This window comes from Medicago sativa, chromosome 7 (assembly GCF_051527215.1).
Source record: "Medicago sativa cultivar Bolivia chromosome 7, Bolivia_mono, whole genome shotgun sequence".
Classification (NCBI taxonomy): domain Eukaryota; kingdom Viridiplantae; phylum Streptophyta; class Magnoliopsida; order Fabales; family Fabaceae; genus Medicago; species Medicago sativa.
In genome coordinates this window covers 27,755,385-27,827,473 of record NC_140755.1, presented here as the reverse complement: position 1 = coordinate 27,827,473, position 72,089 = coordinate 27,755,385, and the positions used below count along the sequence as shown (strand labels likewise).

Sequence of the window (72,089 nt, the reverse complement as noted above, 5' to 3'; positions counted from 1 at the left end):
GAACAGCTGAGAAAAAGAAGAAAATAACAACCGTGATCCGGAACTGAAGAATAAAAGAGGGCTGTTGACGGTGATTTCGTCCGAGCCTTCACCATGAGCGACGGCGACGGTGACGGGAGGTTTCCTCCTCTTTTACGGTTTCTTTCATTTTTTATTGCTCTTGTTATTATTATTGTTTATTATCACTCATTAGTAGTTTATCATCACATATTTCATTCACCATGGGTAAAGAAACATTAGCACTAGACAAAACAATCAGCACAAAAAGATAGATACAGGAATAAGAATTTACCTCTTGAAGACCAAATAGCCAAGAACGAGAACTCTCTATTCTTTACTTTGATTATCACTCACTCTGTTTTAGTTTCAAACTCTATTTTTTGTTTTGAAGCCAATTTTTTTTCTCTCAACACTCTCTGTTAGTGAAGATTGTCTGTAATTGCTGAAGTTTATCCTCTATTTATAGAGGGATTTGAAGCTCTAAGCATTAAATGTTTGATTCCTAATTGTCAAGTTTGGATGCACCGTATATGACTTTGGCTTTCACATTTGCCATCCATTTCAATTGTTCCTGACATCTTTTGAACTTAACCACCGCAAGCTATGCCTATAGGGATGGGGAAGAAGAGTTTTTCAATGTATTTACCTAGTGTAGCACTGTATGCAGAGATGAAAGGTTGAAGGGCTTCACTGTGTGCTCTGTTTTGCCTACTTTTCATTATTTTATGTTTTTTTGTATTTTATATTTTTTTGTATTTTTATTTATTGATGTAAAAAAAGCGTAAATGGATTGAACACATTTGTACTTAATTAATGAATCTATGAATGAAACCGTTTAGCTTATCTTTTTTTATTTTATTTTTTTATGAGAAAATTAACAAAGAGAAAAAAAACAAGCTAAAATCTATTGTCATTTATTTTTATTTTTTTTGAAAAGGCCGGACAAAATTGGGGTACTACTGGATGGTAATTCCATGCAACAGTTTGTGAGTTTTGTTTGTAAGGAAGAATATGTTCATGGTGGCTAATATTTCTAGACACTAAAATCTCTTTGTTATTAATGTCAAGCAGTACTGCACCTTTTACTCCAGCTTTATAGCCTAAAAAAATACATTTTCTTGCTCTAGGAGTAAGTTTAGTCCTAAGTGACAATAAAGAGGAAGCAAAAACTAAAGATCCAAAAACTTTTAAAGTATGCAAGTCAGGCAATGTGCCTTTTAATATAGCCTAAAAAAATACATTTTCTTGCTCTAGGAGTAAGTTTAGTCCTATGTGACAATAAAGTGGAAGTAAAAACTAAAGATCCAAAAACTTTTAAACTATGCAAGTCAGACAATGTGCCTTTTAACAAAAAATATGGAGACTGATTTTGAAGTACAAGACTAGGTACTCTATTTATAATGAACACAACATGAGAAACAGCATATGACCATAAATTTTTTGGTAAATTTAATTGAATTAATAATGCTCTTCCTACATTCAAAATATGTTGATGTTTTCTCTCTACCCTTCCATTTTGTTGGGGAGATTCCACACAATTAGTTTGATGCAAAATTCCTTTTGATTGATAGAAAGAGGGCATAATAAACTCAGGGCCATTGTCTGTTCTCATTATTTTAACATATGATGATTATGTTGTACTTCAATTTCTTTGATGAAATTTATTACATTTTGTCTGGCTTCACCTTTATGTTTCATTAAAATGATCCAAGTATATCTACTATAATCATCAACAGCAGTCAAAAAATCAAAATATCAAAATGTATCAAATCATAAGGCTTTAAAGCTTTATTAGAACTATGAGTAAAAGTAGATTTTCCGTGCTTGGCAAAGTGACAGATGTCACATACTGCTTTATGATCACTAATAACAAAAGGAAATTGAGATTGCAAATTCAACATCCTAGAATTGGACAAATGTCCTAACCTAAAATGCCATAATGCATTATCTGGTAAACTAACATAATTTATGGAATTGATGGTTTGAGTAGACAGTCTTGAGGCAGAAACTGCTTCTTTATTTGGCAAGACTAGATAGTATAATCCATCCATCATTTCAGCTGAACCAATCATCCTCAAGGCTTTCTGTTCATGTATGAGACATTTTTGGTCAGTGAATGACACTAAACAATTTGAATCAGAACACAAATTTGTAATAGAAATCAAATTTATATGAAAATTTGGAACATATAAAACATTTTTAATGTTGAGATCAGTTGAAAAATTTATTGTGCCTGCATATTTTGTGATAATTTGATGATCATTAGGTAATTTTATGGTCATTGGAGGGATTTCACTATAAGAGTGAAACCAGTGCAGTGAGGCACATATGTGATGACTAGCTCCTGAATCTATGATACATGAGCCGAATGTGATGTTATTACAAAAAGAAGAATAAACAGAGACTATACCATTCCTATCAGTTGATGGATGACCAACTGTTTAGGACAAGCAAACCTGGTTCAAATTAGCAGAAGCTGAAGGCTGAGCAATACTAGAATTCTAAATTAAAGCAATCAATTTAGTATACTGATCATGAGTCGGAGAAGGAGGTGTTCCTTTGTCTAGTGTTGCAGGTGAATCATTACCAAACTCACTCCCTTCATGGGCAGCACTGTTAACTTAAGAAGAATTGGTGCGTTGCAAATGAGGAGGGAGTCCATGCTTACAGTAACACGTGTCAACAATATGATTATTACGGTTGCAAAATGTGCAGACCCATGGTTCTAAACCATAGGACGAAGGACCAAACTTGTTTGATTTGGATGCAAATTTTCTAGCATCAGATGCATTAACCAGGACCTTAGATTCATCACATAAAATAGGAGAACTCTGACGTTCATGTTGCAGAACCATTGAATTTTTTTTGTTCATAGTAGGTAATAGATCAAGAAGCAAAATCTGAGATTTAAGTACAGCGAAATTATCATTTAATCCAGTAAGAAACCGAATTGCCTGTAAAAGATGATGATTGTTCCTAGCAGTACGCATCACATGACAAGAACAACGAGTACGACAAGTGCAAACATGAATAGGCATGTAAATCTCTAATTCTTCCCAAAGAATTTTAAGTTAGGAGTAAAATTCAGTTACCGATCGTGAATCTTGCTTGAGAGCGTAGATTTCTTGTTGTAATTCAGATACATGAACCAAATCTCCTTGTCAAAACCGCTTCTTCAGATCAAGCAAAACATCAGCAGCGTTTTCCATGAAAACAATGGATTGACTAATGTATTCATTAACCGAATTCATGATCCAAGAAAGAATCAACATGTTGCAACGGTTCCAGGCACGGAATGAAGGATCAAAAGGATCTGCAGGCATAACAATCGAAACATCAAGAAAATCGAACTTCATCTTTGCACCAAGAGCTCTACGCATAGATCGAGCCCATGTATGATAATTGGAGCCGAAAAGCACTGGAGTAACCGTGACGGAAGAAGGACCGTCGCTGGGATGCACGAAGAAGGGACTGGTTTGATCCATGGAAGGATCAATTGGAGGAACAGGAGCCAGATGAGGCGGCATGACAAATAATGGAAGCAAAACTTAGATCGTTTACGCAGCGAATGATACCATGTTAAGAAAGGTAAAATTCATATAAAGAAGAACATAAATATGTGAATGGAAATTATTCTCATTAAATTGAAAAGTGGAAATACAATTCTGATTCATAGAGAAAGACTCTCTTTGCTATTAGTAAGAGTTCTTCTATCGATATTATCCGGTTGATCCAATTCTTTATTTATGGCTGAGATTTGATTGTTCAACAATTAAAAGAATAAAGATTCAGATCCTCGCTTAAATATGGTACATGAACCCTAAATCTAAAATCCCTAATTTTCTTAAATCTACTTCTCTTCCTTTCTCATTTTCGATTCAGATCCTCTCTTCCTTGTTTGACAATTCGAAATTAAAATCAGAATTCGTTCATACTTGAAATTCAAAATTTAAAATTTGTTAAGAACCTCACTTCTTTGTTTTCGATTTAGAAAATTGTTCATAACCTCTGGTTTTCAAATTCCACGTCCAATGAACATATGCAATGAAATATGTTCTCAATTCCATTGGGTTGAAGGGTATGAGGAAAAAAAAAATATTGGTTTCTTTCAAATGATTCAAATTGAATATAAAATAAAACTTTCATTGTGGTTGTTTCTGTTATTAAAATTCTGACACACTGCAAAGATGTTGAACACGACGTCAAGACTAGAGAGATGTCAAGAGAGATGTTCAGACATCGTGTCAACACAAATAACTAACAATAGCTTTTAATAATAAAGACAGAAGGTAAAAGGCACAAGGTGTTTGTGAACCCAATTTGGTGCAACGTCACCTACATTTGGGGCTACCATGCCAGGAAGGAAATTCACTATAACAGTATTAATTTGAAGCATGCATAAAAACTATCTCCAGTCTTCTCGCTTCTCACTTAATCACTACCCGTACCTAAGACTCTCCTAAATATGAGATCCCCTACTCACTTCCTCTTAATCACAATCCCAGTGATGGACTCAACAGTAAAGACAGTAATGGAGACACACTCCTTGACAAAAGAATCCACTCGTGCTTACAAGCTTATTAGTGAATCAAAGTTTAAAACTCAACTAAATAGTCCAGCTCTAATATCAAAGAGATACGGGAGTGGCTCACAAATAACAAGGACATACTAAAAACCCTAATTGACTCTTTTGTGAATTGTAGCTTCAGTGTCAAAATAGGTCTTAAGTCTTCCTTTATATAGCCTGATTGCAGAATAGGCTTGATGCATAAATCGGGCTAGTCATCCAGCTGAATCACGATATTTCAGCACAAATATTCTGAAGCAGATCTGATGTTTCCTTAAATGTTGCAACAACATACTTAAGAAACACGCTAAGTACAAATCGCATATCTCTGCTTCTAGAAACAATACACTTCTTGGTCAACTCTTCGCGTGAAACAAATCTTCAGAGAATCTTCAAAAAACTCACGGTTAAAAACAAGCTCCAAGAAAGTGGAACAAGACACGCTATGATGTCGTACCAAAATGTCAAGACATCTTGTCCGACATCTTGCTAGAACTCTTGTTTTAACAAAATGCAGCCAACATAAGTCTACAAACCTAACAATTATGATTAATTACCAAAGGATAATTACGTGTGATCTTGTTCAATCTTTGACAAATAATTAGTTAGGAAAAAATACAGAAAAGTATGTATTTATTGTATTACATTCGATTTGTTTTAATCTATACTACCTCTAACACTGTGCTTATTCCAACAAAAAGAGTTTTTTTTTTTTTTTTGTAATAATAAAAAGAGCTTATACATTTATAATTCCAAATATCAAGTATCTAATCTTATTGCAAATGTGTGGACATCCTACTTGAGTCATGATGAGTTTCTAAATTTGATTTTCTGCAAAATTGGATTTAGGATGTGTACTTAAATAGTGGCAAAATCTCAATCTGAATCTTAGTGAGGGTTTGGTTTCATATTTCTAATGGAACGACGTCGAACGAACTATCTCCTCTGAATCTTTTTTTTTAACTTAATTAGATTTTATTATGTAATTCAATTAATAGTAAATGACATGGAAATGCCTAGTAATGATATGGAAACTTAATTAACCAACACACACTACCACGTCACTGCCACATAATTAATGACAGCGACAAACTATCAAAATTAAGGGACTAAATTAGTGGTTTAGAATTAGGGGGATCAAAATTCCGGGTTAATTAAAATGTGGGAATCTAAAGTGCATTAAACCCAAAATATTATAAAAACACAGTCATCTCCCAAGTAAATATTACTCCCTCTGTTTCAAAATACATGTCCAAGTCAACCACTTCACATATGCCAATGCACAATTTTGACCGTTAATATCTTTAATTATCTAAAGTAAAAAATTATAAAAATTTAATATTTTGAAAATATCTGTCCAGACAAATCAAACAACATCTTGCATGCTAATATTAATATTAATACATTAGTTAAAAAGTATGATCAAAGTAAGTCAAGTGAATAGTGCACATTGCAAAAATTGGACATGTATTTTGAAACGGAGGGAGTATTATTAATCATGTTAGCAAAGAGATAATTATGATATATGTCTCAATTAGTCATACTATTATTATATATTTCACCACTAATAGGCATTTGGACACCCTTCTTAGTAGAAAGCAATGTTACCTAATAACATCAAATGTGTATAGAATATTATTTTCCGCTTGTGAATACTGAATAGACGCAAACACATACTCGAGTATGTAACAGAATGAATCCCATTAGACATATCCATAAAATTTGTAATTTACAAGAAACATAGATAGATTGAATTAAGGTAAAATAAAACACAACCTAAACACCAAAGATTCAAATATGAGAGCCAATTCTATACATATCTTTATTGCAAAGAATTGTGAATATACTTTAGTAGTCCATCAACAACATCTTGCATCGAAATGACTATATTTTAGTACCATTCCCAAATAACATGGAAAACTTAACTTGAACCTTCATTCCTTTATTGCATTTTGGATGGTGATGGTCAGATTTGGAAAAATGTACCAAATTATTTACCAAGTAATAAAGTGTAAGTAGAGTATTGTATCCATATGGATTCTCGTTCCAACTAGGTAATACTTATTACTTATTTGGGAATAATAAAAATAAATAAAACAATAAAAGATAAAGGGTAAAGGGGTTTTGCAATTTGATCTATTTGCAACAGAGCAAGATTTACCTGTTTTGATTGCATAATGTTAGTGGCGGATAGGATTCTTTTAATCCCTTCTATTCATTTGTTGGGATTACTTAACAGTCAAATATTATTCAACTTTTAGTGTTTTCTATCTAAGTGATGAGTTCGTGGGGTTTTACTACCTACCAGCTGTCAAGTTGCACATGTTGATCGTATGAGTACGTACGTGCGGGGTCTTACTCTGTTAGAGGTTTGGTTTTATTTCTCTCCAGCTGTCAGTTGCAACCTTCTACCGGAGTTTCTACGGGTTTTAGAGTTTAGATTTTGATGATAGAGCATCATATGACATTTTTGGCCACGTTTTTAGTATTTTTAGTACTTTTCTTTGAATTTGAGGACAAATAAGTTGAAAGCTAGAGGAGTTGTTAATGGTATGAGGAATATATTGTATTGTTCGTGGTATTTCACTTTTATCCAAGATCATGCAGCTCCATAGGTTATTTTGAGTGTTTTGTAGTGGGAAATCATGAAAATTGACAAATCAAGACATCACTTGAAGGATTAAGGATATGTACAAATTTCAAGTCCCTAGGAGTTTCTAGACGGAAGAACGATCAAAAACGGGAGAAAAACACAAGAATTTGCACATCAAGGGTTGTCCTGGGTGTGATTCACACCTGGCTGGGCATGACTACGCCTGAGGCATTGAGGCTACTGCCCTAGGCATGGCTAACCCCCTTTCGGTGTGGATAGCGCCCGGCTGCTGGCAGAGTTTTCTTGCAGCTTGGTTTTCAAGTCGGATCTGTGCAAAAAGCCCATTTTTCTTCTCCTAAACCCTACCCAATCATTTTCTATCAATACAGACCCTTGCTCTCATTATTTTTCATTTAGAAACACTTGACGGTTGGAGGCAATGGTCAAACATTAGAGCTTCAAGGCAGGATTCTTCATTCTCTTGTTCTCTCTAGCGCATACACCATGCGCCTAGGGAATGGTTTTTGCAAGCAATGTGCCTAGGGCATGGCCATGTGCCTAGGACATATCCATGCGCCTAGGGCATGGTTCTTGCTACACTCACATGTCCCTCAAGCATGGGGCATGCGCTCCGAGCATCCAAAATGCGTGGGGTGCAAGAGTCTTTTCCTGCTTTTTGTGGGTAAAGCCCACATTTTTAGCCCAAACCCAGTTAGAAACTCTCACTATAAATATCAGCGTTCCTCATTCAAAATTTCTCGTTAAGAACTGTGGCAGTTCAAGAGGAAGGCAATTCTAGAGCTTCGGAGGAATTTCTATTTTCTCCTTCATTTTCTAGAGTATGTTTTTATCTTTAGTAATTTGTTTTTAGTTACCATGTGTAACTAATTCTTTTTAGGTTAGAGTTCTAATATGAACCTCTATTTATTTTTGTTAGATATTTATTTAATTTAATGTCGTTTATATTTTATTTATTTATTTATTGTTCTCTTTTAAGTTTTGTTAGGAATTTAGTTTATTTCTGTAGTAGCGCAACCCTAGATTAGATACTTAGGTTATGATAGGGCCTAATATTGATATTCATATCCTGATTCTTATATCTTGCTATTAATATTTATCTGTCTAGGAAGTAATTAGTTATAGCTAGCGAAAGATACCGAAAGCGAGTTGACCCTAGTAGTAAGTACTTGGCAATTTTAGGGGGGTTTTGAAGTAATTCACGAAAAAATCATGTAAATCGGCAAATCAAGAATATCCAAAGATTTGTAAAGTCTTTGCGAATACTGATGACACTTTGTCATTACGTAATTCTATATGTATTTTCATCACAAAAAGGAGTTCACAGAAGACTTATGCAGCAAAAAGAGCAGAAAAACTGAAGGAAACACAAAGAAAGGAAACATGTCACGATTTGTCTGAAACGTGACACGATTTGAGAAGGTTCAGAAGTTTTGGTTTGACAAGGTAAAAACGTGGCACGATTGGTAAAACGTGCCACGATTTGGAGAAACCCTAATTTTGTTTCTTGCTCTACAAGATGAAAACGTGTCACGATTTAATTAAAACGTGACACGATTTAGGCGATATTCTGTGCCTATTTAAGCTGAAGTCTATTCCAAAAACAAGGGTTATGAATTCTAGAGAGAAAAGTGCGATTTTGCGATTGCAAGGAAGCCAAGGAGGACGATTTCTTCATCCTTCAACCACTTTTTGTATGTTTTATTACTTCTAATGATTATGTTATTTGTAAACACTATTATGAGTAGCTAAATTCATTAGAGGTTAGGTCTGAGATGATTCGATGTAACCTTAATTGATACCTTATGATGTGAAACTCTATTTATTGTGAATGATATTCTAGTCTTTATTCAATTCAATTGTTCTTAATGCTTTTTATATCCTGATCAAATATAAACATGATTTTGTGAGAACGAATGACTACTGACCATAGCTTTCAACTTAGACCCATTGAATTGTTCTAATAAACATGGTTAGTCTAGGAATAGATAATCGTTTATTAGTGATATTAGGTTAACGTGCTTAAACCTTCAAAGATTATTAGACCACCTAAGGCATTAGGGGATGTAGTTTGAGAAGAGGGTCCTAACTCAAGGGATTGATTAGGACTATTTTGTTAACTATCGTGGGATTAGAAGCTCATTCATAAGAATAGGTGCAGCATAACAATTAGGGGAACATCGATGATTCGAAAGACCTAAACTCATCTCTCTCTTATTCTTAAAAACCAATTTTATTTTCTGCAATTACTTTTATGCAAACAAACTGATAGATCTCTGGCAAGTGCACCAAATACTATCGAAGTAGTAAAAATATCGATCCCACGAGGACTGTTTTTAACTTCAATAATTCAATTGCGTTATAAAAATAGGATATATAAAAGTTTATTTTGTTTTGCCACTAGGCAGTAGATTTCGTTTGATTTTAAGAAATCAATTAAAAGAATAAGATTTGATTAAGAAAATATGGAGAGAGATCAGATCAGGTCTTCGAATCCTCTATGTTTCCCCTAATTGGTTACTGCACCTATTATTACTAATGATTTTCTAGTTTCACGATAGTTAACAAATTAGCCCTAATAAATCCCTTGAGTTAGGACCCTCTTCTTAAACTACAGCCCCTAATTCCTTAGGTGGTCTAATAATCCTTGAAGGTTTTATGAACGTTAACCTAATATCACTAACAAACGATTATCTATTCCTAGACTAACCATGTTTATCAGAACAATTCAATTAGGTCTAAGTCGAAAGCTATGGTCAGTAGTCATTCGATCTCACAAAATCATGTTTATATTTGATCAGGATATAAAAAGCATTAAGAACAATTGAATTGAATAAAGACTAGAAATTCATTAATAAACAATAGAGTTTCACAGCAACATATGATCAATTAGGGTTACATAGGTTCATCTCCGACCTAATCTCTAAGAGATTTAGCTACTCATAATTGAGTTTACAAATAGCATAATCAATGGAAGAATTAAAACATACATAAACTAGGTTAGAGATGATGAAATCCTCTCCGCTGCAGCCTTCTGGGTGTTAAAATCGCACTTTAGCTCTCCAAAATCGTAATCCTTATGTTTGAGAGTAAGTTGGGCTTAAATAGGCAACTTCTGGATCGCCCATAATCGCATTGCGATTTGCAAATCGTACCATGATGGCTTCTTTGAACCCTAATTTCCTTAAAAGCCCTTCTTGAAATCGTATCACGATTGGCTGGATCGTATTACGATCCAGCTTCTTGAAAAACATGCTCTCTGACTTCAAGAAATCGCATTGCGATTAGAGAATCGCAGTACGATTGGCTTCAATCCAGTTCTTCCAAATTTGTTGCTTTTAACTGCTCCTGGACACTTAATGTTGCTTAGAACTCTATCAAAATGTCAAAATAAGTCCTAAAAATTACGTAATGACAGCATGTCATCACAACCCCAAACTTAAACCATTCCTTGTCCTCAAGGAATTTACTTGCAACAGTGACAAACGACAGTAAAATAACAGTTACCTAACAAAACGATAGTACCCAAAAGTTCATTCTCCTTCTAGCTAAAGATGAGCTAGTCTGACTTGTTCGCATCCACCAATTCACAACTCCTCGCATCAATTTGAAATAGGGTTCTACCAGTCGACATGCAGGTCTACATATTACCAAACGCTTGAAAAGTTTCTAAATATCAATCAAAGTCAATATCATTACACACTTTTGAGGTCTTCAGGGTTATAACGGGGCTTAGGTGAAAGGTGGGATATATTTGGATAAGTAGGCTACACAAAATTTGAGTTAGGCATTCCTACGAAAGTTAAGCACAAAATTCAATCCATCATTCATTCACCTTATGAAACAACAATCAATGTAAAGGTACTAGAGAATATTTTCAACAGTAGGGACAATCGAGTTTGAAGTTACTCGGATTTTCAATGTGTTTTGTCCCTTTCTTTTCATCATTTCATTTTCATCATATTTTTTTTTCATACACCATTTTTGTGTGTATTTTGCATGACAATTTCTTTTTCTTTCATTTTTGTTCTCTTATTCTCTAGTACCCCCACCCCAAACTTAATTGGTTGCAAATTCCAATAGCCACCCCAAACTTAATCTTTAGCAACATTCTACAATGCCTTAACTCAGAAAATACATTAAGGGACAAGTCCTAAAAGTCTCTAGGCTTGTAATGTAGTTTGTCACCGAACAAAAAGTTCTAATCCTACCGGCTCACAATTGGTTAAGAAAGGATAAATTCAACAAATTAAAACAGGGTAGGCTTCAAAAAGGCTCACAGGACCAAGCACTTTTGCCTCAGTGTGTAATTGACAAAGACCAATCAATAATAGAGAAACAATGCAAGTTCTAGAAATGTAGTTGCATGGAAACTAATCTAAATATAAGTAAATTGAAAAAACAAATTTGGCAATGAACCTTATGGCTGAGATTTCTGGGAGTATGTGACTACCTAGCAACGCCGTACACTTCACCTTTGAATCAAGTCACCCCTCCTTTAGAACTTTTGGAATACCGTTTCATCAAACAACTGTTACTAAACTGGAATAGGTCACATGAAACAAAACAAATTCATTAATAATAAACAAGTGCAGAAGCAATTACAATAGGGAAATAAGTTCAATGGACTTTGACATTAAAAAGAAAATAAAGAAAATAAATTGAAAACAAAGTAAATCTAGTGGGTTGCCTCCCACTCAGCGCTTCTTTATCGTCACTAGCTTGACTGATGACGACCCCTAAGGATCCTGTGACATTTCTCCCTTTTCCTTGCTTGGGAGTCCACCTTCATGGTGCAGTTTCAGCTGTCGTTCTTTACCTTTTAAGGTTTCTTGTGTACCAGACTTCCTCAGCCCCATAGTTTCATCAGAAAGCTTGTTCCTTGCCAACCCTTGGTCACAGTACCTCCTAACTCTTTCTAAAGTATCAGAGAGAATTGAAAGCACACACCATTGAAAAGTAGCCGGCCCATTACGCATTCCAAATGGGATCTTCTTATAAGCAAATACACCACAAGGATTAGTGAAAGTAGTCTTAGGCATATGGTTCCAAGTTTCCAATCCCCCATCCTTGTTGTCAAGGATGTCTCCTGATGATTGTTGTTGCCTAATTTCTGTGCTTGCTTCCAGTTGCTTAACACACTCTTTCATCCCAACATCTTCAACCATTTTTTTAGACTTAACAATTTCTCCTTCCATAGGTTGAATAGGTTGAGATTCAAGAGAATGATCTTCGACTGTTTCTTCAACAACCTCAATCCGGTAACACTTGGGATTTTCATCTTTGTGCTTCATGGCCTCAAATATATTAAACACTACTTGCTCCTTATGGAATCTCAACATTAGCTCTCCTTTCTCAATGTCAATCAAAGCACGGCCAGTTGCAAGGAAAGGTCTTCCTAGAATGAGTGGCATATCCTCATCTTCAGCCATATCTAAGATCACAAAATCTGCTGGAAACACCAAGTCATTAACCTTGACTAGCACATCTTCAAGTACACCGAAAGGATAGGAGATTGACCGATCAGCTAAAGTAATGGTCATTCTTGTTGGTTTTGGTTCCCCACACTTAAGCTTCTTCATCATTGAAAGAGGCATCAGGTTGATACTTGCTCCCAAGTCACATAAAGCTCTTCCAATGTCTACCGGTCCAATTGAACAAGGGATAGTAAAAGCACCAGGATCCTTCAGCTTAGGTGGCAGCTTCTTTTGAAGAATAGCACTACAATTTTCAGAAAGTGCAATGTTCTCATCATCCTTAGGCTTCCTTCGTTTAGTCAACAAGTCTTTCATGAACTTAGCATATAACGGCATTTGATCAAGAGCTTCGCCGAAAGGAATATTCACCTGAAGTTGTGAGAAAAGTTGCATGAACTTCTTGAATTGACCTTCATCCTTTTCTTTCTTCTTCGAAAGGTGAGGGTATGGAAGCTTCACATATGATGGAATAACCTGTGGTTTGTCTCCATCCTTCAATATTTGACTCTTCGTCTTCCTCAAGATTGAATCTTCATCAATTAACTTCTCACTTTTTTCTCCCTCTATTTTTTTCTTCCTTTCGTTTTCAACTACTCCATGATCATTTTCTTTTTCAACTACACCCTCATCATTTTTTTCAACTACATCATTCTCCTCCACCTCAACTACATCATCACCCTTCTTTGGAGCTTTTGGAACTAAAGGTGTCAAAACCTTTTTGCTCCTCAATTCAATAGCATTACAAGACTCATTCTTAGGGTTGTCTTTAGTGTTACCTGAGAATCTGCTTTTGTTTTGTTCAGCCAATTGCTTAGCTAATTGCCCCAGTTGAGTTTCAAGCATCTTCCTAGAAGCTTCATTGTTCTTTCTTTCAGCTTCTTGACTCTTCTTCATCTCTTCAAAGTTGCCTTGAGTCATCTTCATGAAGTTCATCATAGTTTCCTCAGGAGCTGATGGCTTCCTTTGTTGTTGTTGAGGAGGAGTGAGCATCTGAGAGTTCAAAGCATTGTTATTTGAGTAGCTTAGATTTGGATGCTTATTGATGCCTGAATTGTAGTATTGATTCTGCCTTTGATAACCTCCCATGAAGTTAGCTTCTTCACTTGATCCTTCTGGAACACATTCACCATTGGGATGTTCTTCACCACATAAGTCACATTTTATTGCAGCTACTTGTTGTTGCTTATGAGCCAAAGTGAAGCCTTGAAACTCCTTAGTTAGAGCTTCGATTTGTTTGTTCATAGCTGCTTGGTTAGCAAGGATAGCAGTTTGTTCACTCACCCCAAACACTCCTCTTTCTTTCTTCTTAGCTTCAGCCCGATACTCATTTCCAGCCATGTTCTCAATTAAAGCTTGGACTTCATGATCAGTTTTGCTCTTGAGACTACCTCCCGCGGAAGCATCTAAGAACATTCTAGTATTTGGTGTTACCCCCTCAGTGAAGATTTGGAGGTATTGTTTCTCGTTGAACTCATGATTAGGGCACCTCTTAAGAAGCAAATTGAATCGCTCCCAAGCATCATACAATGATTCACCTTCTCCTTGCTTGAAGTTAGAGATCTCCATCTTCTTGTCCCAATACTTAGACATAGGAAAATATTTCTCCAAGAACTTCAGCTCTAATTCTTCCCATGTTTGGACAGTCCCGTTTGGTATTGTTAGCAACCAATTTTTTGCTCTTCCCGTCAAGGTGAAAGGAAATAGCCTTAGTTTCTTTTGTGCTTCAGTCACGGTGGCTGGTTGCACACAAAACTCGCAGGTTTTAGCAAAGCGGCTCAAGTGTTCATGAGGACTCATAGCTTCAGTCCCATCGAATTGCTTGTCCCTCAAACCGTTGAGGACAGTTGTCTTGATGTCGAAAGCTACAGGGTTAGCTGGTTGAAAAGTATGGGTCAGTTGACTGCGATGAGTGGCTAACCCGTAGTCTCCTAGCTTAGGTCTCGGTGGTAAAACTCCTTCTCCTTCCATAGTTGCAGATTTAGGAGAAGAGATCGTTTCAGATTCAGTTGAGAGTGGCTCCGGTATTTGTTCTCGAACACCCGGTGGAACAGACTGAGCTAACCTTTGCGACCGGACAGCTTTCCGAAGTGCTCTAGCAGTCCTTTCAATTTCCGGATCGTACTCTAAGTCGTCTAAGCTCTGTTTACCTCGCATAAACAGCAAAATACCTTAGTAGCACTGCACAACGCAAAGTAATCAAGTGAATATGAAAGCAGAAAAATAAAAATTAAAAACAGAAAATTAAATTGCAAAAACCCTAAATTATAACGTAATTGCCTTGTTGAAATAATTCAACAGTCCCCGGAAACGGCGCCAAAAACTTGATAGATCTCTAGCAAGTGCACCAAATACTATCGAAGTAGTAAAAATATCGATCCCACGAGGACTGTTTTTAACTTCAATAATTCAATTGCGTTATAAAAATAGGATATATAAAAGTTTATTTTGTTTTGCCACTAGGCAGTAGATTTGGTTTGATTTTAAGAAATCAATTAAAAGAATAAGATTTGATTAAGAAAATATGGAGAGAGATGAGATCAGGTCTTCGAATCCTCTATGTTTCCCCTAATTGGTTACTGCACCTATTATTACTAATGATTTTCTAGTTTCACGATAGTTAACAAATTAGCCCTAATCAATCCCTTGAGTTAGGACCCTCTTCTTAAACTACAGCCCCTAATTCCTTAGGTGGTCTAATAATCCTTGAAGGTTTTATGAACGTTAACCTAATATCACTAACAAACGATTATCTATTCCTAGACTAACCATGTTTATCAGAACAATTCAATTAGGTCTAAGTCGAAAGCTATGGTCAGTAGTCATTCGATCTCACAAAATCATGTTTATATTTGATCAGGATATAAAAAGCATTAAGAACAATTGAATTGAATAAAGACTAGAAATTCATTAATAAACAATAGAGTTTCACAGCAACATATGATCAATTAGGGTTACATAGGTTCATCTCCGACCTAATCTCTAAGAGATTTAGCTACTCATAATTGAGTTTACAAATAGCATAATCAATGGAAGAATTAAAACATACATAAACTGGGTTAGAGATGATGAAATCCTCTCCGCTGCAGCCTTCTGGGTGTTAAAATCGCACTTTAGCTCTCCAAAATCGTAATCCTTATGTTTGAGAGTAAGTTGGGCTTAAGTAGGCAACTTCTGGATCTCCCATAATCGCATTGCGATTTGCAAATCGTACCACGATGGCTTTTTTGAACCCTAATTTCCTTAAAAGCCCTTCTTGAAATCGTATCACGATTGGCTGGATCGTATTACGATCCAGCTTCTTGAAAAACATGCTCTCTGACTTCAAGAAATCGCATTGCGATTAGAGAATCGCAGTACGATTGGCTTCAATCCAGTTCTTCCAAATTTGTTGCTTTTAACTGCTCCTGGACACTTAATGTTGCTTAGAACTCTATCAAAATGTCAAAATAAGTCCTAAAAATTACGTAATGACAGCATGTCATCACAAACCAATCTACTGCCTAGTGGCAAATCAAAACAACTTTTACACATCCTAAGGTGCAACGTAATTGAATTATTGAGATTAAAAACAGTCCTCGTGGGATCGATATTTTTACTACTTCGATAGTATTTGGTGCACTTGCGAAACGCCTATCAAGTTTTTGGCGCCGTTGCTGGGGACTGTTGATTTATTTCAACAAGGCAATTACGTTATCATTTAGGATTTCTGCAATTTAAATTTCTGTTTTTATTTTAAATTTTCTGTTTCAGTATTCATTTGATTACTCTTTATCGTGCAGCGTTACTAAGGTATTTTGCTGTTTATGCGAGGTAAACAAAGCTCTGACGACTTAGAGTATGATCCAGAAATTGAAAGAACTGCTAGAGCACTTCGGAAAGCTGTCCGGTTGCAAAGGTTGTCTCATTCCGTTCCACCGGGTGTTCGAGAACAAATACCAGAGTCAATCTCTACTGAATCTGAAACAATCTCTTCTCCTAGATCTGCTATCATGGGAGAACCTGTACCACCAAGACCAAAGCTAGGAGACTATGGGTTAGCAACTCATCACGGTCAACTGACCCACACTTTTCAACCCGCTAACCCCGTTGCTTTCGACATCAAGACTACTGTTCTCAATGGTTTGAGAGACAGACAATTCGATGGCACCGAAGCCATGAGCCCACATGAACACTTAAGCCGCTTTGCTGAAACATGTGAGTTTTGTGTACAACCAGCCACTGTAACTGATGCACAAAAGAAGCTAAGGTTGTTTCCTTTCATCTTGATGAGAAAAGCAAAGGATTGGTTGTTAACAATACCCAATGGGACCGTTCAAACATGGGAGGAGCTAGAGCTTAAGTTCCTAGAAAAGTACTTCCCTATGTCTAAGTATTGGGAAAAGAAGATGGCGATCTCTAACTTCAAGCAAGGGGAGAATAAATCATTGTATGATGCTTGGGAGCGATTCAACTTGCTTCTTAAGAGATGTCCAAATCATGAGTTCACTGAGAAACAATACCTCCAAATCTTCACTGAGGGGGTGACACCAAACACAAAAATGTTCTTAGATGCTTCCGCGGGAGGTAGTCTCAAGAGCAAAACTGATCATGAAGTCCAAGATTTAATAGATAACATGGCCAGCAATGAGTATCGTGCTGAAGCGAAAAAGAAAGAAAGAGGAGTGTTTGGGGTGAGTGAACAAACAACAATTCTAGCCAACCAAGCAGCCATGAACAGAGGCTACATTGTGAAAGAGAGATTTGGATTTGGGCTGAAAGGTGGTGGTTGAGAATCTAGTGAGAAGTCATAGCTATTATTTTAATTATGGTCTAAAATGCTAGTATTTTTGTATGAGTATTTTGAGAATATTGTTTTAATTTGAGTGGGGGAATAAAATAAGTAATTATTTGTGCTTATGTTATTGGTCCATGTTTCTTGAAAATAAGGGAGGACAGAAAAATAATATAGGTGTGGGTGTGTTTGTATGTGTTTGAATGAGTTTTTGGCACATGTGTCGAGTGAGAGAGAAAAAAAAAACTAACCTACTAGAGAGAGAGAACAACAATAAGGGAATATAAAGAAAATGAAGATGCCACGAGATATATTTTAGATGGAAGCCATGCAGGAAAATGTATTGAAATTATATTTGGTGCCAATCAATTGTGTAAAAAAACAAATGTTGCCATTTTCTCGTCCTATAATGGGAAAATAAATTTTTGCTGCGAGACAAGGATTAGCATGTGAAAACGCATAAAAAACAGGTATGGGTTGAAAATGATTTCAAATTCATAGTATAAAATAAGTGTGAAGAATGGGAAAAACAGTATTTTCAACAATTTCATCATGGATCGCTACAAATGGTCATAGTCCTTTGAGTGAAAATGGTCTAATGTGAAAATCTGGAAATGTAGGCTTAAAATATGAGTTAGAAACTTTATTAAGGTCTTGATTGATTTAAATTATTTTAAATGGTTTTTCATTACTGCAATTGTGAAAATTTGTGTTTTACTCTTGAATTGTCGTAATAGTTTGATTTGATTATTTGATAATTTATACATGTGACATGCTTGTAAGTGATGAGGGATATGATATTATGAGGTACTAATACATGAGTAATGATTTTGTTGTTATCAACTTGATATATATATATATATATATATATATATATATATATATATATATATATATATATATATATATATACACATATGGGGCTTGCTAGGATACACCCACTAGTTTTTATTAAGGCGTGTTTTAGCAAAGATATAACTAAAAAGTTGTTAAATGCACCTTAATGTGAATGTTGCTAAAACACACCTTCTTAAAAAAAATGGGTGTATGTTAGCAACTCCTATAAGCATTTGCTAGAATACACCCACTTATTTTTTACGAGGTGTGTTTTAGCAAGTTATAACTAAAAAGTAGTTAAATGCACTTTAAGGTGTAGCTTGCTAAAACACTCCCACATGAAAACTAGTGGGTGTGTTCTAGCAAATCCCTATATATATATATATATATATATATATATATATATATATATATATATATATATATATATATATATATATATATGGTTAACTCATAGATATTGGAATAGTGATAGTTCCAAATCATGCTGCAAATGGTGCTCTTAAGTTAATGAGGGGAGGGATTAGATGTTTGGGGTCTTGAAGTGGAGATTATTTTCACAAAATATAGGTATGAAGCTTTGTAGAATATAATGAAACCAAATTATAAGAATTAGAGTTTAAGTATATAGGTACTTAATGTTGATTTGTGATTGTCTCATTTAGACATTGTTAATTGAAATATCATTATATATCGACGATTCTTGATTATTTGTGTGGTGAATGATATGATATTTACTTGTTATTTTGTGCGTTTTCTAATTTAATTTCTACTATTAAATGTTTTCTAAACATGCCCCTTTGTTTTTTGTATTTTCCTTCCTTGACTCTACGTTTTAAATTTCAGCTTCTATAGATTGTATTTATTGTCTTGGAATGAAGCAGATGCCTTCTCTGAAGACTCTATTTTATGTCGTTTATTATTTTGAGATGTGGTCAGCTCTGATAGGTGACATCAAGTTCGGATAAAAGGATCATATTTGAACTTTATACTTCTAATCAAATTTGTACTCTTTTTGGTTTTTAAATGTTATGCTTTGAACCAAAGTTTATTTATAATTAATTTCTCTAAGTCTTGATTAAGAATTATGTATATTTGATTTGTTACATTATTTACCTTATGAAAATAATTTTTAAACTCGTATTTGTGCCACCATGAAGTATTTTAATCAACGATAAACTTTAAATATCTAGTTTGTAGTATCACAAATCCAATCATACATCCTCAATAACTTATCTCTCGGATTATTCCCATATTTGTGATGCATCCTGAACAACATGCTAACAATGACACTGGCCAATGCGTACAATCGTCATCTTACTAGTCATGTCGAATTGATGTTATAAGTAGATCAAAGAACAATTTTTTTTCGGGAACAATAACCTACCCTTACATCATATAAACATGTGCATAATAATGATAATAATATGATTCTTTCTATTGGACTGGACTAGCAATAAACTTTTTGTGCCCATTAACAACATCACATAATATTATATGAATATCTCCGCTAGTAACCTCTTTGAGTCATGACAATTCAATCCACACTAAGTACCAAGTAGATAAGGTATTTTAGACATACAAAGTACATAAACCATATTATAACAGATCATTTATATTTGCTACAATCGCAAACATATAAAAAAAATTGGCTTAAACACACTTTTGATCCCCTATTTTAATATAATCAGAATTTCGATACCCTTATTTTTAAAACCACTATTTTAGCCTCCCTATTTTACATTTAGTGGTTTTTGTAATCCCTCATCAATTTTGATGATTTGTCACTGCCATTAATGATGCCACAATGACGTGGCTAATTCAGTTTCCATGTCATTACTAGGCATTTCCATGTCATTTACTATTAATTGAATTACATAATAAAAATCTAATTAAGTTACAAAATTAAAAAATTAATGTTAAGAAAGGTAAAATTCATATAAAGAAGAACAAAAATATGTGAATGGAAATTATTCTCAATAAATTGAAAAGTGGAAATACAATTCTGATTTATAGAGAAAGATGGAGCGTGCAAATACTAATTGTTGTTCGTATCAAATCCCTAGAATATCTCCCTACTAATGTAAAAATAAAAACAATAGTAACAAAATCTTCCAGCTGTTAATTCTGAACAGATTGACTCTCTTTGCTATCAGTAAGAGTTCTTCTATCGATATTATCCGTTTGATCCAATTCTTTATTTATGGCTGAGATTTGTTTGTTCAACATCCTCCCACAAGCTGAAGCATGGTATATGTTGAGCATGGAAAGCTTGGAAATAAAACTGTGAAACTTTGGAGTTGAAAGTGCCTTTGTAAGGAAATCAGCTAGCTGTTCTGAAGATGAGATAGGTATGAGTTTTAAGATTCCCTTTTGAACCTTTTCACACACAAAGTGACAATCTATTTCTAGGTGTTTTGTCCTCTCATGGAAAACCGGATTAGATGCTATATGAAGAGCACTCTGGTTGTCACAGTAGATAACCGGAAGCTTACTGCAATTAACCTTCAAATCTGCAAGTAAATAGAGCAACCATTGCAGCTCACATGTGGTAGAAGAGAGAGCCCTATATTCTTCTTTAGAAGAGGATCTGGAAATTGTTTTTCGCTTCATTTCTCTCTATGAAATCAATGACTTTCCTAGAAAGAAACAATAACCAGATACTGAGCGCCTTGTGTCTAGACATCCTGCCCAATCAACATCAGAATATCCAAGTACTTGTAGTTCTGATTGCCTATCAAAGAAGATACCTTGACCTGGATTGTTTTTGAGGTACCTTATGACTCTACAAGTTGCATGATAGTGTGTCACAGTAGGTGAGTGAAGGAACTGACTTAATTGTTGCGTTGCAAATGTAATATCAGGGCATGTGGTATTTAGATACAGAAGCTTTCCAATTAGTCTTCTATAAGATGAAATATCTTCATAAGGCTTTCCTAAGTTATTATGCAACTTAATTGAAGTATCAAGTGGTGTGGAAGCAGGCTTTGCACCAAGTAGTCCTGAATCTCTCAATATATCCAGACAATATTTCCTTTGTGATATGATGATACCTGACTTAGAATATGCTACTTCTAATCCAAGAAAGTACTTCAACTCTCCTAAGTTCTTGATGCAAAAATTAATGTCCAGAATAGCTTTAATTCTAGTAATTTCAGTGAGAGATGTACCTGCGAGTATGATATCATCAACATAAATCAAGAGCACTGTGAATTCATTATCTTTGTGAAGAGTGAATAATGAATAATCAGCAGTTGATTGTTGATATCCTTCTTGAATCAATAGTGCTGTCAATTTTTCATACCACTTCCTATTTGCTTGCTTTAAACCATACAAGCTTTTCATCAATTTACAAAGTTGATTTGGTTTTGTGCGTGTGACACCTTCTGGAATTGCAACCAATCTGGCCTTGTACCTTTCAATGGATCCATCAGACTTTTGCTTTATTTTATATACCCATTTACTGCCTATGGGCTTCATATTCTGAGGCAAATCAACAATACTCCACGTGCCATTTCTTTCAAGGGCTTCTAATTCATCTTTCATAGCAAGTACCCAACATTCAGACTTACTAGCTTCTTGATAGGTTTGAGGCTCAATGCAGTGTGTGTAAGACATACTAAATGCGTTGTATGAAGGAGACAAGTGTTCGAGTGAATGAAAAGAATTTAGAGGATAAAGATTACCTGAGTTGACTGGTTCTGCTGTGCTGACAGAAAGATTGTCACAAACGTAGTCTGCCAAATGTGGTGGAGTTTTTCTTTGTCTAATAGGCCTGTTTTGAGAAAAGAGTGGTATATATATAGGTGCAGACGTGTCAGAGTTATTTTGAGATGTGAGTGGTGTATGCACAATAGTTTCAGAATTTTGAGGTGAATTATTGATGTTTTGTGCTTCAACTTGTGATGTATGATCAATGTTAATGGTGATAGGATGTGAAGCGGCCTAAAATAGGCTACTCGAAAGTCAATGAAGTCGCCACCAATGTTTATTAAAATAGGGAAAATGTCGGAAAAACCCTTTAAAAACAAAAAATGGTCTTCCGAACCAAATTCTAGGTTTGGGAGTCGATTATGCGTAGGGAAGGTATTAGCACCGTACAATATCCGTTAAAAGAAACGGTTACCTCTAATTAGTTGTACAAAATATTGTTAACTTAAAATATTAATTTCTCCTTATTATTAAATGCAAATAAAAATTGAAATGAAAATGCAATTTTGAAATATAGAGGAAAAAAAAGGTTTTTTATTATTGTGCTTGACAAGAGTTTGATCTTGCTCCTACATATCTCCTGGTGCGATGGAGAATTCAAAGCTACGTAGTTGTGGGGTAGAAAGTGTTTGTGTGTTGATTGATTTTATTTATGGTTTGGTCGCGCGCTTGGGCGAAAAAGTTTGCTTTTTTAAAAAAGACGGACTCGCACCTGGGCGATGGTATCCGTTTTGAGAGAAAAAATTAACCGCACATGGGCGTGAAAAGATAAAGCTTGGTGGGTTGAGATTGATTTTAAATGGAGGACGAATATCCGACCGAAAGCGAAGTGTCTACCTCGTTTCCGAATATTCGGGGAAGCGTCAGGTGTCTACCCAATTTATCCTTTTTCACTCGCATAAAAAAATGTTTTATTATTTTTGTTTTATTAAGAATTTAATCGAAAGATGAATACTTTGAACTTGATCGGGATGGAGATCCCGCGTTCCGCATTCGGGGAAGCGTCGGGTGTCTACCCAAGTTTTCCCTTTTTCGATCGATTAAACTCGTAATGTTTTTAAATGTTTTTTTTTGCGCAATGACCAAATCAAAAGAGGATTCGACGTAGTCACCGATTTTGAAATCTAAATAGTGATCGAATCAAAAGTGGATTTGACGCAACAGTTACTTTTAGATTTTTTATTATAGATTTTTTACTAAATATTTATTAAAATAATACAAAGATCAAAAGATGAAACAAAATGCTACTTATATAAAATAAAATAAAAAAAAGCTGTTAAACATGGGTCTCAATAGTGAAATATTAGATTAGCTTTTCAAATTACTTAGGCTTTGTTTGCGAGTTTGGAGGGGAGGGGAAGGGAAGGCTTTGAGGGGTGGAAAATATGAGGGAAAATGGAGAAATCTTTCAAAAATTTTAAAAGAGTAGTTTTTTAGAGAATGATAAATTAATGCATATGATTACTATATTTTTAATTTTTAAAATAAGATAACAACATAGATTAAATTTGAAGAATTCATATAAACCCTCCAAAACCCCCCAAAACCCTCCTCCAATGCAATTTTTTAGTTCCCCAAATGAGGAGGGTTTAGTATTATGAAGAAAAGTTAACCCCCCAAAGCCCTCCCCTCCCATTTTCCTCTATTTCTTCCACTTGCTCATTCCTTCTTTTCCAAGCCTTCCCATCCCTTCCCCTCCAAACTCGCAAACAAAGCCTAAGTCTAATTTTAAAATATGAGAACCAGCCCAACTGAATCTATGATATATGTGATAATAACAAGCAATAAATCATAAAATTAGCAAACAAAAACAAGAAAACCAGGAGTTTCATCACATTTCACAGCTGCACGTATAATGATAGTACAGAAGGAACAAACCGCTGAATGGTCAAGGGAGAGAACAGCTGAGAAAAAGAAGAAAATAACAACCGCGATCCGGAACTGGAGAATAAAAGAGGGCTGTTGACGGTGATTTCGTCCGAGCCTTCACCACGAGCGACGGCGACGGTGACGGGAGGTTTCCTCCTCTTTTACGGTTTCTTTCATTTTTTATTGCTCTTGTTATTATTATTGTTTATTATCACTCATTAGTAGTTTATCATCACATATTTCATTCACCATGGGTAAAGAAACATTAGCACTAGACAAAACAATCAGCACAAAAAGATAGATACAGGAATAAGAATTTACCTCTTGAAGACCAAATAGCCAAGAACGAGAACTCTCTATTCTTTACTTTGATTATCACTCACTCTGTTTTAGTTTCAAACTCTATTTTTTGTTTTGAAGCCAATTTTTTTTCTCTCAACACTCTCTGTTAATGAAGATTGTCTGTAATTGCTGAAGTTTATCCTCTATTTATAGAGGGATTTGAAGCTCTAAGCATTAAATGTTTGGTTCCTAATTGTCAAGTTTGGATGCACCGTATATGACTTTGGCTTTCACATTTGCCATCCATTTCAATTGGTCCTGACATCTTTTGAACTTAACCACCGCAAGCTATGCCTATAGGGATGGGGAAGAAGAGTTTTTCAATGTATTTACCTAGTGTAGCACTGTATGCAGAGATGAAAGGTTGAAGGGCTTCACTGTGTGCTCTGTTTTGCCTACTTTTCATTATTTTATGTTTTTTTGTATTTTATATTTTTTTGTATTGTTATTTATTGATGTAAAAAAAGCGTAAATGGATTGAACACATTTGTACTTAATTAATGAATCTATGAATGAAACCGTTTAGCTTATCTTTTTTTATTTTATTTTTTTTATGAGAAAATTAACAAAGAGAAAAAAAACAAGCTAAAATCTATTGTCATTTATTTTTATTTTTTTTGAAAAGGCCGGACAAAATTGGGGTACTACTGGATGGTAATTCCATGCAACAGTTTGTGAGTTTTGTTTGTAAGGAAGAATATGTTCATGGTGGCTAATATTTCTAGACACTAAAATCTCTTTGTTATTAATGTCAAGCAGTACTGCACCTTTTACTCCAGCTTTATAGCCTAAAAAAATACATTTTCTTGCTCTAGGAGTAAGTTTAGTCCTATGTGACAATAAAGTGGAAGCAAAAACTAAAGATCCAAAAAATTTTAAAGTATGCAAGTCAGGCAATGTGCCTTTTAATATAGCCTAAAAAAATACATTTTCTTGCTCTAGGAGTAAGTTTAGTCCTATGTGACAATAAAGTGGAAGTAAAAACTAAAGATCCAAAAACTTTTAAACTATGCAAGTCAGGCAATGTGCCTTTTAACAAAAAATATGGAGACTGATTTTGAAGTACAAGACTAGGTACTCTATTTATAATGAACACACATGAGAAACAGCATATGACCATAAATTTTTTGGTAAATTTAATTGAATTAATAATGCTCTTCCTACATTCAAAATATGTTGATGTTTTCTCTCTACCCTTCCATTTTGTTGGGGAGATTCCACACAACTAGTTTGATGCAAAATTCCTTTTGATTGATAGAAAGAGGGCATAATAAACTCAGGGCCATTGTCTGTTCTCATTATTTTAACATATGATGATTATGTTGTACTTCAATTTCTTTGATGAAATTTATTACATTTTGTCTGGCTTCACCTTTATGTTTCATTAAAATGATCCAAGTATATCTACTATAATCATCAACAGCAGTCAAAAAATCAAAATGTATCAAATCATAAGGCTTTAAAGCTTTATTAGAACTATGAGTAAAAGTAGATTTTCCGTGCTTGGCAAAGTGACAGATGTCACATACTGCTTTATGATCACTAATAACAAAAGGAAATTGAGATTGCAAATTCAACATCCTAGAATTGGACAAATGTCCTAACCTAAAATGCCATAATGCATTATCTGGTAAACTAACATAATTTATATAATTGATGGTTTGAGTAGACAGTCTTGAGGCAGAAACTGCTTCTTTATTTGGCAAGACTAGAGAGTATAATCCATCCATCATTTCAGCTGAACCAATCATCCTCAAGGCTTTCTGTTCATGTATGAGACATTTTTGGTCAGTGAATGACACTAAACAATTTGAATCAGAACACAAATTTGTAATAGAAATCAAATTTATATGAAAATTTGGAACATATAAAACATTTTTAATGGTGAGATCAGTTGAAAAATTTATTGTGCCTGCATATTTTGTGATAATTTGATGATCATTAGGTAATTTTATGGTCATTGGAGGGATTTCACTATAAGAGTGAAACCAGTGCAGTGAGGCACATACGTGATGACTAGCTCCTGAATCTATGATACATGAGCCGAATGTGATGTTATTACAAAAAGAAGAATAAACAGAGACTATACCATTCCTATCAGTTGATGGATGACCAACTGTTTAGGACGAGCAAACCTGGTTCAAATTAGCAGAAGCTGAAGGCTGAGCAATACTAGAATTCTAAATTAAAGCAATCAATTTAGTATACTGATCATGAGTCGGAGAAGGAGGTGTTCCTTTGTCTAGTGTTGCAGGTGAATCATTACCAAACTCACTCCCTTCATGGGCAGCACTGTTAACTTAAGAAGAATTGGTGCGTTGCGAATGAGGAGGGAGTCCATGCTTACGGTAACACGTGTCAACAGTATGATTATTACGGTTGCAAAATGTGCAGACCCATGGTTCTAAACCATAGGACGAAGGACCAAACTTGTTTGATTTGGATGCAAATTTTCTAGCATCAGAAGCATTAACCAGGACCTTAGATTCATCACATAAAATAGGAGAACTCTGACGTTCATGTTGCAGAACCATTGAATTTTTTTTGTTCATAGTAGGTAATAGATCAAGAGGCAAAATCTGAGATTTAACTACAGCGAAATTATCATTTAATCCAGTAAGAAACCGAATTGCCTGTAAAAGATGATGATTTTTCCTAGCAGTACGCATCACATCACAAGAACAACGATTACGACAAGTGCAAACATGAATAGGCATGTAAATCTCTAATTCTTCCCAAAGAATTTTAAGTTCGGAGTAAAATTCAGTTACCGATCATGAATCTTACTTGAGAGCATAGATTTCTTGTTGTAATTCAGATACATGAACCAAATCTCCTTGTCAAAACCGCTTCTTCAGATCAAGCAAAACATCAGCAGCGTTTTCCATGAAAACAATGGATTGACTAATGTATTCATTAACCGAATTCATGATCCAAGAAAGAATCAACATGTTGCAACGGTTCCAGGCACGGAGTGAAGGATCAAAAGGATCTGCAGGCATAACAATCGAACCATCAAGAAAATCGAACTTCATCTTTGCACCAAGAGCTCTACGCATAGATCGAGCCCATGTATGATAATTGGAGCCGGAAAGCACTGGAGTAACCGTGACGGAAGAAGGACCGTCGCTGGGATGCACGAAGAAGGGACTGGTTTGATCCATGGAAGGATCAATTGGAGGAACAGGAGCCAGACGAGGCGGCATGACAAATAATGGAAGCAAAACTTAGATCGTTTACGCAGCGAATGATACCATGTTAAGAAAGGTAAAATTCATATAAAGAAGAACAGAAATATGTGAATGGAAATTATTCTCATTAAATTGAAAAGTGGAAATACAATTCTGATTCATAGAGAAAGACTCTCTTTGCTATTAGTAAGAGTTCTTCTATCGATATTATCCGGTTGATCCAATTCTTTATTTATGGCTGAGATTTGATTGTTCAACAATTAAAAGAATAAAGATTCAGATCCTCGCTTCAATATGGTACATGAACCCTAAATCTAAAATCCCTAATTTTCTTAAATCTACTTCTCTTCCTTTCTCATTTTCGATTCAGATCCTCTCTTCCTCGTTTGACAATTCGAAATTAAAATCAGAATTCGTTCATACTTCAAATTCAAAATTCAAAATTCGTTAGGAACCTCACTTCTTTGTTTTCGATTTAGAAAATTGTTCATAACCTCTGGTTTTCAAATTCCACGTCCAATGAACATATGCAATGAAATATGTTCTCAATTCCATTGGGTTGAAGGGTATGAGGAAAAAAAATATTGGTTTCTTTCAAATGATACAAATTGAATATAAAATAAAACTTTCATTGTGGTTGCTTCTGTTATTAAAATTCTGACACACTGTAAAGATGTTGAACACGACGTCAAGACTAGAGAGATGTCAAGAGAGATGTTCAGACATCGTGTCAACACAAATAACTAACAATAGCTTTTAATAATAAAGACATAAGGTAAAAGGCACAAGTTGTTTGTGAACCCAGTTTGGTGCAACGTCACCTACATTTGGGGCTACCATGCCAGGAAGGAAATTCACTATAGCAGTATTAATTTGAAGCATGCATAAAAACTATCTCCAGTCTACTCGCTTCTCACTTAATCACAACCCGTATCTAAGACTCTCCTAAATATGAGATCCCCTACTCACTTCCTCTTAATCACAATCCCAGTGATGGACTCAACAGTAAAGACAGTAATGGAGACACACTCCTTGACAAAAGAATCCACTCGTGCTTACAAGCTTATTAGTGAATCAAAGTTTAAAACTCAACTAAATAGTCCAGCTCTAATATCAAAGAGATACGGGAGTGGCTCACAAATAACAAAGACATACTAAAAACCCTAATTGACTCTTTTGTGAATTGTAGCTTCAGTGTCAAAATAGGTCCTGAGTCTTCCTTTATATAGCCTGATTGCAGAATAGGCTTGATGCGTAAATCGGGCTACTCATCCAGCTGAATCACGATATTTCAGCACAAATATTCTGAAGCAGATCTGATGTTTCCTTAAATGTTGCAACAACATACTTAAGAAACACGCTAAGTACAAATCGCATATCTCTGCTTCTAGAAACAACACACTTCTTGGTCAACTCTTCGCGTGAAACAAATCTTCAGAGAATCTTCAAGAAACTCACGGTTAAAAACAAGCTCCAAGAAAGTGGAACAAGACACGCTATGATGTCGTACCAAAATGTGAAGACATCTTGTCCGACATCTTGCTAAAACTCTTGTTTTAACAAAATGCAGCCAACATAAGTCTACAAACCTAACAATTATGATTAATTATCAAAGGATAATTACGTGTGATCTTGTTCAATCTTTGACAAATAATTAGTTAGGAAAAAATACAGAAAAATATGTATTTATTGTATTACATTCGATTTGTTTTAATCTATACTACCTCTAACACTGTGCTTATTCCAACAAAAAGAGCTTATACATTTATAATTCCAAATATCAAGTATCTAATCTTATAGCAAATGTGTGGACATCCTACTTGAGTCATGATGAGTTTCTAAATTTGATTTTCTGCAAAATTGGATTTAGGATGTGTACTTAAATTGGGGCAAAATCTCAATCTGAATCTTAGTGAGGGTTTGGTTTCATATTTCTAATGGAACGACGTCGAACGAACTATCTCCTCTGAATCTTTTTTTTTAACTTAATTAGATTTTATTATGTAATTCAATTAATAGTAAATAACATGGAAATGCCTAGTAATGATATGGAAACTTAATTAACCAACACACACTACCACGTCACTGCCACATAATTAATGACAGCGACAAACTATCAAAATTAAGGGACTAAATTAGTGGTTTAGAATTAGGGGGATCAAAATTCCGGGTTAATTAAAATGTGGGAATCTAAAGTGCATTAAACCCAAAATATTATAAAAACACAGTCATCTCCCAAGTAAATATTACTCCCTCTGTTTCAAAATACATGTCCAAGTCAACCACTTCACATATGTCAATGCACAATTTTGACCGTTAATATCTTTAATTATCTAAAGTAAAAAATTATAAAAATTTAATATTTTGAAAATATCTGTCCAGACAAATCAAACAACATCTTGCATGCTAATATTAATATTAATACATTAGTTAAAAAGTATGATCAAAGTAAGTCAAGTGAATAGTGCACATTGCAAAAATTGGACATGTATTTTGAAACGGAGGGAGTATTATTAATCATGTTAGCAAAGAGATAATTATGATATATGTCTCAATTAGTCATACTATTATTATATATTTCACCACTAATAGGCATTTGGACACCCTTCTTAGTAGAAAGCAATGTTACCTAATAACATCAAATGTGTATAGAATATTATTTTTCCGCTTGTGAATACTGAATAGACACAAACACATACTCGAGTATGTAACAGAATAAAACCCATTAGACATATCCATAAAATTTGTAATTTACAAGAAACATAGATAGATTGAATTAAGGTAAAATAAAACACAACCTAAACACCAAAGATTGAAATATGAGAGCCAATTCTATACATATCTTTATTGCAAAGAATTGTGAATATACTTTTGTAGTCCATCAACAACATCTTGCATCGAAATGACTATATTTTAGTACCATTCCCAAATAACATGGAAAACTTAACTTGAACCGTCATTCCTTTATTGCATTTTGGATGGTGATTGTCAGATTTAGAAAAATGTACCAAATTATTTACCAAGTAATAAAGTGTAAGTAGAGTATTGTATCCATATGGATTCTCGTTCCAACTAGGTAATACTTATTACTTATTTGGGAATAATAAAAATAAATAAAACAATAAAAATAAATAAATAAATAAATAAAGGGTAAAGGGGTTTTGCAATTTGATCTATTTGCAACAGAGCAAGATTTACCTGTTTTGATTGCATAATGTTAGTGGCGGATAGGATTCTTTTAATCCCCCCTATTCATTTGTTGGAATTACTTAACAGTCAAATATTATTCAACTTTTAGTGTTTTCTATTTAAGTGATGAGTTCCTGGGGTTTTACTACCTACCAGCTGTCAAGTTGCACATGTTGATCGTATGAGTACGTACGTGTAGGGTCTTACTCTATTAGAGGTTTGGTTTTATTTCTCTCCAGCTGTCAGTTGCAACCTTCTACCGGAGTTTCTACGGGTTTTAGAGTTTAGATTTTGATGATAGAGCATCATATGACATTTTTGGCTCGTTTTTAGTATTTTTAGTACTTTTCTTTGAATTTGAGGACAAATAAGTTGAAAGCTAGAGGAGTTGTTAATGGTTTGAGGAATATATTGTATTGTTTTCACTTGAGTCGTTGTATTTCACTTTTATCCAAGATCATGCAGCTCCATAGGTTATTTTGAGTGTTTTGTAGTGAGAAATCATGAAAATTGACAAATCAAGACATCACTTGAAGGATTAAGGATATGTACAAATTTCAAGTTCCTAGGAGTTTCCAGACGGAAGAACGATCGAAAGCGGGAGAAAAACACAAGAATTTGCACATCAAGGGTTGTCCTGGGCGTGACTCACACCTAGCTGGGCATGACTACGCCTGAGGCATTAAGGCTACTGCCCTAGGCATGGCTAACACCCTTTCGGTGTGGATAGCGCTCGGCTGCGGGCATAGTTTTCTTGCAGCTTGGTTTTCAAGTCGGATCTGTGCAAAAAGCCCATTTTTCTTCTCCTAAACCCTACCCAATCATTTTCTATCAATACAGACCCTTGCTCTCATTATTTTTCATTTAGAAACACTTGACGGTTGGAGGCAATGGTCAAACATTAGAGCTTTAAGGCAGGATTCTTCATTCTCTTGTTCTCTCTAGAGCATACACCATGCGCCTAGGGAATGGTTTTTGCAAGCAATGTGCCTAGGGCATGGCCATGCGCCTAGGACATATCCATGCGCCTAGGGCATGGTTCTTGCTACACTCATATGTGCCTCAAGCATGGTGCATGCGCTCCGAGCATCCAAATTGCTTGGGGTGCAAGAGTCTTTTCCTACTTTTTATGGGTAAAACCCACATTTTTAGCCCAAACCAGTTAGAAACTCTCACTATAAATATCATCCTTCCTCATTCAAAATTTCTCGTTAAGAACTATGGCAGTTCAAGAGGAAGGCAATTCTAGAGCTTCGGAGGAATTTCTATTTTCTCCTTGATTTTCTAGGGTATGTTTTTATCTTTAGTAATTTGTTTTTAGTTACCATGTGTAACTAATTCTTTTTAGGTTAGAGTTCTAAGATGAACCTCTATTTATTTTTGTTAGATATTTATTTAATTTAATGTCATTTATATTTTATTTATTTTTTGTTCTGTATTAAGTTTTGTTAGGAATTTAGTTTATTTTTGTAGTAGCGCAACCCTAGATTAGATACTTAGGTTATGATAGGGCCTAATATTGATATTCATATCCTGATGCTTATATCTTGCTATTAATATTTATCTGTCTAGGAAGTAATTAGTTATAGCTAGCGAAAGATACCGAAAGTGAGTTGACCCTAGTAGTAAGTACTTGGCAATTTTAGGGGGGTTTTGAAGTAATTCACGAAAAAATCATGTAAATCGGAAAATCAAGAATATCCAAAGATTTGTGAAGTCTTTGTGAATGCCAAGATGGAAGAGTCAAGAGGCCTCAGGAGACTTTACAGTGCGAGGAATTATGTTCCCAAGTTCTGAGGCAAGTTATTTGAAGACAAAGACCTAAAACGACGGAAAATCAAAGAAACTGGGCCCGAAAGGCAGCGCCATGCTCCTAGAGCACATACCATGTGCCTAGAGCATGGAAAAATCATACCATGCGCCTAGAGCATGGTGCATAAGCCCCGAGCATCTAAAGTGCGCGGGGCGCAAGCGTCTATTCTTCCTTTTTTGTGGGTAAAGCCCACATTCTTAGCCAAAACCCAGTTAAAATCTCTCACTATAAATATCATCCTTCCTCATTGAGAATTTCTCATTCAGAACTGTGGCAGTTCAAGAGGAAGGCAATTCTAGAGCTTCAGAGGAGTTTCTCTCTTCTCCTTGATTTTATAGAGTATGTTTTTATATTTTGTAATTTGTTTTTAGTTACCATGTATAACTAATTATTTTTAGGTTAGAGTTCTAAGACGAACCTCTGTTTATTTTTGTTGGATATTTATTTAATTTAATGTTGTTTATATTTTATTTATATTTTGTTCGCTATTATGTTTTTTTAGGAATTTAATTTATTTATGTAGTAGCGCAACCCTAGATTAGACACTTAAGTGTGTCACAAGGCCTAATATTGATATTACTACCTTGATTCTAATATCTTGATATTTATATATTGATACTAATATCTATTTGTTTAGGAGTAATTAGTTATAACTAGCGAAAGATACTGAAAACGAGTTGACCCTAGTAGTAGGTACTTAGGAGGTGATATTGCTAATATTGAGTAAAATCTGCTAACTTTGGAGGTAACTAGTTAATAATTAAGGAAACAAGTGTCTGCTTGAAGGAAATAAGTCGTAGCCTAGTAGAACCATTATCTTAAACTCTTGGTAAGGTAGGGCTGCCCGTTTTTAGTACTACTAAGTGCGAGAGAGAGTGTGCTATGAGTGTCCTTAAATTCATAGATGGGTTGACCTACATGAACCTTGGCCTTCATTTCCTTGGGGAATCTTGGAAAGCCAATATAAACTCTATGCTTTCAATTACCTTTGAGGTGGTAAGACCCCACACGTAAGGAGCACTATGTGACCAACATGTGTAACCAAACATTGGAGGGGTAGACCTAGTCAACTGAGAAGTATAGACCGCACACGTAAGGATCATTGTGTGACCAGTAGGTGCAGCTTGACGACCGATTAGGTTAGTAACGTCCCAACGACCTCATCACTTGTATAGTCTACCTAAGATAAATGAACGCGACATTCCTGTTATTTAATATCCAAGAATATAAATAGGGAGGATTCGATCCAAACCGCTGCTTTGATCTGTTGTAAACAGATAAAAATTGCAAATCTCTAACCCTTCTTTTATTTCATCGTCAAACTAAAAATAAGTAAGCTGAATTGTTTAGGCGAAACGACAATTCCTGTGGATACGATACTCTACTCATCGCTTTATTACTTGGTAAATGATTTGGTACACTTGCCTAATCCGCACACCAACCCGAAATTCTTCAATTCCATTGGCTTTTTTAATTACCACCTTTTTTAACTCCCTAAGAAGTAAATGTTAGAATCTCAGTCGTTTAATTATTCCCTTCTTTGGACAATGTAGTGCTCAATTTAGGTTGGTCCTGCAATAGTTTTTGTGAGAAGCTTTGTGTGAGGTTATCCACTTGTTTAATTAATGATTCCTTAATCAACGTTAATCATCTAAATCAAAAACCCTAATTCTGCACTCAGTAGGGTAGTTCAACCGTGCAACCTTATTTAAATTTAAGTAACTTTTGCAGTTTAAAATAAGTTTTATTAATTATTCCCTATGTTCCTTTTTAAGTTCTTTTTAGTAAATTAACACCAAATTAGCGATGTGTACTTTTGCACATTTTCTTCCTATTATACCCTCATTTTAATCCACCAATAAATTCCTACTTTTTTGCACACATTTTATCTTTCCAATAAATTTAATATGTTATCTTTCTCTCGTAACAAACAATTATCGGTTATTATCATATTCTCCAACAAATTCCTATATTTTTATGCACTCTCTATCATAATAAACAATTGTCAATTTTTTAAATATTGTACACATCTTTTTAATTATTTTAAGTCAATCTAAAAATTATTCCAACTTCACATTAATCAAAAGCTAAGAAAAAATTAACTTTCTTCCAACTCATTTAATCATAGTTAAGACTTCAACTATGACTTCAACCAATGTTGCTTATCTTATTTATAGAATTTTAACTCTTCTTTGTAACCATTGTTTCTAACAAAATTTTGTTTAAATTTGAAGATAACAAGAAACAAACTTTGTATAAAAAAAACAAACTTTTGTTTTCCAAATAGATAGCATTAATTAGTTTTATTGAATAAGATAAGAATAATTGACGAAGAGTATAATTGACAAATCGTACCCTTAAAATATCAAAAGATAGTTAAATAGGAACAAAAAATTCACCCTAAAAAGACTATTAAAAATTCACCCTAAAAAAACACTTAAAAACAATCTCCGTTGTCACAACTAAGTATCTAATCTAGGGTTGCGCTACTACAGAAATAAACTAAATTCTTAATAAAAATTAATAGCGAACAGAAAATAAATAAAATATAAACGACGTTAAATTAAATAAATATCCTACCAAAATAAATACCCTACTATTGAATGCATTATCAGCTTACACTCAAAAGTACATGCATAACACGATCACACTATGAAATACTACTCTTGAGAAGTCTCTTATAGAGGCTTAATTTATTTACACTTTCATACAGCATAAGTTGCTACAGCTCCAGCACCAAATCTGCAATAGCAACAGTTGCAAATTAGTCAAAAATACATAAATATATTCCAATTGTAATGCAATGCAAATAATATGATGCTCCATAGTATATTGGTTTGCATTGAAACTGAAAAACCTGTCGGGGATTGAGTTTGAAATTTCTCGTATGGTAAATATTATTATACATTGTGTTTAAAGAAGTATATTTTGCACAATGATAGGGTTTGATTATTTACAATATTTTGCATGGGCAAGATGAAGACAATAGGGGTAAGGAGTTATGCTTGAAAACGTTTCTAATTCCTTGTAAGCATTTTTTTCTTGATTGAAAAATTCCCGATAAGTATTAATAAAGTACATGATGTTATAACCTAAAATACATTTATGATCAGTAAATAATTTTAGGATCATATGCTATGAAGCAAGGACTCGAACACGGATACCTGACACAACACTGACACAGACACGTCAAAACCACTAATGTAAAAAACATAGGACACTGGCACCGCTACCTATATATTAATTTATGGGTCTTGTTAACAAGTGCCCTTAGCGCACTTGTTAAAGATTCTAAAATAGAAATAATTGGTAAGTTTTATGTAAAAAAATATTACTTTTTCAAGTTTCAAAGTTTTGAATGCATCAATCTCAAGACAAAACTTCTTCTTTAAGCTTCTTAACAAATGCCTTGAGTGCACTTGTTAACATTTTCCTTAATTTATTTATAAAAGATCTAAATTAAGAACCAAAATACATACATATGCATCTAACTTGAGCAATTGATTTCATTAAAAAATGTTCTATAATAAGGTTTATTAGTATTTGGCCTTTATTTACCCACCCACTATCGAAAAATTTAAATGCGTTGTAATCAGCTTTAATGTCTATAACCATTCGTTGATCAACATTTCTCACACATCTTTAACTCTTGAATCTGAAGGTGAGAAAAACACAAGAAGGGGGGTTGAATTGTGTTTTGAAAAATTCTTCGTTTCTCCTAAAAACTGAACACACTGATCAGAAGCTAAGTGAAACAGCTTCTGAAGTGATAAACAGAATCTGAACGTAGCGGAATAAAACAGAGAGAGAGAAGAAGAAAGACACAAAGCAATTATACTGATTCCTTCCACAATCCGGAAGTAGTCCAGTCCCCCTTGCACTTCCAAGGAGATTTCACTAGAATGTAATATCTGATTACAATTGCTCAAACACACATCAAGAGACTTCCTTTGCTCAAGCACACTTCGCAAGAGTCTTACTATGCTCAAGAACACAATCAAGAGACTTCTATGCTCAAGCACAACTGCAAGAGACTTCTAACCAAACAAGATTACAAAGAATAATGTTTGAGATTGAACACTTGATATACAATCAGAGGTGCTCACAAAACAAATCAGATACAGACTCAATAACTTAAGAATTTCTAAGATAAGAACTTGAAAACAGAAATTCTAAGTAACTTTGAATGCAAAACAATTTCAGCAGAGTTTTGACGCTTGTAAATTGTAGTTGAGTCGTATGCCAAACTCTAAGTCTTAACTCCTTTATATAGAGGTGTGAAAGAGACGTTGTGAAATTGCCAGCACATCAAAAGAGTCGTTGTTGAAGCTTGATCTTTCACCAATGATCTTTTGCCTGATTTGGTTGTTGTCCTATGAAGAACCAATTTGAAATCCATTCCTAATCCAAAGGAACATCTTTGCAGGAGAAACCGTATTCTGGAGCTGTTTTCTTGTCTTGTAGCGTGGACACAAAACATAGTAGTGGAGAAGGTGATTGTACAGTTCGTACAGGGTACAATGTCAACGCTTTCGTTCATATTGCAAGCAAATGCCTTCAAACACCTTTGAAATGACCGTTGCTAGAATCCACTAGTCTTCTGCAGTCCTTTGATGAATTTCGATCCATGAAACAACTCTTGAATCCTTGAATTTGGTAAATCCAGTTGATCTTCAGCTTCTGGTGAAATGGCTTCTGATGAGGCAGCTTCTGATAATGTTGCTTCTGATGATGACGTGGCGCTTCAGGACCTTTAGTCTTCAGAAGCACTAGTCTTCAGGAGCACTTGACTTCAGGAGCGCTTTTCTCTCTTCAGGAGCATCTTGACTTCGGGAGCGCTTTATGTCTTCAGGAGCATATTGCCTTCAGGAGCGTCTAAGCTTCAATTTTGTTGATTTCTTTTGCTCTTTATTTGCTCATTCAGTACCAATAAATGATGTAAAAATTTAACTATGGTCCTGTACACTTGAACAAATATTAGCTACTCCAATTTACAATTTTTAATACGTTGTTATCATCAAAACTCATTAAGGTTCATTGTTAAACACATTTTGTTCCAACAATCTCCCCCTTTTTGATGATGACAAACAATAGTATTTAAAAAGTGATTAATTGTTGTTAATCTAATTAACAAGTTGACTTTGGGGTTCTGAGGTTTGTAAGCTCAGAGTCTGAGGTTTGTAAGCTCTAACTCCCCCTGAGTCTGATAGTCTTTAAGGTGAGGTTTGTAAGCTCCCCCTAAGTTCTATCCAGGTTAATTAAATTTATTTTAGCACAATAATAATATCAGAGCTTAAATAAAATGGAAAGAAGTAGATTAAAGATAAGAAGAATGGTTCCATTAATTTTTATTTGAAATTTGATACTCCCTCATTTTGGTAAAAAGATAGAAGATTTTCAAAATTTTCAAATATTATTAATGGGGCTCAGAGCCTTTAAATACTATCACATATACTCCCCCTTTTGTCATTAATCAAAAAGAAATAAACAAAAAGAAGAGATGAGAAAAACATAAGATAAAGGTTCAGAGCAATATATAAACATATAAACCATCTAAAAATAATCAGAGCATAAAAACTAATCAAAAATATCAGAGCAAAAACTAAGTATACACAAGATATAAACAAATAGTAGTACTCAGAAGCGACAAGAGTTCATAAGCACAAAACAGAGTTCAGAAGCATAAGATAATCAGAAGCGAAAACTAAGAGAGAAGCAGAAATAAAGCAAAATATTTCAGAAGCATAAAGACACAAAAACAAGCTATAGGTGTGCAACTAAAGGTTTGGCTTGTTTTGTTTCTCTAAAATCTTCCTCAAAATCTCTTGTGTTTCTACATATTTCTGATTCATTTCTGACTTGTATTGCTCTTCCCTGATTCTTGCTTGTTCCATATCAGCTTCGAACTTGATTATCTTCAGTTTCTGCTCTTGTAGCTCTCTTTCCAATTCTCTATTCCTTTCCTAAAACACCTTGTTCTTCTGAACTAGAGACAGATCAGGTGCTGCTTTGCTCAGGTCAATCTTGGAAAGGAATGATAAGTCCAGATCCTTTGGGTGAATGTAATTGGGAAGAAAATCTTCAGGTTCTCTTCCTTTGATGCTTAGAGGATTCTTCACCCAAGTTCCAACGATTTCTACATCATCAGAATTTGTTTCCATACCACTCAGCCATTCTTCCAGCTTCTGCTTAGCTTGCTCTTGAGCTTCTATGCAGGAATCATGCAGAGCTGAAATGAGATTGACTACTCTTTCCTTTATTCTCCTCCACTACTTCTGATAGCTGATCTTATGACCCAAGTCACTTCTTCCTTCTATCAGCTTGATTACCTCAGAAGTTATTTCTTCCCACACACCTTGTAAAATATGAGAGTCCAGGAAAATGGTGGGTGGTGAAGGTTGTTTAGAAGGTTTTGGAGGGGCCATGGGTACAATGGCTAGGTTTTTTGTTGGTTGGCCATTTGTAGTTAGAGGTTGGCTGGTTGAGGGTTGGTTAGAATCATTGTCAATGATCATATCAGAGGAATGATCATCTTGATCATCCTCAGAATCAAAATCCATATCAGATGCATCATTGTAATCGGTGATCTTGACAATTTCAACCGATAAAGGAATGGTGGATGATTGGGTTGGCTCAGGAACATGTTGTTCAGTAGCCACTGGTTCAGATGTAGGAACAGTTTGTTCAAGAACAGTGTGTTCAGGAACAGATTCAGGAATGAATGGTTCAGGAACAGGTTCAGGAACAAATGGTGATTGATGTGGTGGAGAAGGGGTCTTTTGTGGTTCAGGTTGTTGTTGTTGTGGTGATGGAGTCTTTTGTGGTTCTGGTTGTTGTTGTTAGGGGCTTTCTGAAACGACTTTTTCAGAAGCAGACGCTTCAGGAGCCATTTCAGAGGTTGTTTGTGAGTTTGACTCAACATTATCAGGTACAATCATGTTGAGGGGTTGGATGTTTAGAGGTTGAGGGTGATGGCGGAGAATTCTATCAATGTATTGGTTTCCTCTCTCAGAATATTCTTCTAACTTTTGATCAATTATATGACCAACAGGCTCATAGGAGCTAGTCTGAGAGGGCTTTGTGTGGGTTTTGGTTGATGTTGGATGTCTTTGTAATAGTTTTGGATAACGATGACCTAGAGGTTTATCATCATCAGAGTCAGAAGATGTTGATGTGGTTTCTAAAGAGGTGGAAGAAGAGTTGCTGGATATCTCATGTACTACAGGTTCTGTGTGAGAAGAGACATTACCTGTTGTAGAAGCTTCTGAACACTCAGCTGTTCTCTTCTGATCCACTTTTGCAGTAACGGGACCCATCAGAAGTTGTGAAGCTTCTGACATCACAGTCTCTTGTAGTTCAAAAGCAATCTCCAAAACTTTTTCAGCAGCTTCAACAGCACCAGATGCAGCAGTAGCAGTTCCTGCTTCCTTAATAACATGAGGAAAATCCTTGATCCTCCTTACTGCTGGCTTCCTCTTCTTCTTTGGTATAGTTGGTTGATCAGGAGCAACCAAAGAAGTAGCAACTTCTTCAATTGATGGTTTTGCAGATCCACTAATCTTGAGCTTGTCAGAAGTAGCTTTTGCTTTCTTTGAGGGTTTTTCAGCTTCTAAGTATTCTTCTGCAGTCATCTTCCTCTTAGATTTTCTTCCTCTAGCAACTGGCAGAGCACCACCATACATTTCCTCAGGTACATCCTCCAACCTGATGACTTTGTTAGTTGCCTCAAAGTGATCCTTGATGAAGTACATCTGTACATCAAGAGGATCCTTCTTGCAGATGGATGGAAAATCTTTCATAAGATCAGATTTAGCTGTGGATTCCTTCAAGTCAGTATCAAGCTTGGTGACAGACTTGATCAGCTTCATCTGCTTGAGTGTATGAGCATTAATGAACTTTCCAGTCTTAGTGTCAAGCAGCTTATCTGTGTAGGCTTCAATACTGTTGAGTTTGTCAAAAATCCCTCCTTGATAGAAAATTTCTGATAAGAGCCTTCCATAAGGCACCCAGGGTCTCTTCTGCAACTGACTCTTTCTCAGACTATCAATCAAGTGTTTGAACATGTATTTGGGCACATTCACCTTATCTCCCTTTATGAAGTGCTGAAGAAGAACATTATGTGCCAATGTTGGTTTATCACCTGCACCTTTTGGGAGAAAATTTTCATTTTGGATCTTCAGAAGCAACTTCTTCTCAATGCTTAAGTCAGCATACTTTCCTTCCTGTGTGGAGTTGTACATAGCCATGTTTACCTTTTCTTTCAAGAGGCGTTCTTCAGAACATGAAATTTCAATCCCTGAATATTTCCCAGAAGCTTCTACTCCAAGTATAGAAGCTATCTGCCATTCTGCAATGACAACTGGAATACCACAGATGCTTGACCTGATTTCTGTGCAAGTAAATGGTTCAAGACCCATTTCTTCTCTGGTCTTTCCTTTCAGACTCGGATAAAGTAACACCTTTTCCCTTTCTTTAGCTATTGATGCAGCTTTGTCGTAAACCGATCCTCTCACCCAGAAATGCCTAACCATGGTTTCGTATGTTGGTTCATTCAACATACTGAAGTATGGCATAAGACCTTGTTCTTCGTAGTAACTTCTGATCCAACAATCATGGAATGCTAGTGATGCAAAATCCATCAGATTTTCTATTTGAACAAATAAATCCCATTCTTCTAGACTCATGGTTCTTCCTTTGATACTATAGGCAGGGGCCTCTTGTGCATTGAATTCTGGAACGCTTTGGTTTGAGCTTGATGACGCCATTGATGAAGATTGAAGATGATGAAGAAGATTTAGGGTTCTAAGGTTTTTGAGAGATGCGCTTACTTCGCAAGAGGTTTAAAAGAAAAGTGTTTGTTGTGAGTGAGTAGTGTGTGAATTGACAAAGTGTTAAAAGTAAAACGATTGCAATTAAAAAGAGACAAACAAACATAACATTAATGACATTAGGGGCGCGTGAAAGTACTTTTCAAAGCTATTAAATCATCATTGCCCTTTTAAGTTATACACCAATACAGATAAGCCACGTCAGAATTTCTCAGAGTAACTGCCAAGTTAGTGGGCCAGGAGTTACCAAATAAAGTAACTCACAACGTTTCACTATCTCAACTATTCAGGAGCATAAAATCCAGCTTCTAAACTTCAGATTCTGACGTCATCATCAGAAGCATGTTTTCCTCAAAACCTCAATAAAGAGCTTCTGATGGACCACATCTTCTGAACTAACTTCAGAACCTAAAATCCTATTCAGGAGCAAGCAAGCATTTAATCAGACACAAAGTGCATGTTCAAATTTTTCTTTATAAAATCAAATCTTTCAACAGTTAAAGGCTTAGTAAATATATCAGCCCATTGATTCTCAGTATCAATGAATTGTGTATCTAAAATTCCTTTTTGAACATAATCTCTGATAAAATGGTGTTTGATTTCAATATGCTTAGCTCTTTAATGCAAAATTGGATTTTTAGACAAACAAATAGAAGCAGTATTATCACAATAAATGGGAATACTGTTAGCAATTATCTGATAGTCTTCCAACTGATGTTTCATCCAAAGTAGTTGTGTACAACAACTTGCAGCTGAAATGTATTATGCTTCTGTTGTAGACATAGCAATAGTTGTTTGTCTTTTGCTAGCCCAGGATATAAGATTATCACCCAGAAATTGACAATTGCCACTGGTTAACTTTCTTTCAATCCTATCACCAGCATAATCAGCATCACAGAATCCAATTAGCTTATAAGCTAAGGATTTCCTATAAAGGAGTCCAAGATTAGTTGTTCCTTTCAAATACCTGAAGATTCTCTTGACCGCAATCATATGAGATTCTCTAGGATCTGATTGGAACCTTGCACAGAAACATACACTGAATAAAATATCTGGCCTAGATGTAGTGAGGTATAACAAAGAACCAATCATACCTCTGTACAACTTCTGATCTACTTTAGCTCCTTCATCTTCTTTGCTTAAGGTGCACGTAGGATGCATTGGAGTGTTCATCACTTTACAATCTTCAAGCTTGAACTTCTTCAGAAGCTCCTTTGTATACTTTGATTGATGAACATAGACTCCATCTTTGCATTGATTGATTTGAATGCCAAGGAAGAACTTCAGCTCTCCCATCATGCTCATTTCAAATTCATCCTGCATTAACTTAGAAAATTCCTTGCAAAGAGATGCATTAGTAGAACCAAATATTATATCATCAACATATATTTGCACAACAAGAATATCTTTCCCAAGGGTCCTTCCAAAGAGTGTTGTGTCAACCTGACCTCTTTTAAAATCATTTCTGATTAAGAAATTACTTAGTTTATCATACCAAGCTCTGGGAGCTTGTTTCAAGCCATATAGTGATTTCTTTAGTTTAAAAACATGATCAGGATATTTAATATCCTCAAAACCAGGAGGTTGCTTGACATACACTTCTTCTTCTATGACACCATTAAGAAATGCACTCTTGACATCCATTTGATATAATATTATGCCATGATTAACTGCATAGGAAAGAAGTAACCTGATTGCTTCCAATCTTGCAACTGGAGCAAATGTTTCAGTATAGTCAATCCCTTCTTGTTGACAGTAACCTTGTGCAACAAGCCTTGCTTTGTTTCTTGTTACTTCTCCTTGCTCATTCAACTTGTTTTTGAATACCCATTTTGTTCCAATAATGTTCTTGTGCTGAGGTTTGGGTACCAGATCCCACACATCATTTCTTTGAAATTGATTCAACTCTTCTTGCATAGCTATGATCCATCCATCATCTGAAAGTGCTTCATCAACTGTTGTAGGTTCAATCATTGATATCAGTCCAAACATAGACTCTCCTTGTCTAAAATATGATCTTGTTCTTCTTGGACTGTTTTTGTTCCCAATGATTAACTCCTCAGGATATGAAGACTTGTGCTTGAATGTGTTTCTGGGAGGATCTCCCTGATGTGAGTCGTCTTGTGCTTCATCAGAAGCAGTTTCATCTTGTGCTTCTGATGTGGGTTCAGCTTCTGGACTTTCTTCAGATTCAGCTATTTGATCAGGTTCTGGAGTATCTTCAGGAACCTGTATCTCTGCAAAACTTTCATCTTGCTTTGAAGTTTTATCTTCAAGCTCTTTGTCATCAAACTTAACGTGCATAGATTCTTCAACACAAAGTGCTTCTGAATTATACACTCTGTATGCCTTTGACCTTTCAGAGTAACCTAAAAAGATTCCTCTTTGAGCCTTGGCATCAAATTTCTTTAGGTAGAGCTTGTTATTCAGAATGTAACATGTACATCCAAATTGATGAAAGTAAGAGATATTGGGTTTCCTTCCTTTAAAGAGTTCATATGCCGTTTTCTCCAAAATAGGTCTGATATAGATCCTGTTCTGGACATAACATGCTGTATTCACTGCTTCTGCCCAAAAATGTTTTGGTAAATTGTTTTCATGGATCATTGTTCTGGCCATTTCTTGTAAAGTTCTATTCTTTCTTTCTACAACCCCATTTTGTTGTGGAGTTCTAGGAGAAGAGAATTCATGGGCAATTCCATGTTTTTCACAAAAAGCTTCAAATGGCTCATTTTCAAATTCTCCACCATGATCACTTCTAATTTTCAAAATCTTTGATTCTTTTTCAGATTGAATTTGTGTGCAGAAACTACTGAATACATCACAAGCAACATCTTTACTCTTTAGGAATTTTACCCAAGTCCATCTGCTGTAATCATCAACAATGACTAGTCCCTATTTTCTTCCATATAAGGATGCAGTACTTACAGGTCCAAATAAATCAATATGGAGTAATTCTAAGGGTCTGGAGGTTGAAACAATGTCTTTGGTTTTAAAAGATGATTTCACAATTTTCCCTCTCTGGCATGCACCACAGAGTGCATTTGAATGATAGTCAATGTCTGCTAGTTAGCATGTCCCAACCTTCTGAGCCATATCCAATTCTTATCATTCACTGACAGATGGCAAATCACCTTCTGGTCAGCCAGTTCAGAAAAATTGATTTTGTAGACATTATCAACTCTTTTTCCCTTGAACACAATGGATTCGTCTTCCTTGTTGATTACAGTACAGTTGGTTTTCTCAAAAAGCACATCATAACCATTATCACAAAATTGACTAATGCTCAAAAGGTTATGTTCAAGACCATCTACCAACCATACATTAATAATTGAGGTAGAGGAATTACCAATAGTTCCTGTACCTATGATCTTGCCAGACTGGTTGCCTCCAAATTTCACATTTCCTCCCTCTTTCATTGTTAGGCTGAGAAACATGGACTTCTCTCCTGTCATGTGTCTTGAGCAACAGCTGTCTCGGTACCATGATCTTTGCTTTGGCACTGCTCTTAGACATACCTGCATCATTGACATTTTTAGATTTAGGTACCCATTGTCCTATGGGTCCTGGAAGGTTAGTACTTGAAGCTTTATGTAACAGCCCGATTTTCGTCAGATTTATTTTATTTGTTTTTATGTGTGTTTGTGTGTGATTACTTGTACTTGTGTGTATTTTATTCGGGATTATTAGATTCTGGCTTAAGAAGGGTATTTTAGTCATTTTAGACTTAGGGGTATTTTGGTCATTTGGTGAGCGGGGGTAAATTAGTTTTTTTTTAAGAAGGTTATTTTCTTTTGTGAGAATAGTTATTTTTACTAAGATAGAAATAAGTAATAAATTAGAGATATTAATTATCCGGTGTTTTAACGGTTTAAGTAAGTGTAGTAACTTTTTGAGAATTTAGTGACATGAGTTTTAGAGGCCCATTAAGCTCTAACCTAATATAGCCCAACATGTGGTGTATATAAGGATATCCCTTAAGAGAAAAATTAGGTCATTTCTCATTATTCCAAATTGTCACAAACATAGAGAGAGGTAGAGAGAGAAAGTGGGAGCAAGAGAAGAGCTTAGAGGAAAGAAGACCAAGAGCTTAGGAGAGGTGAAATTCAAGAGCTAAGGGGAGAGTGAAGTCATAGCTAGTGTTGGTAAAGCTTTGAGGTAAGGGGGTTAGATACTTATTCTCATAATCACTTTTCTTAGCTTATGATTAATTGTTGAATTGATGAATTGATGATTTTGTTTGGTAAAATTCGTGCTACTAATTAGTGGGTAACTATGTGTATACTAATTTTTGTGGAATTGGTGAATTAACATGTTCATATCCATGCTCTTGGTTCATAATAAGTTGTTTTTGTGATTTTAGCTTAAAATGTTGAAAATCATAATTTTAACTAACCAATTTTGTGCTGTCATGAGCTGAAGTGGTGCGTGTTTATTGAAGTTACAATACACTACTACTGATGTGCCTTCTGTGTTGGATAATTGTTTGCTTTGTTTGCTAGCTATAGGACTCATTCTCATCCTTTACTTGGTAGTTGATTTCTATGTATAGAAAAGTATTTCTTTTAGTAAAATAAAACAAGGTGTGGTTACTAATTAATTACACATGGGTATGGCGTGTTGATTTCTTGGAAAGAAGGAGCAAGCTGTTCCATTTAGTGTAAGTGCCATCACAAATTATTTTGTTTATTTTTCTTCTTGAATTTGGAGACTATGAGACTGAGTCAGAGTAGAAATTTTATCTAAACTGTGCATGCCAAATTAAGTTATGGCTTCGGCTAAACCATAATTCTTTTCCTTTAGTCTTTAGTGAATCCAAAGGGTGATCTTAATTTTATAACTGTGCTTCTATGTTGTGCTTTCGTGTTGGCTGTGAACCCACTGAGTTTAAAATATGAGCTGTTCCAATTTTGTGTTAATGTATGCTTTTGGCTTATGGCTTTCTAGTATAAAATTAACTTTTGGGTCATGCTTATATGGTTGCCATTAATTCTATACGTGTATTATATGTGGTACAAACCAATTGCAAGCTCTGTGAGTGCTGCTACAACACTGTTATTTTACTAGAAATTTGGTGTGGCACATTGATGCTATTTTTCTTTTTGGCATACCTTTCGTTTTTTTTTTTTAATTGTCCTTGCTGCCATGTTAATTTTTTTAAAGTAGGTGCAATAGGTTTCAAGAAAGATATACAACTATGATCAAATAAATTAAGTCCCTAATAGTGTTTTTATTTTATTTTTGATCATAGAGTGTTTAAGGGCTAGAGGTTGTATATATACTTTCATGTTTCTGAATGTTTCAAATTAAATGTCGTGACCTTTTGTCTTTGAATGGAACTCCATGGTTTAAAAAGAGATACCATTATTAAGATTAATAATTGATATTGATCTATATGATTAGTTTTGGAATGCAAACCATTTGTTGATGTGAGAATGTCAAAATAGACGAATTATGCTAAACTTGAGTTTTATGATTCAATAACTTGTAAATGACCTTTTATCCATGATGATATGATAGAATAAGAATGAATCAATGTTGTTTGGGGGGTTTAATGTGATGAATATCATGATGTTGTTAGATGTCCGTTATATGTGAAATGTGAATTTGGAACCTTGTTGCTTCTTTGAGATGAATGTTATTGATGATGATTTTGGTGTTGGTGATTTGTAATGAAAGGTGAAATCTTACATGCAATTTGGTGATGATACTGATGGTGTTTGCATGTATGAAAGGTGTCGGTGTTCATGTTGGTGAACTATTGTATGAACGTATGCATTGTGGTGTCATATATTCATGCATTCATAAGTGTTTAGAGGCGATGTTTAGAGGCGATGTTTATGATACAATTTCGTATCAAGAGGCGATGTTTTGAGGTGACGACCTTGACGATGATTCGGTACCACATTCATATAAAGTCGTGTCTAGGCGCATTACATATATTCATTAAGGTTTAAATGTGCTATGTTTGATATGTGCTTGGTGAACCTTGGTGAAATATGTACATTGAAGAAATTTTGGTGATTGCATACTTAGTGAAATTTGGTGATATATGAAGGTGTGAAAGTACACTTGTTATGATATAGCACATTTGTATGATTAATGTTGAATAAATGACGATGAATCCTTGTGAATAATATGATTTGATTTCATTGATCATCTGAAATTAGTTATGTTGTTTATTTTCATTTAATTGCGCTTAATTTGATTTGAATGTTGTCTAACCCCCAGTGGTCGTTTTGTTGACCGCCTGCCTTATTCTTATGAATGGGTAGACGGTGTTCAGGATTAGTTGCTTAGCTGGCTTGGTGAGTTGCTTGAGGATAGCGGAAGCTTCCTCCTTTATCTGCTTTGGAGTTTAGTAGTGTCGGGCTCTGATTAGGATATCGAGTCTTACTTTTGTCGTTGGTTTATGTTGAGATTTTTATATGACTGTTGAGATATTTCTTATGTGTTGAGCCTTGTTATGGCCTTTGAGATGGTTACTAGATGTACCTGAGGATGATTGTATGTCTCTGAGATTTTTATGCTGATTGTTGAAATTTTCCGCTGCGTAGTTTTTTTTAAACTGAATATTTGTATGTCTTGAAACAAATGACGACGTGACGTCTAAACCTTTTGGATATTTATTATTTAAAATCGCATGATTATTACTTTCGGGGTTTAGGGCGTTACAAGTTGGTATCAGAGCCATGTCGGTCTTGTCCGGACCAGAATTGGGTGATTATTTCTGTTTGTATGCGAATGGTATAGGAATATCTTCGATAATTGTTCTGTTGTTCTTATATGTTGGTTGTGGTTTGTGTGTAGTGAGAGATGGCTGGTGGTAGAGATGATGTGGCTATTGCAGCGGCCTTGGCTGCATTAGCTCAGGTGTTGGCTCAAACCAACCAGCAAGTTGCGAATGGTCATCAGGATCATGGAGAAGCGGAGGAGCGGAGGCTCGATCGTTTCTTGCGAAACAAGCCGCCAACATTCAAGGGAAGGTTTGACCCGGAGGGAGCTCAGACATGGGTGCAAGGCATGGAGAGGATCTTCCGTGCTATGGTGACCAGTGAAGACCAGAAGGTCAGGTTGGCTACACACATGCTTGCTGAGGAGGCTGAGTACTGGTGGACGAATGCTAAGGGGAGACTTGAGGCTAGTGGAGAGAATGTGACTTGGGGTAGGTTCAAGACTGAGTTTTTGAGGAAGTACTTTCCTAAGGATTTGAGGACCAGGAAGGAAGTGGAATTCTTGAACTTGAAGCAGGAGGTCAGTGGCAGAGTATGCTGCAAAATTTGAAGAGCTTTCGAGGTTTTGCCCGTATATCAATGTCGAGGATGCGATGGTTTCTAAGTGTGTGAAGTTTGAAAGTGGACTCAGGCCGGATATCTATTAGTACATGTGTATTCAGGAGATTAGAGATTTTGACACTTTGGTGCACAAGTTTCGTATGTTTGATGATGCCGGAAAGGTCAAGGTGAACCATTACAAAGCATTGCATGATAAGAAAGGAAAGGGTCATGGATTTGGGAAGCCGTACAACAAGGACAAAGGGAAGAAGAAAGAGGTGGGTGGAGGCTCTAAGCCAAATGTTGCTGAGGTGAGGTGCTACAAGTGTGGAACTTTGGGTCATTTTGCTAATGATTGTAGGAGGGGTGATAGTTGCTTCAAGTGTGGGAAAGCTGGTCACAAGTCGTTTGAGTGCAAGCAGGATATTACTTGTTACAACTGTGGAGATGCAGGTCATATCAGTACTAAGTGTACCAAGCCGAAGAAGGCGGCGGGTAAGGTGTTTGCTTTGAATACGGAGGAAGTGGAGCAACCGGATAATCTAATCCGAGGTATGTGTTTTATCAATAGTACTCCTTTGATTGCAATTATTGATACTGGTGCTACTCATTCTTTTATTGCGGCTAGTTGTGTTGAGCGTTTGGGTTTGGTTGTGACTCCGTTGTCCCGAGGGATGGTTATCGACACCCCGGCTAGTGGTTCGGTAACTACTTCCTTAGTGTGTGCTAAATGTTCTGTTAATTTTGGTGATGTTAATTTTGAGTTGGATCTTGTGTGCCTTCCGTTGAAGCACATGGATGTGATTTTCGGTATGGACTGGATGTTGTCTTTTGGTGTGAACATCAACTGTTTAACCAAGAGTATAACATTCTCTAAGCCAGTAGCTGAGGTAGGTGGGAAGTTCTTAACCGCGGAGCAAGTGAAGAAGTCTTTGGACGATGAAGCTAGTGTGTTTATGATGTTTGCTTCATTGAAGGAAAGTGGCGAGAAACGAGTTAGCGATTTTCCAGTAGTGCAAGAGTTTCCAAAAGTTTTTCCAGATGACATTACCGAATTACCGCCGGAGAGAGAAGTGGAGTTTGCAATTGATTTGGTACCAGGAACGAGTCCTATTTCGATTGCACCGTATCGGATGTCTGCATCAAAGTTGGGCGAGTTGAAGAAGCAGTTGGAAGATTTACTTGATAAGCAGTTTATTAGGCCGAGTGTTTCGCCGTGGGGTGCTCCAGTGTTGTTAGTTAAGAAGAAGGATGACAGCATGAGGTTATGTGTGGATTATCGACAGTTGAACAAGGTGACAATTAAGAATCGGTATCCACTCCCGAGGATCGACGATCTGATGGACCAGTTGGTTGGTGCGGAAGTGTTCAGTAAGATTGATTTGAGATCAGGATATCATCAGATAAGAGTGAAGGCAGAAGATATATCTAAAACTGCGTTCCGAACGAGATATGGTCACTATGAGTATTCTGTGATGCCATTTGGTGTGACTAATGCACCGGGTGTCTTTATGGAATATATGAATAGGATCTTCCATCCTTATTTGGACAAATTTGTGGTGGTGTTTATAGACGATATTTTGGTGTATTCGAAGTCAGAAGAGGAGCATGCTGAGCATCTAAGGATAGTGTTAAGTGTCTTGAAGGAGAAGAAGTTGTTTGCTAAGTTATCGAAATGTGAATTTTGGCTGCGGGAAGTGAGTTTTCTTGGTCATGTGATTTCGAAGGGTGGTATAGCGGTGGATCCGTCGAAGGTTGATGCAGTGATGCAGTGGGAGACTCCGAAGTCTGTTTTTGAGATTAGAAGCTTTCTTGGATTGGCAGGTTACTATCGGAGGTTTATTGAAGGATTCTCTAAGTTGGCGTTGCCATTGACGCAGTTGACTCGGAAAGGACAAACGTATGTTTGGGATGCTAAGTGCGAGAAGAGTTTCCAAGAGTTGAAGAAGAGGTTGACTTCAGCGCCAGTGTTGATTTTGCCGAATCTGAAGGAATCGTTTGTCGTGTATTGTGATGCTTCTAAGATGGGTCTTGGTGGTGTGTTGATGCAGAATCGTCAGGTTGTGGCTTATGCGTCAAGGCAGTTGAAAGTGCATGAGAAAAATTATCCGACTCATGATTTGGAATTGGCGGCAGTTGTGTTTGTGTTGAAGATTTGGAGGCACTATTTGTATGGTTCTAAGTTTGAATTGTTCAGTGACCACAAGAGTTTGAAGTACTTGTTTGATCAGAAAGAGTTGAACATGAGGCAGAGAAGATGGTTGGAATATCTTAAGGATTTCGATTTCCAGTTGAGTTATCATCCTGGGAAGGCGAATGTTGTGGCAGATGCCTTGAGTAGGAAGTCTTTACATATGTCTTCTTTGATGGTTAAAGAGTTGGAGTTAATTGAACAGTTTCGAGATTTGAGTTTGGTTAGTGAGTTGACGCCGGATGGTGTGAGATTGGGAATGTTGAAGCTGACGAGTAATATTTTGGAAGAGATCAAGAATGGCCAAAAGGAAGATTTGGAACTTGTGGATCGAGTGGTGTTGATTAATCAAGGTAAAGGTGGGGACTTTAGGTTGAATGAGAATGGTGTGTTGATGTTTCGTGACCGAGTTTGTGTGCCAAACATACTTGAGCTTAAGAAACAGATTTTGGAAGAAGGTCACAGGAGTAGTCTGAGTATTCATCCAGGAGCGACGAAGATGTATCAGGATCTGAAGAAGTTGTTTTGGTGGCCTGGAATGAAGAAGGAAATTGCAGAGTTTGTTTATGCTTGTTTGATTTGTCAGAAGTCGAAGATTGAACATCAGAAGCCGTCGGGTTTGATGCAACCGTTGTTTGTGCCAGAATGGAAATGGGATAGTATCTCTATGGACTTTGTCGGAGCGTTGCCGAAGACTGTGAAGGGTTTTGATTCGATTTGGGTGATTGTTGATCGTTTGACGAAGTCGGCACATTTCGTTCCTATCAAGACCAGTATGTCCGTGGCGAAGTTGGCTGAGATCTACATTGAGCAGATTGTCAGGTTGCATGGTATTCCTTCAAGCATCGTGTCAGATAGAGATCTGAGGTTTACTTCTAAGTTTTAGGAGAGTTTGCAAACAGCTTTGGGAACCAAGTTGAGGTTGAGTTCTGCTTATCATCCCCAGACTGATGGGCAGACGGAGAGGACGATTCAGAGTTTGGAGGATTTGTTGAGAGCTTGTGTTTTAGAGCAAGGTGTCAGTTGGGTTGAATGTTTACCGTTGATTGAGTTTACTTACAACAACAGCTTTCACTCTAGTATCGGGATGGCACCGTTTGAGGCTTTGTATGGACGGAGGTGTAGGACGCCGTTGTGTTGGTATGAGTCAGGAGAAAGTGTTTTGTTAGGACCGGAAGTGGTGCAAGAGACTACGGAGAAGGTGAAGATGATCCAAGAGAAGATGAAAGCGTCTCAGAGTAGGCAGAAGAGTTATCATGACAAGAGGAGAAAGGATATTGAGTTTCAGGTTGGTGATCATGTGTTTTTAAGAGTGAATCCTGTAACCGGTGTTGGACGTGCTTTGAAGTGTCGGAAGTTGACACCTCGTTTTGTTGGACCGTTTGAGATTATAAAGAAGATTGGAGTTGTAGCGTATCGGATTGCGTTACCGCCGTCGTTGTCGAATCTTCATGATGTGTTTCATGTGTCTCAGTTGAGGAAGTATGTGTACGATGCGTCTCATGTGATTCAAGTGGATGATTTGGAAGTAAAAGAGAATTTGACTGTTGAGACTTGGCCAGTTAGAATTGAAGTTCGGGAAGTGAAGCGCTTAAGAGGAAAAGAGATTATTTTGGTGAAGGTGATTTGGGTTGGACCAACTGGTGAGAGTGCTACCTGGGAATCGGAGAGTAGGATGAAGGTTTCGTATCCGGAGTTGTTTCCTTCAGGTAATTTTCGAGGGCGAAAATTCTTTTTAGAGGGGGAGAGTTGTAACAGCCCGATTTTCGTCAGATTTATTTTATTTGTTTTTATGTGTGTTTGTGTGTGATTACTTGTACTTGTGTGTATTTTATTCGGGATTATTAGATTCTGGCTTAAGAAGGGTATTTTAGTCATTTTAGACTTAGGGGTATTTTGGTCATTTGGTGAGCGGGGGTAAATTAGTTTTTTTTTAAGAAGGTTATTTTCTTTTGTGAGAATAGTTATTTTTACTAAGATAGAAATAAGTAATAAATTAGAGATATTAATTATCCGGTGTTTTAACGGTTTAAGTAAGTGTAGTAACTTTTTGAGAATTTAGTGACATGAGTTTTAGAGGCCCATTAAGCTCTAACCTAATATAGCCCAACATGTGGTGTATATAAGGATATCCCTTAAGAGAAAAATTAGGTCATTTCTCATTATTCCAAATTGTCACAAACATAGAGAGAGGTAGAGAGAGAAAGTGGGAGCAAGAGAAGAGCTTAGAGGAAAGAAGACCAAGAGCTTAGGAGAGGTGAAATTCAAGAGCTAAGGGGAGAGTGAAGTCATAGCTAGTGTTGGTAAAGCTTTGAGGTAAGGGGGTTAGATACTTATTCTCATAATCACTTTTCTTAGCTTATGATTAATTGTTGAATTGATGAATTGATGATTTTGTTTGGTAAAATTCGTGCTACTAATTAGTGGGTAACTATGTGTATACTAATTTTTGTGGAATTGGTGAATTAACATGTTCATATCCATGCTCTTGGTTCATAATAAGTTGTTTTTGTGATTTTAGCTTAAAATGTTGAAAATCATAATTTTAACTAACCAATTTTGTGCTGTCATGAGCTGAAGTGGTGCGTGTTTATTGAAGTTACAATACACTACTACTGATGTGCCTTCTGTGTTGGATAATTGTTTGCTTTGTTTGCTAGCTATAGGACTCATTCTCATCCTTTACTTGGTAGTTGATTTCTATGTATAGAAAAGTATTTCTTTTAGTAAAATAAAACAAGGTGTGGTTACTAATTAATTACACATGGGTATGGCGTGTTGATTTCTTGGAAAGAAGGAGCAAGCTGTTCCATTTAGTGTAAGTGCCATCACAAATTATTTTGTTTATTTTTCTTCTTGAATTTGGAGACTATGAGACTGAGTCAGAGTGGAAATTTTATCTAAACTGTGCATGCCAAATTAAGTTATGGCTTCGGCTAAACCATAATTCTTTTCCTTTAGTCTTTAGTGAATCCAAAGGGTGATCTTAATTTTATAACTGTGCTTCTATGTTGTGCTTTCGTGTTGGCTGTGAACCCACTGAGTTTAAAATATGAGCTGTTCCAATTTTGTGTTAATGTATGCTTTTGGCTTATGGCTTTCTAGTATAAAATTAACTTTTGGGTCATGCTTATATGGTTGCCATTAATTCTATACGTGTATTATATGTGGTACAAACCAATTGCAAGCTCTGTGAGTGCTGCTACAACACTGTTATTTTACTAGAAATTTGGTGTGGCACATTGATGCTATTTTTCTTTTTGGCATACCTTTCGTTTTTTTTTTTAATTGTCCTTGCTGCCATGTTAATTTTTTTAAAGTAGGTGCAATAGGTTTCAAGAAAGATATACAACTATGATCAAATAAATTAAGTCCCTAATAGTGTTTTTATTTTATTTTTGATCATAGAGTGTTTAAGGGCTAGAGGTTGTATATATACTTTCATGTTTCTGAATGTTTCAAATTAAATGTCGTGACCTTTTGTCTTTGAATGGAACTCCATGGTTTAAAAAGAGATACCATTATTAAGATTAATAATTGATATTGATCTATATGATTAGTTTTGGAATGCAAACCATTTGTTGATGTGAGAATGTCAAAATAGACGAATTATGCTAAACTTGAGTTTTATGATTCAATAACTTGTAAATGACCTTTTATCCATGATGATATGATAGAATAAGAATGAATCAATGTTGTTTGGGGGGTTTAATGTGATGAATATCATGATGTTGTTAGATGTCCGTTATATGTGAAATGTGAATTTGGAACCTTGTTGCTTCTTTGAGATGAATGTTATTGATGATGATTTTGGTGTTGGTGATTTGTAATGAAAGGTGAAATCTTACATGCAATTTGGTGATGATACTGATGGTGTTTGCATGTATGAAAGGTGTCGGTGTTCATGTTGGTGAACTATTGTATGAACGTATGCATTGTGGTGTCATATATTCATGCATTCATAAGTGTTTAGAGGCGATGTTTATGATACAATTTCGTATCAAGAGGCGATGTTTTGAGGTGACGACCTTGACGATGATTCGGTACCACATGCATATAAAGTCGTGTCTAGGCGCATTACATATATTCATTAAGGTTTAAATGTGCTATGTTTGATATGTGCTTGGTGAACCTTGGTGAAATATGTACATTGAAGAAATTTTGGTGATTGCATACTTAGTGAAATTTGGTGATATATGAAGGTGTGAAAGTACACTTGTTATGATATAGCACATTTGTATGATTAATGTTGAATAAATGACGATGAATCCTTGTGAATAATATGATTTGATTTCATTGATCATCTGAAATTAGTTATGTTGTTTATTTTCATTTAATTGCGCTTAATTTGATTTGAATGTTGTCTAACCCCCAGTGGTCGTTTTGTTGACCGCCTGCCTTATTCTTATGAATGGGTAGACGGTGTGCAGGATTAGTTGCTTAGTTGGCTTGGTGAGTTGCTTGAGGATAGCGGAAGCTTCCTCCTTTATCTGCTTTGGAGTTTAGTAGTGTCGGGCTCTGATTAGGATATCGAGTCTTACTTTTGTCGTTGGTTTATGTTGAGATTTTTATATGACTGTTGAGATATTTCTTATGTGTTGAGCCTTGTTATGGCCTTTGAGATGGTTACTAGATGTACCTGAGGATGATTGTATGTCTCTGAGATTTTTATGCTGATTGTTGAAATTTTCCGCTGCGTAGTTTTTTTTAAACTGAATATTTGTATGTCTTGAAACAAATGACGACGTGACGTCTAAACCTTTTGGATATTTATTATTTAAAATCGCATGATTATTACTTTCGGGGTTTAGGGCGTTACACTTTACTCTTCACTTCATGTACCTTGTGCTATGAGTTGGGTTGCTTCTGATTAACCATCACCTTAGGTTTTGGTACTTCAGAAGCAGTAACTGTCTTCTTCTGAAACTTAGACTTCAGAACCTCAGATTTTGGTTTCACCAGACTCTAAGGAACAGGTTCTGATCTTTTCAGGATCCTGATCTTTGAAGTCTTGGAATCAGATTTGATCATAGCCTTTGGCTTGAAGTTCTTTGGCTTTGAGATAATCTTAGCCTTAGAGCTAGAAGCTTCAGGTTCTGATTGAACAACAGTTTCCAACTCAGCACCTTCAGGTACAAAAACTGTTTTCAGACCTTCCTTGATGTATTCACAACATGCTTTGAGACAGATTTCATTAGGTTTCCCTCCTGAAAAACCAATCCTTTTTTCATTGTTTCTGTAAATGCTATAAATCATAGAAGCCACTCTGCTTCTGTCAATGTTAGATATGATAAAATCTTCAAGAGCAATTTCATGGTTGCTTAAAGGTTTTTCATTACACTTTTCTTGTTGCTTCTGACATAAGAACCTGAGCTGATCTTCATAAGTTTTACACATGAAGTCAAAGCCCCTAAGTCCTTGTTCAGAAGCTTTCAGATCCAATAGAGTTGATTTTTGCTGTTTTACCAAATCAGCATATTTTTCTTTTAAATCCTTCAACTCATTGGTTCTTACTTCAAAATGTGTAAGAAGTTCTTTAAGTGACTCAACAAGTTCATCTATGGGAATCTTAGAATATACCTCATTTTCATCTTCTGAATCTGAATTTGATCCTGCTTCTGAAGTTGTTGTAGCTACTAACCCAACAGCTACCTTTGCGTCTTCATCAGCTTCCTCTTTGTCAGATCCAGATTCACTTCCTAAATCATCCCAGGTTGCCATTAACCTCTGCTTAATCTGCTTCTTGAATTTGCTTGGTTTGAATGTTGACTTCTTTGACTTGTCCTTCGACTTTTCCTTCTGAAGATCAGGGCAATCAGCAATGAAATGTCCACGCTTCTTACAGTTGAAGCATCCCTTCTGATCTTCTTTCCTTGAGCTTCTGGAGTTACTCCTTCTGGTCAGAAACTTCCTATTCTTCTTAGCCAGATACTGAAGTCTATTGGAGAGCATAGCCATCTCAGCAGCATCTGGTTCAGAATCTGAACATGATGGTTCTTCTTCGTCAGATTCAACCACTTTGAGAGCTTTTGATGACTTGCCTTTGGATGGAAGAGCTATTGATTTACTCTTCTTAGTAGACTCATGTTCATTAAGACTTAACTCATGAACTATGAGAGAACTAACAAGATCTTCGACACTTAAAGTGTTTAAATCTTTAGCTTCCTCAATGGCAGTCACCTTTGGTCTCCATCTAGCAGGCAAGCTTCTGAGTATCTTGCTCACATGATCAGAAGCAACATAACTCTTTTTCATAATTTGTAGTCCAGAGACTAAGGTTTGAAACCTTGAGTACATCTCCTTAATAGTTTCATCATCCTTCATCTTGAATAACTCATACTGATGTACAAGCATAAGAGCCTTTGCTTCTCTGACCTTCTTGCTGCCTTCATAGTTAGCACAAAGAGAAGCAAACATTGCTTTAACATTAGACTTGTCACTCATCTTCATGTACTCTGCTTTAGGAATAGCAGTGACAAGTGCTCCTCTGATGATGTGATGCTTCTTGTAGATTTTCTTCTGCAGGAGTATGTTTCTTTATATCAACAGCAGCTCCTTCTTCATCAAGAACCAAGTCATTACCAACACCTTCTTCTAGTATGTCCCAAAGTTCTTCGTCTAAACTCATGACATAACTATAAAAGTTGGTTTTCCACCAAGAGAATTCTTCAGGGTCACCGTTGAATTTAGGAATCTTTCCTATACTGGATTTCTTGTTGTCAACATTGTAATCGTATGGAACACTTTTGTTGTTGTTGCCAGATCCATTACCAGAAACAGATTCGTCAGACATGTTTTTCTCAGATCTTGGACTGTTACATTGTTAGGTGTTATCAGCAGAACCAAGGCTCTAGATACCAAATGAAGGTGAGAAAAACACAAGAAGGGGGGTTGAATTGTGTTTTGAAAAATTCTTCGTTTCTCCTAAAAACTGAACACACTGATCAGAAGTTAAGTGAAATAGCTTATGAAGTGATAAACAGAATCTGAACGCAGCGGAATAAAACAGAGAGAGAGAGAAGAAGAAAGACACAAAGCAATTATACTGGTTCCTTCCACAATCCGGAAGTAGTCCAGTCCCCCTTGTACTTCCAAGGATATTTCACTAGAATGTAATATCTGATTACAATTGCTCAAGCACACAGCAAGCTAAGAGACTTCCTTTGCTCAAGCACACTTCGCAAGAGTCTTACTATGCTCAAGAACACAATCAAGAGACTTCTATGCTCAAGCACAACTGCAAGAGACTTCTAACCAAACAAGATTACAAAGAATAATGTTTGAGATTGAACACTTGATATACAATCAGAGGTGCTCACAAAACAAATCAGATACAGACTCAATAACTTAAGAATTTCTAAGATAAGAACTTGAAAACAGAAATTCTAAGTAACTTTGAATGCAAAACAATTTCAGCAGAGTTTTGACGCTTGTAAATTGTAGTTGAGTCGTATGCCAAACTCTAAGTCTTAACTCCTTTATATAGAGGTGTGAAAGAGACGTTGTGAAATTGCCAGCACATCAAAAGAGTCGTTGTTGAAGCTTGATCTTTCACCAATGATCTTTTGCCTGATTTGGTTGTTGTCCTATGAAGAACCAATTTGAAATCCATTCCTAATCCAAAGGAACATCTTTGCAGGAGAAACCGTATTCTGGAGCTGTTTTCTTGTCTTGTAGCGTGGACACAAAACATAGTAGTGGAGAAGGTGGTTGTACAGTTCGTACAGAGTACAATGTCAACGCTTTCGTTCATATTGCAAGCAAATGCCTTCAAACACCTTTGAAATGACCGTTGCAAGAATCCACTAGTCTTCTGCTATCCTTTGATGAATTTCGATCCTTGAAACAACTCTTGAATCCTTGAATTTCGTAAATCCAGTTGATCTTCAGCTTCTGGTGAAGTGGCTTCTGATGAGGCAGCTTCTGATAATGTTGCTTCTGATGATGACGTGGCGCTTCAGGACCTCTAGTCTTCAGAAGCACTAGTCTTCAGGAGCACTTGACTTCAGGAGCGCTTTTCTCTCTTCATGAGCATCTTGACTTCAGGAGCGCTTTATGTCTTCAGGAGCATATTGCCTTCAGGAGCGTCTAAGCTTCAATTTTGTTGATTTCTTTTGCTCTTTATTTGCTCATTCAGTACCAATAAATGATGTAAAAATTTAACTATGGTCCTGTACACTTGAACAAATATTAGCTAGTCCAATTTACAATTTTTAATACCTTGTTATCATCAAAACTCATTAAGGTTCATTGTTAAACACATTTTGTTCCAACAATCTCCCCCTTTTTGATGATGACAAACAATAGTATTTAAAAATTGATTAATTGTTGTTAATCTAATTAACAAGTTGACTTTGGGGTTCTGAGGTTTGTAAGCTCAGAGTCTGAGGTTTGTAAGCTCTAACTCCCCCTGAGTCTGATAGTCTTTAAGGTGAGGTTTGTAAGCTCCCCTTAAGTTCTATCCAGGTTAATTAAATTTATTTTAGCGCAATAATAATATCAGAGCTTAAATAAAATGTAAAGAAGTAGATTATACATAAGAAGAATGGTTCAATTAATTTTTATTTGAAATTTGATATTCCCCCTTTTTGGTTAAAAGATAGAAGATTCTCAAAATTTTCAAATATTATTAATGGGGCTCAGAGCCTTTAAATACTATCACATATACTCCCCCTTGTGTCATTAATCAAAAAGAAATAAACAAAAAGAAGAGATGAGAAAAACATAAGATAAAAGTTCAGAGCAATATATAAACATATAAACCATCTAAAAATAATCAGAGCATAAAAACTAATCAAAAATATCAGAGCAAAAACTAAGTATACACAAGATATAAACAAATAGTAGTACTCAAAAGCGACAAGAGTTTATAAGCACAAAACAGAGTTCAGAAGCATAAGATAATCAGAAGCGAAAACTAAGACAGAAGCAGAAATAAAGCAAAATATTTCAGAAGCATAAAGACATAAAAACAAGCTATATGTGTGCAACTAAAGGTTTGGCTTGTTTTGTTTCTCTAAAATCTTCCTCAAAATCTCTTGTGTTTCTGCATATTTCTGATTCATTTCTGACTTGTATTGCTCTTCCCTGATTCTTGCTTGTTCCATATCAGCTTCGAACTTGATTATCTTCAGTTTCTGCTCTTGTAGCTCTCTTTCCAATTCTCTATTCCTTTCCTCTAACACCTTGTTCTTCTGAACTAGAGCCAGATCAGGTGCAGCTTTTGCTCTTTATTTGCTCATTCAGTACCAATAAATGATGTAAAAATTTAACTATGGTCCTATACACTTGAACAAATATTAGCTAGTCCAATTTACAATTTTTAATACCTTGTTATCATCAAAACTCATTAAGGTTCATTGTTAAACACATTTTGTTCCAACAGAATCCACTCTGTGTGAAAGCAGAGAAATAAATCTAGATATTTGTTTGAGTTGTCTGACATGCCTCCTATAAATGTTGTATAAGTGTCAGATACTAGTCCAAGGAGTGTCTAAGTGAGGAAAAAAACAACTTATTTAGGACATTTGTCTGACACGTGTCGTATGAGTGTGATAGGAGGGTCGGACACTGACGTGTGTCGGACACTGCGACATGCCTAATCCAAGAGGTGTGCGTGCTTCATAGATAATATGAGCCTATATGGATGCTGAAAATAAACCTCTTTTACAAGTGGAAAAAGCACTACTCAATAAAGTCATATATTAAGTAGAGGACCTGCCTCTGGGTCCATTTCTGTTGTCACTAGCTCTTGTTGCCTTTGGGTTGCTTAGTGTTTAGGTGCTTAGAGTGTGGTTGGTCTTTAAGCTGAACCTGTTTCCTTTGCTGACATGATTCTGGTTTACTCACCGCCCATCCTATTGAATGTCGTACTGATTTGTACTCTGGATTCTGGTGGGCCGATTAATTTTGCTTCGAGATCGGGAGTTAGTGTCCAGCTGCAAGTGGTCGGCTGGTTATGGTGTCTTCTTTGGTGGAATGGAGATGAGGGGGTACCTTGCTGAGTCTGGTGGGCCGATCGATTTTGATTCGAGATCGGGAGTCAATTCGTTGATTCATGATTGTTTTGGTCTATTATAGTGTTTTTTCTTCGATGGACCAAAAGTAGAGAGGTGGTGGAAGCCGAATGAGTGTTTGATTTACAGTTTTTTTTTTTGGAGTGAGTAGCGACGATGGGTGCTCATGGATTTTGTTTTTAGTGGTTTTTCGCACAGAGTTTGTTTTAGGTGGTGAAATTGGTTTTGGTGGTTGTGGGGTTCATGAGTGTTGAAGTTAGGTCTCATGTAGGTGATGTGTGTACTGGTGTCTTCATAGGTGTTTATTTTGGGTGTTCCGCCTATATACGGCGCGTTTGTAGTCTCTGATTTACCGTTTTCTGTTCGTCTTGAGCAGAGATCGAGTTTTTAATAAAATTTGTTGTTTCAAAAAAAAAAAAAATAGAGGACCTGCCGAAAATTCTGCAATAAAGAATCAGAGCAGATGCAAACCCTATCATATGTGACATACGCCACCAAATAACTCTTATTTTCACTCAAAATTGCCAAGTATCGGTGTCATGCTATTCTCCTTTTTCTTTACTTTTTTTAGTAAGTACATTATTGACTCATATGTCAAGGATAGGCTTCAATATGTTTATGATACAACTTAGAAAACTTGCTTTCAACATTTTATGTGGGAAATTGAAGTTCTTTGAAGAGAATCCAAACAGATATGTTGATTATTCTTTAATTCATTACGATTGATTTATTTTTATTATTTTTTGTTTTTTCCTTTCTTAAGATTTTCTCTAGTGTGTATAAGTTTGCACAACCTCTTGTGAAATACAATTTCATCAATTTAAACTGTTCACCTTGGTTTAGAGCAAAGTTTCAAATCCTATTTCACTGTCATTGAGTTTAGCTACCATCAAGGCTTACCCTATTTTATAATTTAGTTTTTTGATGGGTGTCCAAGGGACACTATCATCTGGTACAAAAGCATTGACCAAAGCTATCCCCAACGCCGGAGGCATTGGAACACTAAATCTAAATTGTAAAATGACAAGTTTGCAAGCGACAAACTGTGTAAATAGGGTTCCGGAATCCACCAGAAATTGAGAAAATTCTTAAATTTTATTGAATGAAAAAATGTCACTCTGACTAGAACTTAAGTGTTTAAATACTAAGGAACCTTAATGGGTCGAAAATCCAAAACAGAAAATAAAACAAAAATTATTAAAATTGGGCTGAAATAATAAAATCTAATTTTCGGCTTTCATGAAACTCGTATGGTTTAAAAAGCCCGTACTTCATGCAAAAGCCATGAGTTCCACGTGTGGGCCGATTCCCTTTCCGAAAAAGTATATTAATAGTCATTTTGACACCATATGTCAAACCTGCACGGTTCCCGTCGAGTTTTTCTTACACGCAACTTCGTCTTCAATTCATGCCGGCAGTCTTCATACGTCAAGCACACACCCCAAAATTGGAAGCGGAAGCCACCGATCTAACACCGTGTAAATCTCCACCTCTAGAAACAATCCCATGTGCCAGCACTACCGCGACTGTATTCTGATGCATGTGAGCCACATGCTTCTGTACAAGAATTTGTTCCTGTTTGATGGCTAACCAAATGTTAGTTTCGCCATTTTCACAACTTTGATGAATGTCTACGCTTGTGATGACAAACTCTTTGAAACAAACACATAAAATAAAGAATTTGATGGAAAAGAGTAGAAATGGGACGCCACACTCTTTGATCTACAAGTTTCTTCCACTGTCTGATTAAGGAAAGGTTGAGAATAAAATTGTAGTATAAAAATGTTATTCGATGATATATCTGAATAGATCTATCTCTTTTTGGTTGGTATCAACTTGCAAGTGGAAGTTCAGGTCGTTTCTTACTGTTTTGTTGTGGCTGAGTTATTGGTATCTGAATAGATTCTTCTCTCAAATAGTAGAATTTGGAATTAGCTACTTCATTATTTGATTGTGTCTCGTTGGTTGGTTAAAAATCAATGGTCGTAAGTTCGTTGTTTTTAAGAACAGTGGCTTATGTTGAAGACAATTTGCACTATTTGTTTATGAGCATATCAATCCATTTTGGAATTTTACATCGATATTGTTTCGTACTTTTCGAAACTTATTGGCATATATATGGAGCTATGAATTGAGGTTTACATTTGGAAGATTTTGGAAGCACCCTATTACTTTGTTTCTTTTGCGTAATTTATTCAGTCAAGATAATACTCATAATATATTTATGAAAAGTTATCATTAAGGACAAATATGAATTTTTTAGGATGCTTCTCTCTATTGGTATGATGATTTGTCTCTTTGATTGATTCTTCTTCGAGCTCCTCTTTGTTGGTATTTTGGTTCCTCTCTTTCATTTTCTTCATCTGTTTGGTTGTTATTACTCTCTTTTATTATTCTTCTCTCTATTGGTTCTTATGTTTGATTTGGTTTTGTTTGATTATTAGTTTTAGTTGCTTCTATTGTTTCATCGATTCTCTTCATATTGATTCTTCTACTCGATTGCTTGTCTATATTAGTTATTCTAAAAGGTTGGTCGTCTCCCTATATATATATATATATATATATATATATATATATATATATATATATATATATATATATATATATATATATATATATTCGAAGAAGCCAAACTTGTCCAATTGAATTGGTATCGAAGAGAATCGAATCTGAAACATTGAGAGGAGGACACTCCGAAGTCCCAAGTCAATACCATCAAATCAACCCGACTGGGTTCCATAGAGATATGTTATATTGCCAATACTAAAGAATATGTTATTCTAAAATACTCTACACTATATTTACAAATATAAACAATGCTGATCGAGTATATTTATAAAATTTGTGTTCTTGAACAATTAGTTTTTAGAGATATATAGTACTTACACTCTGGATCTGTTTTGATCCAGTGCTCATTGTTCCCAGGCGAACCACTGCTTAGGCCATCTTGCGGTAGACTCCAGTTGCTCTCGCAATATTTAGACCAGTTCTTTGACTTGCTATCTAAATGAAATCTTCTGCCAGTAGTCGGATATGTGATGTCTCCGTTCTCATATTCATCGAAGCAGTCACGAGGAGTATTTTTAATCTTACCTTTGTGGGATTTAGTAAAATTATTTGCATTTTTGGTGTCTTTAGGAAAGACTTTTCTTTGAAACATACGTAGAATCTGCACACCCAGGTGAATAAACCAAACAACGTATTATGATTTTTTTCATGCGTGTTCAAGATAGCATATTGAGTCCTAAAACTTTCAAGGATAATTTTGTAAAATAAAGCAAGTTGATTGTTACAAACTAAAATTTAACAAACCAACCTACTTAATTCTTGTGAGTTAATCAAGTAAGCATATGCAATAGAATCCTCTGGTCTTATTTATAAGAGAAAGTTGGGTAAACAAAAGTTGATGTATCTGGACTGAATTTTTAACCAGATACATCAACTTTTGTTGACCCAAATTTCTCTTATAAATAGAACTGGAGTATCTAGTAATAGGGACCAACCTTACACAATTTTTTATTGGTTGAAGTAGCATGATCAGCAGTATTCCCATAGGTGTTACAGCTTTTTGAAGAACTATGGGCCATTTTCAACATTTTTTTCATAATATGCATGGCAGACCTACGACCTTGCTTTACTTGTGTCTCTCTTACTCCTGTCTCTATACAGTCTTCATTTGTTGTATTTTTCCTTTGAAATAGCTCAGAAACTGATGCCCTCTCTATCCTGACTTCTGTTTTCTCTCGTATCTCGAATGATGACCCCAATAAATATTCTTGCAGTGGACAAATAGCCTTGTTTCCAAAATCTTCAGTTTTAGGTCCATCTGTTTGCTTTCCGCTAAGTGTGACGTTGCTATGGCAGCTGCTTCTTCCTGATGATTCGTAGAAACATTCTTCTTCAGCCTCAACGAATTTCTCAAGCTCGTAACTTATGAGCTTCACTTGAGTCTCTGTCACGTCTGCATCTTTTATAGGTATGTTTCCTACTGGAGAGGCAAAAGTTGGTGTTGCTGGCTCTGAACCAAGTGTTCCAATTGTCAGAAAGCCTTGAAATATCTCAGAGACTATTGCAGATGTTTCTTCTTCTCTGCACCAAGATGTTCGACTTTCCTGCTTGAAGAAATTGGATTCATTAATTGAACTGAAACTTGGTTTTGTTTGAGAGTATTGGCTGTCAAGTGTTACTTGCACTGTAAGACAAGCACAAGGATTTCCTGAAATTGGAGTTTCAAATGAAATTAATAAATTTGTGAAATTAACAATTAAAGATAAATCTAAAATCTACATGACCCGGTGAAACATGTTTATTTCTTGCTTCTGAAAGAGGAATATAGAACAATAGTGGTAGGGTGGTGGCAATGAAGAGGCTACCTTATATATGCTATTTTAATCTGTATCAGTGAACTAGGGTCCTTGAGAGTTATATAAGTTCAATGTTTCAAAAATAATAGTGTTCCGAAATCCTGATCTTATCGTGACTTTATTTGCTTCTGCTCACAGATTATGGTGCATTGGTTCAGCTCAGAAAAATCAATACAATACATATTTTGTTATGTTGAATGACAGTGACCAGCCATCAATGTGACAATTAATTCTGTCGGGGCGTATTTGATGATATTCCCTCCATTCCATATATTCCTTAGTTTAAGGTTTTTGCACACAGATTAATAAATTATATAATTGATGTATATTTTTATCAAACATTCTCGTAAAATTATATCATTTTAAGTATATATAAGGCTATAATTAGAAATGATGGTCAATTCTATCTTGAGTTTCTAAAACCCTATTGCTGTTAAGCAAAAATAAAATCGTACGCGTTAGAGAACATTTGCATTGTCAACCTCCCTTTCCCGTCTCAGCCTCGTCCATGAAAGAAAATAAAGAGAATTTTGCAGGAAAAAAGATAAGAATAATAAGAACAGCTGACTACCAATTGTGAAATCTTTAAAGGGACCAAGATTGTTCTGCCGAAGTTTTCGATGCACCCATTGAAGCAACTGCAGGTAAAAAGAGTGGATCAAGCCAAAGGTTTGAAAGAATATTTTCATCATAAATTGTTAAGAGTTTAGACATACCTTCATTTTGACTCTTTCTTAATTTGATAGCCAATGTCTCCCACTTAACTGATTAGGCTGGTAGTTATAAATGAGATTGGAAAAATGTCTCCAAGATTGGTTGGTTGTGATGGATAACGTGAAAAGGCACAAAGACCTTTTCTTTGTGACACAATGAGTTGGAAGTTTGTAAATGCAAGGGTCTAAGGTAGATGTCTGTATGGAGAAAAACAATTAGATACAATAATGTGTCACAACTAGTTTCTTTTTGTCTATGTTTTTGTCTCTATGATCTTATTATTTTGAAAAGCCATTTATTGAATCTGTAATGTTACAAATTTACCTAATAATACATTAAATATTATTACTCATCATGATGACAGGCTCCCCGAAATCCTGATGACAGGTAAAGAGAATCAATTTGCAAGTCATATGTTATGCCCAGTCCTCGACACATGAAACGCTCTTTAAGCTCGTTTACAAATCGTGTGCTGTGCTATGGTCCCCGTAGAACAGACATCAGTGTCATTCTGAGCTAGCCTATCGGAAAAGTCTTCTTGAGACCAGAATAGGTGAATGGATCTCAACTTATTTGACGAGGTCTGGGAGCTCGCACACATAACTAAGTATTTTTGAAAACATAGGACTGCAGGCATACAGGTTTAATTCTAAGGTTAAACATGGGAGCTTCAAGGAAGAAGACATGGTCTTGAGGTGACGAAGGATCGTCAACATGGAAAATTGCCAGCAAGAAGGAAAGAACAAGGTCACATAAGCTCGGTAATGAGAGAATGCATTTCGACTAGAGGATCTCGCTGACAATATCTACCCGAGATCGTGGAATGCCACACACCTCAACTTTTATTTTATATTTTGTCTTCCTTTAGTCAGAGGAGTGTACTTGTTTCCTACTTGGGCCTTTTTTATTCCATTGGATTTTTATAAAAAGGTTTTAACGAGGCACATCCTTTCATTATTTTTTCACATTAATAAGTTTTCATTCAGTACATGGACCGTATTTTCTTTTCTACCTTAGATAAGAACTCTTAAGCTTGATGCCTGAAATCGACACGCTTGTGATAAATCAACTCTTAAGTCTGATGCCTGACGTTGAGAATTTGATGATAAATTGTTAGCTAGTCAATCGTTAAGTTTGATATCTTATATTGACACCCTAATGCAAACCATCGGAGGGTCAACTATTAACAAGTAGGTCTTATTTAATCTACTTTCTTTTGATATTGAAGAATTTTGGATTCAAGGGTTACAATATCCTTTTACATTCTCACAGAATCATTATTTTAAAGGAAAAAAGGGACATGGATATTGAAGAAAAAAAAAAGGTTTGAGCATCGTTCACCCGAAGGATTCATAATTTATGCATTTAGGTTAGGTTGAAAAATCCACCTATGGACGCGTGCATTGGGACTACATGTAAACATATTTCAAACATTGAATCTATTCCAACTGAAGGAACGTTTGAGGTGTAATAAAGTGTAGATAAACGAGACCTCTCTTTAAAAATAACCAAAAAAATGTATATATTCTTTAGTTGAGATCATCAACCCAATCAACATCTATTTTTTTGTTTTTAAACTATATTAATTATTATTATTAAAAAGAAATTATGAACCGGTAAACTTTTGCCCGTAAACAATATTAGAATTTTTCCGCGTCGGCCACCTAAGTAAACTATAATATATAAAACAAAATTTATGTTGTAGTTAGTATTAAACATAAAGTTGAACATAAAAAAATTAAACTACAAATATTAAAAATTAAAATAATTCTCTACACATTCCAAACGACCTAAAACTATATAAAACAAAATCAAAATTAATACTTACACTAACTTCTCTTTCAATATAAGTTGCCGTGATATTATTTAAACATAATGTCTCGAAATTAACATATCATATATTTCTCAAACAAATGAAATATCAATCATTTGATAAGATCCACGGGTATTATTTTCGGACTTGCTAGATGTGGTGATTTTGTGGACACTAGTGGAGGACAAAACCTTCAACACCAAGATTCGGATTATAACCAAACCTTACTTTTGCTTTGTTTGTTATAAATGTTGTGGCAATAATTGGCTAAATCATTGAATGGGAATGAAGATGTAGAAGGGATTAGAAGTTGCCATGTGGTTAGCACTTAGCAGTTATTCCAGCTTAATTTATATAAGGACATAATAAACAGTTTTATTTTTGTAATTATTCCCTTAGGACAACCGTATATTTTGTAATATATGTGAGTTATGTTTGCGTGGAGCCCAAGAAAAGTTTGGATTGGGTAAATGAAAAGTGTGCAGTACGTCAGTCAGCATTACTCATGCAAATGAACAGGGCGGTTGTGTACGGGGAAAACGACTGCATATAGCCTCAAATTTTAAAAGCATCCACTTTTTATTGACAAGATAGTGTATTTTTTATGTTTAACTACTCGAATATTGTAGACTTCGTTCCCCTAAATAAGTTTCTTTGTGAAAATCATTAGTATTAGACTTTTGACCCGTGCGACGCACCGGCCTTATCGACTAAGACAGAGATCAATGAATATTCTTTAACCTATAAGATCATGGGTCGATCAATAAACGCAAATTAGATTATTAGAGATACAATATTACAATCAAATATGTTTTAGTATGTCCTTCAATGACACTTGAATCTTATCAAATTTTACATTTTAGTTTTGAAAAACTAATCAATTAAAGACTGTTATTTTATTTTATCATAATATATTATTGGGGAATTATCTTCTCATTTTTTAAAAAAAAAATATAAAAAAAAAGATAAAAAGAATACAATATTATATTGTTGCACGGGTCAATTTTATTTATTACTTTTATAGTTAAACATCAAAAATTGACTTGTAATAATTGTTTTAAATTTCTACTAACATGAAAAACAAAGTTACTTCAATTAATAGAATTTCTAAATTACACGTACAACTCTAAAAAGAATAATTACACTTTGAAATTCACTAAAAGTAATAATATATTTTTCCAACCAAATACATATCATATTTGCATATATCATAGAATTTAATAATAGAAGAGATCTTATACAATGTATTAATTATTTTGAAGATGTGTGCTTGGTTGAAGAGGTGTGTATTTTCCAAGGGGTATAGCAATAGATGTAATTTAATGCAGTTCATGGTTCCTAACAAAAATTTTTGAATTTCAAATTGAAGAAGTGTGGGAAGGAAATACATAATTAATTTTTTTTCTTCTTCGAGAGAAACACGGTTTAGGGTTTGCTATATATAGCCGAGTTTGCATGAAAATTAGGGTATCCGAGTTTGCATGGAAATTAGGGTATTCTGTTTGTAAACGTATTAAATAAGTGCACAACAACTTGTCAAAAAAAAAGTCTACAGAAACAATAGATATATAAAAACGATGACACAACATGATAGGAATGATAAGCTCATCGGTGAGGAGAAATATTAGGGATTGCTGCATTTTAAAGGGAATTTGTTAGGTTAAATTGATGTGCTGCATTTTAGATGGAATTCCTTATTTATTAATTTTGTTAAGTCTGCAGCAACTTAACCTAATTTTTTCCCTCAATTAATCCCTTACTAGACTTTTGACCCGTGCGTCGCACGGGTTTTCTCAACTATAATAGAGACCAATAAATAATCTTTAACCCGTAAGATCATTGATATGGTAGAAAATATTTTCTTCAAAAAAAGGCAAGCGGATAGGAATGAAATTGGTGTGCAATGCATTTTTTTAGATGAAATTTGTTAGGTTAAATAATTGCAAACCTAATAAAGCAAATGTGCGGAAAAAAATTAGGTTAAGTTGTTGGAGACGTAACAAAATTAATGAATAAGGATGTTAAAAAAAAGGCATGAAATTAAAAAAAAATCCAAAAAAAAAAGTAAAAATTCTTGACCAAAAAAAAAAAGTATAAAATAAAAGGATCATACATGATCATTGATATGGTAGAAAATATTTTCTACAAAAAAAAAAGGCAAGCGGATAGGAATGAAATCGGTGTGCAATCCATTTTTTTTAAATGGAATTTGTTAGATTAAAAAATTGCAAACCTAATAAAGCAAATGAGCGGGAAAAAATTAGGTTAAGTTGCTGCAGACGTAACAAAATTAATAAATAAGGATGTAAAAAAAAGACATGAAATTAAAAGAAAAATAAAAAAAAAGTGTAAAATTCTTGACCAAAAAATAAAAAGTATAAAATAGAAGGATCATACGTGATCATTGATATGGTCGAAAATATTTTCTTCAAAAAAAAAAAGCAAGCGGATAGGAATGAAATTGGTGTGCAATGCATTTTTTTAGATGAAATTTGTTAGGTTAAATAATTGCAAACCTAATAAAGCAAATAAGCGGGAAAAAATTAGGTTAAGTTGCTGCAGACGTAAAAAAATTAATAAATAAGGATGTAAAAAAAAAGGCATGAAATTAAAAAAAAATCCAAAAAAAAAGTATAAAATTTTTGACCAAAAAAAAAGTATAAAATAGAAGGATCATACTTGATTATTGATATGGTAGAAAATATTTTCTTCAAAAAAAAAGGCAAGAGGATAGGAATGAAATTGGTGTGCAATGCATTTTTTTTAGATGGAATTTGTTAGGTTAAATAATTGCAAACCTAATAAAGCAAATGAGCGGGAAAAAATTAGGTTAAGTTGCTGCAGACGTAACAAAATTAATAAATAAGGATTAGGTTTGCAACAACTCTATCCTAAAATTTTGGCTCTAAATTTGCATCATAAATGTTTTTCTCTCTCTAATAACCTTGAATATTTTTCAAAGCAAAAATTTAATAGATATCTTAATCCTTATCCATATTATTTATTAATTTTATTAGGTCTGCAACAACTTAACCTATTGTTTGTAGATTTTTTTATAGATATGTTAATCTTTATCTTTATCCTTATTTATTAATTTTGTTAAGTCTGCAGCAACTTACACTAATTTTTTCCCGCTCATTTGCAAATTAAATTTGCAATTATTTAACCTAACAAATTCCATCTAAAAAAATGCATCGCAACAATTTCATTCCTATCCTCTTGCCTTTTTTTTTTGAAGCAAATATTTTCTACACTTTTAGGTTTGCAATTATTTAACCTAACAAATCCTTATCCTTATTTATTAATTTTGTTACGTCAGCAGCAACTTAACCTAATTTTTTCCCGCTCATTTGCTTTATTAGGTTTGCAATTATTTAACCTAACAAATTCCATCTAAAAAAATGTATTGCACACCAATTTCATTCCTATCCTCTTGCTTTTTTTTTTTAAGAAGATATTTTCTACCATATCAATGATCACATATGATCCTTCTATTTTATACTATTTTTTTTGGTCAAGAATTTTACACTTTTTTTTTTGGATTTTTTTTTAATTTCATGCCTTTTGTTTTTGACATCCTTATTCTTATTTATTAATTTTGTTACGTCTGCAGCAACTTAACCTAATTTTTTCCCGCTCATTTGCTTTATTAAGTTTGCAATTATTTAACCTAACAAATTCCATCTAAAAAAAATGGATTGCACACCAATTTCATTCCTATCCTCTTGCCTTTTTTTTTATGAAAATATTTTCTACCATATCAATGATCTTACGGGTTAAATATTATTTATTGGTCTCTATTATAGTCGGAAAAACCCGTGCGACGCAAGGGTCAAAAGTCTAGTTAAAGGTGTTAAGTCTGCAGCAACTTAACATAATTTTTTCCCGCTCATTTGCAAATTAGGTTTGCAATTATTTAACCTAACAAATTCCATCTAAAAAATGCATCGCACCAATTTCATTCCTATCCTCTTGCCCTTTTTTTTTGAAGCAAATATATTCTACACTTTTAGGTTTGCAATTATCCTTATTTATTAATTTTGTTAAGTCTGCAGCAACTTAACCTATTTTTTTCCCGCTCATTTGCAAATTAGGTTTGCAATTATTTAACCTAACAAATTCCATCTAAAAAAATGCATCGCACCAATTTCATTCCTATCCTCTTGCCTTTTTTTTGAAGCAAATATTTTCTACACTTTTAGGTTTGCAATTATCCTTATTTATTAATTTTGTTAAGTCTGCAGCAACTTAACCTAATTTTTTCCCGCTCATTTGCAAATTAGGTTTGCAATTATTTAACCTAACAAATTCAATCTAAAAAAATGCATCGCACCAATTTCATTCCTATCCTCTTGCCTTTTTTTTGAAGCAAATATTTTCTACACATTTAGGTTTGCAATTATTTAACCTAACAAATCCTTATTTATTAATTTTGTTAAGTCTGCAGCAACTTAACCTGTATTTTCTCACGGACAGTTGTTGTATGTTGCATTTTCAAGAGGTACATCCAG

The 72,089-nt window shown here is 35.2% G+C and overlaps 3 protein-coding genes, 1 long non-coding RNA gene, 1 other non-coding gene and 1 pseudogene across 5 annotated transcripts; 4 read left to right on the top strand and 2 right to left on the bottom strand.

Annotated features, from left to right (window-relative positions):
* Positions 1-14,123: 14,123 nt before the first annotated feature.
* LOC146905321 (small nucleolar RNA R71) lies at positions 14,124-14,230 on the top strand. The gene has a single exon (XR_015020960.1). It is a non-coding gene; the product is annotated as a small nucleolar RNA R71 (small nucleolar RNA).
* A 6,154-nt stretch (positions 14,231-20,384) lies between these two features.
* Positions 20,385-27,391, bottom strand: LOC146905320 (uncharacterized; annotated as a pseudogene).
* Positions 27,392-44,971: 17,580 nt separating this feature from the next.
* On the top strand, positions 44,972-47,853 carry LOC146905319 (uncharacterized). Its single transcript, XR_015019801.1, has 2 exons — positions 44,972-45,364; positions 47,482-47,853. It is a non-coding gene; the product is annotated as an uncharacterized LOC146905319 (long non-coding RNA).
* Positions 47,854-48,022: 169 nt separating this feature from the next.
* Positions 48,023-50,821, top strand: LOC146905318 (uncharacterized). Its single transcript, XM_085728512.1, has 7 exons — positions 48,023-48,460; positions 48,603-48,727; positions 48,842-49,032; positions 49,201-49,370; positions 49,629-49,775; positions 49,884-50,317; positions 50,809-50,821. The coding sequence occupies exons 1-7, from the start codon at positions 48,023-48,025 to the stop codon at positions 50,819-50,821; spliced, it is 1,518 nt and encodes a 505-aa protein (XP_085584638.1).
* An 838-nt stretch (positions 50,822-51,659) lies between these two features.
* On the top strand, positions 51,660-55,462 carry LOC146905317 (uncharacterized). The gene is made up of 2 exons (XM_085727684.1): positions 51,660-52,987; positions 55,091-55,462. Exon 1 carries the CDS (start codon positions 51,759-51,761, stop codon positions 52,479-52,481), a length of 723 nt encoding a protein of 240 aa, XP_085583810.1. The 5' UTR covers positions 51,660-51,758; the 3' UTR covers positions 52,482-52,987; positions 55,091-55,462.
* Positions 55,463-63,448: 7,986 nt separating this feature from the next.
* Positions 63,449-65,773, bottom strand: LOC146905316 (protein LAZY 1-like). Its single transcript, XM_085728511.1, has 4 exons — positions 65,768-65,773; positions 65,623-65,689; positions 64,191-64,915; positions 63,449-63,856 (listed from the first exon to the last, which is right to left on the bottom strand). Exons 1-4 carry the CDS (start codon positions 65,771-65,773, stop codon positions 63,521-63,523), a joined length of 1,134 nt encoding a protein of 377 aa, XP_085584637.1. The 3' UTR covers positions 63,449-63,520.
* Between the last annotated feature and the right edge of the window lie 6,316 nt (positions 65,774-72,089).

Coding starts and splice junctions, on each gene's coding strand:
- LOC146905318 (XM_085728512.1), top strand. CDS start 48,023: ATGGCTGGTGGTAGAGATGATGTGGCTATTGCAGCGGCCTTGGCTGCA. Junction 48,728..48,841: donor GGTCATGGATTTGGGAAGCC/GTACAACAAGGA, acceptor TAATGATTGTAG/GAGGGGTGATAGTTGCTTCA. Junction 49,371..49,628: donor TCTCTAAGCCAGTAGCTGAG/GTAGGTGGGAAG, acceptor TCTGCATCAAAG/TTGGGCGAGTTGAAGAAGCA.
- LOC146905317 (XM_085727684.1), top strand. CDS start 51,759: ATGGCACCGTTTGAGGCTTTGTATGGACGGAGGTGTAGGACGCCGTTG.
- LOC146905316 (XM_085728511.1), bottom strand. Junction 64,916..65,622: donor CTTTAAAGATTTCACAATTG/GTAGTCAGCTGT, acceptor TTTCATTTGAAA/CTCCAATTTCAGGAAATCCT. Junction 63,857..64,190: donor CCAATAAAAAATTGTGTAAG/GTTGGTCCCTAT, acceptor CTGGGTGTGCAG/ATTCTACGTATGTTTCAAAG.